Source organism: Spinacia oleracea, chromosome 6 (genome assembly GCF_020520425.1).
Source record: "Spinacia oleracea cultivar Varoflay chromosome 6, BTI_SOV_V1, whole genome shotgun sequence".
NCBI lineage: Eukaryota > Viridiplantae > Streptophyta > Magnoliopsida > Caryophyllales > Amaranthaceae > Spinacia > Spinacia oleracea.
The window spans coordinates 4,547,471-4,619,559 of NC_079492.1; the positions used below are offsets into that span (position 1 = coordinate 4,547,471).

The 72,089-nt window shown below is 39.5% G+C and overlaps 1 protein-coding gene, 1 long non-coding RNA gene and 1 pseudogene across 3 annotated transcripts; all 3 read left to right on the forward strand.

The window, feature by feature from the left end:
* The first annotated feature begins 5,820 nt into the window (after positions 1-5,820).
* Positions 5,821-7,135, forward strand: LOC130463766 (uncharacterized). The gene is made up of 3 exons (XM_056832992.1): positions 5,821-6,041; positions 6,138-6,328; positions 6,404-7,135. The coding sequence occupies exons 1-3, from the start codon at positions 5,921-5,923 to the stop codon at positions 6,995-6,997; spliced, it is 906 nt and encodes a 301-aa protein (XP_056688970.1). The 5' UTR covers positions 5,821-5,920; the 3' UTR covers positions 6,998-7,135.
* Positions 7,136-21,607: 14,472 nt separating this feature from the next.
* LOC110794100 (uncharacterized) lies at positions 21,608-25,116 on the forward strand. Of its 2 annotated transcripts, none has more exons than XR_002534918.2 (6): positions 21,608-21,634; positions 22,250-22,371; positions 22,919-23,066; positions 23,694-23,763; positions 24,869-24,922; positions 25,011-25,116. It is a non-coding gene; the product is annotated as an uncharacterized lncRNA (long non-coding RNA). The 2 variants fall into 2 exon arrangements; XR_002534920.2 differs by having other exon boundaries at positions 22,922-23,066.
* Positions 25,117-33,504: 8,388 nt separating this feature from the next.
* Positions 33,505-54,914, forward strand: LOC110794095 (vacuolar protein sorting-associated protein 20 homolog 2-like; annotated as a pseudogene).
* Positions 54,915-72,089: the final 17,175 nt, after the last annotated feature.

Genomic DNA, 72,089 nt, shown 5'->3' on the forward strand with positions numbered 1-72,089 from the left:
GACGGGTAGTCACGTGGTGCTCCAGGTCGTAATGTAAGTCCCGGCCGTCGTAGTACAGAGGACCCACCCATAGGGGTCCCGCACCAGTAGACTGACGTGTCATGCCGCGCTCCGCGTGGTCGCCAGAAGACGGTGATGACTCGCAAGACATGCTGGTCAAACGACACAACAATAAGGCATTACACCTTTAACAAGATGGCACTTACCATCTCTAAAAGAGTGCATTCCGCTCATAAAATGGAGTCATACAATTTTGTTCCCTAAAAACATGATACTAAGTTCAAGTTGAGCAAATACCTCCCTAAACAAAATTAACTCCAACAAAATCAAAATTCTTTCATAATTTGTCACTCATGAATTATGAAGAACGCAAGCAGTATACCAAGAATACCTACATTGCAAGAAAATACTAGAATCGTAGGTGCACTTGGGGGCTAGTATAAATATGTCCAAATTCAACAAAAACCAACATACTTGCGAAAATTGACATGCACAAACTAATTAACATGTCATATAGAACATTTTCAACTCTCTAATTGAAAGAAAGGGGCACGAAATCAAAAACCCCCAAATCAATTTCAAGTTCATGAACACTCAACAAAAATACTCAAATTTGACAAAAAGCTTAAAATTACTGAAAATTACTTACATTGGGAGGATTAGGAAGTGACTTGAAGTGGAATTCGTGAAGAAAAATGAAGGAAACGAGTGAAAAATGAGTAAGTTGAGTAGAGAGCTCGAACGAAAATGGCGAAAGAATGGGGAAGAGGGAGACGGGTTGCGTCTTTTAAAGACCAGTCTCCCCTTTGCATTTTCAACGCCCCACTCTGGGCGTTAGAAATTCTCGCGCCCAGAGCTGGGCGCTGAAAGTGCTCCTCCAGACAGTGAATATTCGCTGTCGGGGTATGCGTGAGTTTTCTTTTTGTGAGAATTATCTGTTGTCTTAATATTCCTTTCCCGCGGAAAAACAACGGTATTCCAAAAATCTCGTTACTTATTAACGAGAAACATACACGGTGTGGACCCACTTATAGGACACGACCAATTGGAAAATATTGCGACCCACCAACAGGTTGTAATCATAAAAGCCTTTTATTTAAAAAAAAAAAATATATATATATATAGGCAAAAGGAAAAGAAAATAAAATCTTCAAAATAAAAACAGGCTCGCCATCTTCAGCCGGCGGGGTCTGCGTCACTAACCGCGCAGGTCCTCAGTTTTCGAAAATGAAAAGAAAATAAATTCTTCAAAAACAAAAAACAGGCTCGCCATCTTCAGCCGGCGGGGTCTACGTCACAAACCGCGTAGGTCCTTATTTTCAAAAACATCAAAACAGATTCGTCCACTTCTATCGGACGGGGCGTCCACCCTCAGCGGACAGGCTCGCCCACCTTCAGCGGGCGGGGTCTGCGCCACTAACCGCGCAGGTCCTTAGTCGTTGCAGCAATAACTTTTCCCGGTTTATCCTTTTCCAAAAATCAAAGGACGGTTTATCTTTTTCCAAAAATCAAAAGATGGTTTATCTTTTTCCAAAAATCAAAAGATGGTTTATCTTTTTCCAAAAATCAAAAGATGGTTTCCCTTTTCCAAAAATCAAAGGATGGTTTCCCTTTTCCAAAAATCAAAGGATTGGTTTCCCGTTTTTCCAAAAAGAACGATGTGTTGGATTTTCCTTCATTTTACGTCCTATAAAAACAAGGGGGTTTTCTCGTTTAGCTAACCCTGAAAATGAGAATCTTTAAAACGTTTTACCTCGTGATTGGGCTTGGCCAGGCCTAGTTACACTTTATAGCTTTGATTTCAAAAACATCTTAGATACTTCCAATGACAAAGTGAGGGAGTTTCTATACTATCAGTTAACAAATTCCGATGACACATGAGGAATGCGTTAACACTTCAAGTGATGACCCTTAAGTCAAATGTTATCACTCGGGGGCTCGTGAGACCCTCGCAAACCAGGTCACATACACCATGGCTTGTATGACGCACTGCGTCTAGTACTTTGACCATCGTCTCATCTCGAGACTCAGTCAAAGTGGGGGCTAACTGTAGACACCTACTTTTGTCCCCATTCCCGAAAGGGAAGGTTAGATGATGAGAACATAAATCTCCACTTGGCAACGCATCTCCTATAAAATAAACGAATCTCAATCACCCTTTCATTTCAGTCAAAACTGCTATTTATAGAAACCTGCTAAGAATAGTAACTGCCGTAAAAGGTAGTTGTTAAAAGTGGCAAAGTCATAAAAGATAGAAACCTGTCAGAATTAGGTGTTGCACTCCAACATAAATCCTAAAAGAGATAGAATTTGCATTCCTAGTATAATTCGAAAATAAGAGTTACGTATTAACTAAATTCCTAACGAACCTAGAGTTCGTAACGGGCCCAGACGCATTCAGTCATAAAGTTAATACGCACTAAAAGACTCGGATAAATCTCAAAAGCTCCGTATTCTAAGCGTCCAAATCTGACAAAGAAACTCGGCCCAGATCCCATTTTCAACGCCTGGATCTAGGTGTTGTGGGGTTTTTCCGGTGAGATACCTTGGAGGTTTCTTGGTAACTTTTACAGATTAAACAAGATTGTATTTTTATAGAGAGAGAAAGTAGAGAGAAGGCAGAGCAGCAATTGCTCTAGAATGTATTGATTGTGACCCCCTTTTTCTAGGGAAGTGGGAATATTTATAGTACTAGGTTTTTGGGGGAATGACCTAATATTCCCCTTACATGATTGGCTGGGGAATGGGAGGAGGACACGTGTCCTTTCTCCTTACAATTCTCTGGTCTCTTTTGGCAATAGTGGGCTGTTTGGGCCTATTGTGCTTAGTCATTCACTTGGGATACATACTAATTAAGCCCCTTTCCAGGTATAGGTTTTATACATACATTTATACACACTTAAATACATACATTGTAGATACCTAGATTAATACTCATGCCTCGGAGTAGACTTCGTATGATTTCTGCTTAGGGGGCGCAATACGTGCCATGTGTCACGTCCTCATTGGTACACGAAGGCACGGTAATTTTGCCCACAACATTTGCCCCTCGAGAAGGGCATTTCTGGAAACACATTCCGGGTATCGCTTCTTGACTCTTGTTTTGCATCTTCATCTTTGGGTCAGGTGTTGAGATGGTGACACGTGTCACCTTTCTCCATTTTGCCCCTCCCTATATATAGAGGTGAGGGGGGTAAATTTCATTTTTTACATTTCGTTTTCACAGAGCTTTCATAGGCGATTTCCGGCGTGTTCCTACCACCATCAGGCGATTTCCGGCCACCACGAGACTCATCCTTTTCCTCGTCACACTCATCCTGTTCTTCGCGAAATTCATCCCGTTCTTCGCGATACTCATCCTGTTCTTCACCAAGTACTTCGCAGATCTTTCATGGTTAGTTTTCGCCATTTTTGTTATCCTCTTGTCATTTTTCTCTTTGTTAGCGGCCGACCTCTTAGTACTAGGTAAGGGTTTAAAGGTTTTATTTAAGATTTTTCCGCCGTTCATCTTTTGTCGGGGCGGACGTCCAATCGCGTCTTTTTCTTCATTGTTGGTCACCCCTAAGCCGTGCTTCGTTCACTATGCAGAAGGCATGGCTAGAACCAAGCAAACGGCAGATCCTACGCGCCTGCGCTTGCGGGAAGAAGCATCGACACCTCCTAGGGAGAGATATTCTTCCACCGCCTCGGCAGTCGACGAAGAATTTGCCGAACTCTTTCAAGAGATCGACGAGTACGTCGAGGCGGGGGAGCAGGCGGCAAGCTCGTCGGAGGGTACAGCGAGCCAGGCAGTGGGGGAGCCAAGCGTCGCTCCATTGTCATCGGCCGCCGAGGAACAAGAAGCTGCTCCCCAGCTTATTAGGCCCAGAGGACGGGAGGAGGCCCAATTGCTTCCGTCAGAGATTCACCCAGACGTGGGCTGGATGCGGTGGCTAGACAGGCACGGAGCCAAGATGAGGGATGACCTCTGCGTGGGGGAAGGGTACCAAATGCGCGTGCCGGCCGGTCTGGACTCGACCGTCAGCCTGCTTGCCGAGGGAGAATTCCCTGTGTATGCCGCGTCAATCAAACTCGGCATGAGATTCCCTCCACACCCCTTCGTTGTGGAGGTGTTAGATGGTTTTAATATTGGGGTGGCCCAGCTGACCCCCAACTCATGGGCGGATATCTTTGGCTACATTGCCAAATGTGCACTGAACGACGTGGAGCCGTCCTTCAACGCCTTTCTGCATCTGGTCTCCCTCTCTCGTTCCCCCAGTGCCGCCAAAGGGTGGTTTAATCTGAGCAGCCGTGGTACCTACCAGACAGTGGTCGGCAAGCTCAGCAAGTGGCATATGTGGAGGAAGAGGTGGGTCGTGTTTTACACTGACGACCAGGAGATGTATGAGCGAATGAGCCGTTGGAACTGTGACGCCAACTTCATGGATCGTGACGAGCCCCTTCCCCCCCTTACTGCCGAAGAGTGGGATCAGATAATGGTCCTGTTCAGGGCCAACACTTACCACTTAACAGTGGATAAGAGTTTCCATGTGCCGGCCGAGTGGTTGCCGCACATTAGCCAGTTTCGGAACGAGGCCTTTCTAGCGGCCGTAGGCTTAGGATATTCCATGACTCGAGGTTGTATGCCAATTTATGTGCCGTTCCGCGTTGGTCTATTCATTTTTTCTAACTTTGGATTTCTTTTGTTCACAGAGGAAGGAATGAGCAAGTTATCGGCGGCGGATATTGGGAAGGGCGATATGACCGATTGGATGGCGGACATCTATGAGGCCAAGATGCAGAAAGCCAAGGCCGAGTTGGAGGAGAAGGTGAGTATTCTCTTAGGTTGTTGTTTTTTGCAAGTTAAACTTCTCCCGTCCAGCGTCTACAGTGGACGTCTTTTTAGTGACGAGCCGATATCCTGATATCTGACCCGTGTTTGCTAAGGTAGGCCTCGTCACTTTTTATTGACGGGCCCCTTAGTTAGTGTTTTTTCAAGTGACTCGTGATTGATAGGGTACGCCTCGTCATTTTTGAGACGGGCGTCCTTTTTAATGACGAGCCACTTTTCTGCGATTGACTTGCACTTGATAAGGTACGCCTCGTCATTTTTAAGACGGGCGTCCTTTTTAATGACGAGCCACTATTTATTGAGTGACTTGTGATTGATAAGGTACGCCTCGTCATTTTTAAGACGGGCGTCCTTTTTAATGACGAGCCACTATCTTGTGAGTGACTTGTGATTGATAAGGTACGCCTCGTCATTTTTAAGACGGGCGTCCTTTTTAATGACGAGCCACTATTTATTGAGTGACTTGTGATTGATAAGGTACGCCTCGTCATTTTTAAGGCGGGCGTCCTTTTTAATGACGAGCCACCATCTTGTGAGTGACTTGTGATTGATAAGGTACGCCTCGTCATTTTTAAGACGGGCGTCCTTTTTTATGACGAGCCACTATCTTGTGAGTGACTTGTGATTGATAAGGTACGCCTCGTCATTTTTAAGACGGGCGTCCTTTTTAATGACGAGCCACTATCTTGTGAGTGACTTGTGATTGATAAGGTACGCCTCGTCATTTTTTAGACGGGCGTCCTTTTAATGACGAGCCACTATCTTGTGAGTGACTTGTGATTGATGAGGTACGCCTCGTCATTTTTGAGATGGGCGTCCTTTTTAATGACGAGCCACTACATGGTGAGTGACTTGCGATAGATGACGAGGCCTAATATTTGACTGTCCTTTCTTTTTTAGCAAGCTAAGGACGCGGCTAGGGCGTCAGGGAAGAAGAAGGGGACGACTCTGTCCCAGCTGAAGAAGAGAGCTGTGCCGGCTGGCTCGGAGACTCCGAGTACCTTCAAGAAGCCAAAACCCCTACCTCGCCGTCTCGTGAAGAAAGACGAGTCGAAGGTTGCTGAGGGGGGATGCCCTGATGACGAAGAGATGGGCGTGGACAAGCCGTCTCTGGTGGTGGACTTGGTGGAGGACCCTCTTTCGGGAATCCCGGCCGACGTCCGCTCTCAGATACCGGCGGAGGTGGCCCGCCGAGCTAGGTCTTCGGGCGGTAAGTATTATTCGAACGTCGTTCAGACGTATCGAGCCTCCTCTGGCAGTTCTTCTTACTCTCCGCGTCATCCTAAGGCCGTTGTTTTTCCTATAGCCAAAGACAAAGGGAAGGATGCAGCTGCTGCCGAGGATGAGAACGTACCTGCTACTCCCCACTATTCGTCAAAGGATAGGGTGGCTATATGCCGCAAGGTTTTTAAGGCCGTCCCCGCAGAGTATGTTGCTTCTCTTCCTGGCCGCAAGACTGACGCCCAGTTTGGTGCGATCCAGGCCACTCTTCTCGACGTAAGTCTATTTCCAACTTGCTTGTACTTGTCTTCCCTTTTAGAGTCATTTACTAATATGTAGCTTCTTCTGCAGTTGTTCTGCCGCATGGAATTCTGCAAGAGCTGGAAGACCCGCACTGCTGAGGAGCTCAAAGCTCAGGTGGCTGAGTCCACCCACCATGGTGACTATGCGTTCAAGTCCATTGAAGAGGTCCGCCTGCAGATGCAGACGACCATAGACCTTCAAGCGAAGGAGGTGGCTGCGTTGAGATCTGACAAGGCCGAGCTGCTTAAGAAGATCTTGGCGCAGGACAAGGACATGGTGGCAATGGTCGAGGAGGCCAAGACAGCGGCGGCGGAAATACGGGCGCTTCAGGACCAGTTGCGGGAGTACCCTCAGGTCAAAGAGGCGGCTGAGGAAGCCGAGCATCTTCGTGGGGAGCTAGAGACGGCCAGATCGCAAGTTCGCACCTTGCGTGAGCGTCTTCTGGAATCCTATGATCAGGGGGAACAAGCGACCAAGGACGCTGTTAAGCACGCCTGGGAGAGCCACATGTCAGAGTATGATCTTGGGTGGTTCCAGCGGCGAATGGAGCACAGTGCCGCTGTGTTGGCTGCTGAACGTCTTGGTCAGCCGCCCCCTGAGTTTGTATCATCTGATGACGAGGACGATGCGGCCGCCCCCTGATTTGCTTCCTTTCCTATTTTTTTAAAATTTTATTCAAGCGTTCCCGTGCCTAAGGGCAAAAACAATTATGTTGTAAAGTTTTGGCGCTGATGGCGTCTGTATCATTGTGCCTGCTGAGCACACAACAATTCTCTTTCTTTTTCCTGGTCAAGAATTCTGAGCTACTTTCACACGCTTTTCTACGGGCGTTGTTTTATAAGTAAATAGGTTTTTTGATGTTTCTCCTATCTCGCATTTACTTGCTCTTCATAATTTGATTATTCCTTAATCAATAGGCTTAATAGGCTTAATCAATAGGTATGATTGCCAAGGTGCATCCGAGTGTACACTAAGCACGTTAATGCCGCAGGCAACTGAGTAGGCGCTAGGCCCTACTTTGGTCGTCACTTTCTTTGGCGAGCGTGTCTATAACGATATTGATTGGCGCAAGTCAATCAACAGGTATGATTGCCGCTAGACATGCTCGTCAAATGGACTGTACAGCCAAACGTTCGTGCCGCCGCGCTTTTTAGCAAGCAACCTTTGTTTCGAAGTTAATCGTGCCGCTGAACTTTTGAGCGGACAACCTTTGTTTCCAAGTGGTTGGTGCCGCTGGCAACTGAGCATGCGCTAGGCCCTACTTTGGTCGTCACTTTCTTTGGCGAGCGTGTCTATAACGATATTGATTGACGCAAGTCAATCAATAGGTATGATTGCCGCTAGACATGCTCGTCAAATGGACTGTACGGCCAAACGTTCGTGCCGCCGCGCTTTTTAGCAAGCAACCTTTGTTTCGAAGTTAATCGTGCCGCTGAACTTTTGAGCGGACAACCTTTGTTTCCAAGTGGTTGGTGCCGCTGGCAACTGAGCATGCGCTAGGCCCTACTTTGGTCGTCACTTTCTTTGGCGAGCGTGTCTATAACGATATTGATTGACGCAAGTCAATCAATAGGTATGATTGCCGCTAGACATGCTCGTCAAATGGACTGTACGGCCAAACGTTCGTGCCGCCGCGCTTTTTAGCAAGCAACCTTTGTTTCGAAGTTAATCGTGCCGCTGAACTTTTGAGCGGACAACCTTTGTTTCCAAGTGGTTGGTGCCGCTGGCAACTGAGCATGCGCTAGGCCCTACTTTGGTCGTCACTTTCTTTGGCGAGCGTGTCTATAACGATATTGATTGACGCAAGTCAATCAATAGGTATGATTGCCGCTAGACATGCTCGTCAAATGGACTGTACGGCCAAACGTTCGTGCCGCCGCGCTTTTTAGCAAGCAACCTATGTTTCAAAGTTGTTCATGCCGCTGGGCTTTTGAGCGAACAACCTATGTTTCAAAGTTGTTCATGCCGCTGGCACGTATTATGCTGTACTGGTCGGCCAGCGGCTTGCTTATATTAGGAGGGGAGTTGGATAGGTGATCAGCCTACAACTTGGTGCTAATCTGGGCCACTTCTTAGGCTTCAAACAATTAGTCTTGCTGAGTTTTTGCTAATCTGGGCCACTTCTCAGGCCGTCATACAATTAGGCTTTGGTTATGCATTGGAGTGTATATGTTTATATTCATTGTGCGAACAATAAATATTACGAAACAAATAGAGTAGTATTATTTATAACTTTGCAAGGCGAATTTAGCCGGTTACAAAAGTAATTACTACCCTACTATGACCATTAGAGGCCGCCCCTTGGGCAATGGATCGTGGTAAGTAAGACAAGGCTTAGCACATATCTAGAAGAAATATTTCTTGAGGTTGTCGGCATTCCAAGTGCGTGAAATAGGGCGGCCTTGCATGTCTTGAATGCGGTAGGTTCCATCTCTAACTTCATCATAGATCTCGTAAGGTCCCTCCCAAGTGGGCGTCAGCTTACCTTGTTCATTTGCTCGTCCTGTGGACTCCATTTTTCTGAGGACAAAATCTCCCACTTTGAGCACTCTATTAGAGACTCTCTTGTTGTATTCTCTTGCCATCCTTATCTTGTACAGCTGTTGTCTGAGCGCTGCATTTCCTCTAACCTCGGGCAGAAAGTCCAAGGCTGCTTTCATTGTCTCCCAGTTAGCATTTTCGTCATACAGCATGACTCTCAACGTTGGCTCGCACATTTCTATGGGTAGGACAGCCTCGGCGCCATAGGCTAGCAAGAAGGGTGTTTCACCGGTTGAATTCTTAGCCGTGGTGCGGATGGACCATAAGACATTTGGCAGCTCATCAGCCCATAGACCTTTGGCTTCGTCAAGCTTCTTTTTAATTCCTTCAGAGATAATTTTGTTGAACGCCTCAACCTGACCATTGGCTTGGGGTCGTCCGACTGATGCAAAACAGGTGTGTATACCGTGATCTGCCAGCCACTCTTTCAGCTTAGGCGTCTCAAACTGGGGCCCATTATCGAAGACGATAGCCTGTGGAATCCCAAAGCGAGTCATGATGTTCTTCCAAATGAATGCTCTCACATCAGCAGTTTTTATGTTTTTGAGCGCTTCTGCCTCCACCCATTTGGTGAAGTAATCTACGGCAACGATGACATAACGCCTTCCTCCTGGTGCGGTCGTGAATGGGCCTAGGAGATCCATCCCCCATTTAGCAAATGGAATTGGGCTTATAATGGGCGTCAGAACTCGTGCCGGTTGATGTATTAGGTGAGAAAAGCGCTGACATTTGTCACACTTCTTGACCAGTGAGATTGCGTCCTCCTTAAGGGTCGGCCAGTAATAGCCGGTTCGAAGTGCCTTTTCAGCCAAAGCCCTTCCACCAATATGCGAGCTGCACAACCCCTGATGAAGGTCTTCTAAAATTTCCTGCCCCTTCTCAGGTGTTACACATCTTAACAAAGGACGGGAGTAGGCCTTTTTGTAGAGGGTGCCGTTCCACATTTCAAACCAAGAACATTTCTTTTGAAGTTTTGCCGCTTCCCTTGAGTCTTCGGGCAAGACTCCATTCATTTTGAAGTTTACTATGTCATCCATCCATGTGGACGTTCTGTCAAGAGTTTCCACTTCCATTTGCTCAACACTTTTGTGCTCTTTTACCTCCCAGAACACGTGCCGAGGGGTATCACAAGACGCGGAACTTGCCAACTTTGACAGGGCATCAGCTTGGTTATTTTCCGAGCGAGGGACTTGCCTTACTTCAAAACTTTTCAGTGGCTCTACTTCCTGATGGACGGCCTGCATGTATTTGACCATAGTCGGATCCCTAGCTTCGTAGGTCCCATTAACTTGGCTCACAATCAGTTGGGAGTCAGATAGTGCTACAATCTCCTCGGCGCCTGCCGCCTTACACATTTTAATGCCACAAAGCAGGGCTTCATATTCGGCTTCATTATTTGACGCCTGGAAGTTAAATCGCATAGCATATTCAAAAGTATCTCCTTCTGGGGAGTGACAGATTATCCCTGCTCCACATCCATTCTGTGTGGATGAGCCGTCTACATACACTGTCCACACTGTGCTTGTATTCTTGGCAAAGTCTGGCCTCGTCATTTCAACAATGAAGTCGGCACATGCCTGCCCCTTGACAGCTTTCCTCGGCTCATAGGTGATATCAAAGGCGTTCAGCTCTATTGCCCAATTCAGCATTCGTCCTGACGCCTCCAGCTTTGTGAAGGGCAGTTTGAGCGGCTGATCGGTGTAGATCACTATTTTGTGAGCTAAGAAATAAGGACGGAGCTTTTTGCTGGCCATGAACAGAGCTAAGCCAAACTTTTCCACTGTAGGATATCTAACTTCAGCATTTTGAAGAACATGACTGACAAAGTATACCGGCATCTGTATTCCCTCCCTCTCTGTCAGTAGAACGGCACTCAACGAGTGCTCGGACACGGCGAGATACATGTACAAAGTCTCTCCTAGCAAGGGACTAACAAGACGAGGCAAGGTGTGTAAGTGCTCCTTTAATCTGACCAATGCCGCCTCGGCCTCGTCCGACCATTCAAACTTGGCCTTCTTTCTGACAGACCTAAAAAAGTAGTGGCACTTGTCTCCAGCCCTGGAAAGGAATCTGCCCAGGGCGGCCAAGCAACCTGTGAGCCGCTGGACCTCCTTCACTGTCTTTGGTGAGCTCATATCAATTACTGCCTGGATTTTGTCTGGGTTGGCTTCAATTCCTCTTTCATCAATCAAGAAACCTAAGAATTTGCCTGCCGTCACCCCGAACACACACTTCTTAGGATTCAACCTCATGTTGTAAGCTCGAATAGTCTCAAATGTCTCTCTGAGATCAGTTATATGCGCCGCCCTCAGCTTACTTTTTACGATCATATCGTCAATGTAAGCTTCAATATTCCTGCCGAGCTGCTTAATGAACACAGTGTTAATAAGACGCTGAAAGGTGGCCGGTGCATTTTTTAACCCAAACGGCATCACCTTGTAGCAGTAAAGGCCTTGTTCAGTAACAAATGACGTTTTCTCCTGGTCGTCAGGCCACAACGGAATCTGGTGAAACCCTGAGTAGGCATCCATAAAGCTCATCATGGCATGCCCCGCTGTAGAGTCGACGAGCCGGTCAATCTTGGGCAATGGGAAACTGTCCTTTGGACATGCCCTATTGAGGTTGGTGTAATCAACACACATTCTCCAGGTACCATTAGGTTTTTTGACGAGGACCACATTAGCAACCCAGTCGGGGTACTGACTAGGCCTGACGAACCCAGCCTCCATCAACTTCTGTATTTCCGCGGCTGCCGCCTGATTTCTATCTTCCCCATGGTTCCTTTTCTTCTGACGAACCGGTTTAAAGTTTGGGTCCACATTCAGCTTATGGACGGCCACAGCAGGGTCAATACCCGGCATTTCGTCCACCGTGAAAGCAAAGATATCTTCAAATTCTCTCAAAAGGTGGACCAATTCTGCCGCCAGCGGGTCGTCAGGAGAAATCCCGATAGGCACTACTCTGTCAGGTTTGTCTGTGTTTAAAACCACATTGAAATGGGCCCCAACAGGCTCTGGGCGTCTCTCTTCCATGTGCCCTGCTGAGATAGTTAATGTTTCTTTGACGACCTTGGGTTGCGTGTCGCCACATTTTCGTTTGTTGCTCGACGTCCCTTTCTCTTCACCCGTCCCCCATGCTTCTGGACTCAAGGTGGTTAGGTAGCAATCTCTAGCTTGTTGCTGGTCACCATGTATAGTGCTGACGCTCCCATCGTCACAAATGATCTTAAGAAGCATCAGATGAGTCACAATGACAGCCTTTGCCCTGTTCAACGTGGGACGCCCCAAGATGATGTTATATGCCGTCAGATCTTTCACTATGAGAAAACGGACATCCATTTGCCGAGATTCCTTTTTATTTCCCATCCTCAGAGGAAGGGTAATTATGCCGACTGGGTGGATGACACTACCTCCGAAGCCTATAATGGGATAGTGGATTTTCTCAATTTTTGAGGGATCATGTTGCAGCCGATTCAAGCACTCTAGACTAATTATGTCCGACGAACTTCCTGTATCAACCAAAATACGCCTAACCCTTAGGTTAGCAACTTTTAACTCAATTACCAAAGGATCGTCATGCGGGGTGGAGATTTTCCCACGGTCGGCCTCGCCGATTTCAACTTTTGGAAACGGGTCAACTGTGGCCTTGCCGGACAGCATCACTTGTCCCAATCGCTTGGCATAATCCTTCTGGCCCCTCATGGTCGGCCCGCCGGCGGCCAATCCTCCTGAGATGACTGCCACGCACTCTGGGTCGGTACGATTCCCATCTTCCTCCGAGGGAGGGGATTTGTTTTTCTTGTAGAAGGGTTTGCCAGAACCTCCCGTGTTCCTGCTGATATAACTTTTTAAGAACCCCTTGGTGGCTAGGCCATCCAATGCCCTTTTCAAGCTCTTACATTCATTGGTGTCATGCCCAATGTCACTGTGAAAGTGACAGTACAGTTTGGGGTCCCTACTTTCTGGTGGTGACTTCATGGGAAATGGACGATCAATGTCATATTTGGACCCGACGTCCATCAGGATTGTGTACATGTCTGTGTTATACTCGAAACGCTCCCGATCATAAGTTCTGGGCCGTTTCTGACCTGCCGCTCCGGGGGCCCTGTCTGATTCTTTTGCAATAGCCCACGTCCCGTTAGGCCGGTTCTTCTTTTCAAATTTCTCCTTTTTTGCCGCTAGCTCGGCGGTATCACTTCCTCTGGGGTCTTTCGGGACGCTGCAAATCTCTGTTGCATGAATGAAGGCCTCCGCCTCATCCAGCACTTCTGCCATTGTTCGGACGCTTTTCTTTACCAGATCAAACTTGAAAGAGCCCTTTTTAAGCCCTCGAATGAAGTTATCGAATGCAACACCATCTGGCAAATCCGGAATTTGCCCTGCCTCTAGATTGAATCTCTTCACATAACTCCTCAGGGACTCGTCCTTCCCTTGCTGAATCCTACTCAGATGCATGCTCGTCTTCTTCTCTTCCTTGTGAGCCATGAACCGAGTAGAGAACAATAGCTCGAGCTCCGAAAAAGAGCGAATAGTTCCGGCTGGAAGTCTCTCGAACCACTTAGAGGCTACTCCTTTGAGTGTGCCCGGGAAATACTTACACCAAGTTGAGTCAGTTGTTCCTTGGACATACATGTGATGCCGGTAAACCAAGAGGTGCATGTCCGGATCTGTGGTACCATCGTAAGCATCAATGTTGGGCGGCTTGACTTTGGGTTCCCTCGGGGCTCTCATGATGGAGTCTGCAAAAGGGGTGGTGTGCCCTAGGGCCATGTTGGACACCCCCTCCTGAATGTGATATACAGGGTCTTGACGCCTGGAGTAAGGTAGCCGCAGGGAGGACTCGCGTCCGCGAGTTTGACGGGTTGGACGGGTGGCCCCTGGACGTGCCTGGCTCAGATGCGTATAAGTTGGATGAGGGAGAGGTCTATCCGGCATGACGGGGGTTGACCCAGTGTCAGAAAGTTCCGACTCAGAGTCGGGCAACTGCTCTGCGCGTGGCTGCTCACGTCCTCGGGACGTTTCTCCGATCAGCCGCCGTGGCATTCGGCGTGGTAGGTAAGACATGGTCTGATTTGGCTGACTTGTTGGCGGCTGTCTCCTTAGGTCCTCGCCTGTCAGCCTGGTCCAGACATTTGGGGGGCGCAAAGAAAGTGTTGGCCTATTGCTTGCCGGCCTCTCATGATTTGCAGCCACAGCAGTGGTGTAAATCAGCATACTCTTCTGTACCTCAGCATTAACTGTCTTCCCTACATCAGCTTGGAACTCAGCCAAAATAGCCCGAAGAGCACCCACAGAGACAGGAATATCAGGGTTCTCCTCTATTACCGTATCCACCCGAGGATCCAGGTGTCCTCCAGGAGGGGTGCGATTGGCCTGGTCGTCCTCCTCGCTGAGCACCTCTACCTCGGCAGTGTGACGAGGGGTGTGCCCGGCCGCAAATGTACGTGCGGCATCTTCAGTGATTCTTGTGGCCGGCGTATGATGTTCAGTCGGCATTTCTCTTTCGAGGGGTGGCCGCTCTACGCGTGTAGGCCGCCCAGCATCGTTGTCCTGTCGTTGATCTTCCATGTTACCGTACCTCCCCACAGACGGCGCCAAATGTTGTGGGGTTTTTCCGGTGAGATACCTTGGAGGTTTCTTGGTAACTTTTACAGATTAAACAAGATTGTATTTTTTATAGAGAGAGAAAGTAGAGAGAAGGCAGAGCAGCAATTGCTCTAGAATGTATTGATTGTGACCCCCTTTTTCTAGGGAAGTGGGAATATTTATAGTACTAGGTTTTTGGGGGAATGACCTAATATTCCCCTTACATGATTGGCTGGGGAATGGGAGGAGGACACGTGTCCTTTCTCCTTACAATTCTCTGGTCTCTTTTGGCAATAGTGGGCTGTTTGGGCCTATTGTGCTTAGTCATTCACTTGGGATACATACTAATTAAGCCCCTTTCCAGGTATAGGTTTTATACATACATTTATACACACTTAAATACATACATTGTAGATACCTAGATTAATACTCATGCCTCGGAGTAGACTTCGTATGATTTCTGCTTAGGGGGCGCAATACGTGCCATGTGTCACGTCCTCATTGGTACACGAAGGCACGGTAATTTTGCCCACAACACTAGGCACCGAAATCTTTGGCGCCCAGCCCTAGGCGGTGAAAATGCCTGGGGCCATCTTATCTCGGGATTCTTTTTGGATCCGTATCTTAAAATCTATCTTTCCACACACCCTTTTCCTATAAATACAACCTCAAAACCGACGTGAAGACACACACACTTTCATAACCTGAGTATTGACTCTAGCCTTAAGCCTAAGCCTCACGCTGCGAAATTGATCCGGCGTTCTGTCGCAATCGACCCAAAAGTCGAACAGAACGCGTCCTACCCCTTGTAGCTTGATGAATTAAGCCTAAATACTGGAACATTGCTTAGAAACCCGAGATTCGTTAAATAAATGGAGAAATAGCAAAGTCAAGTGGTTAGTTTTCTGAGAACCACAACGCACCTCTCAAGGGTGCGTTGTAATGTGTCCCTCGTATGATTTAATCGCTTTCATCACCCTTTTATAAAATTGTCAAACTATTAACTTGATTGATCTATCATGCCTAATAAGATAATACCTTGGACAATTGAATTATCATGCTAGGTACCTTAAATCAATCTAAATAAGATAATCACGATCGATTTAGTATTATGTGTTGCATATTGCTAAAATCAATTCAGAATAGTTTAATAGTTTAACGCATGTCCCTTCAATTATTTATGCTGAGCTAGTAAGGATAACCTGCCTCTGGAGTATTATCGATGAGCACTCCTCTCGGTAGCTACAGTCCCTCAAACTCTCATTCTCTGCCCTGCGGGTGTACGTTGAGCGATCCCCACACCAGGGATCACAAGGGAACCTATGACCGTCGTGGTCGAACATAATTGCACTCCCTTTATGTCACGATAACCGGGTTTTGTCAGTTTTTCTCATTGTCGTTAAAAACTGAATGGCGACTCCTATATTACTAGTTGATTTGGTGTAAACTCACAGGAAATCTAACTACACTTGATCTGACGACGTCACGCCCACGAGGGACGAGGTCATGCATTAGCCTCGTGCTTTTTCGACCCCCTCACACTGGGAGGTGGGCTGTGGTCCGTGTGCTTGTGTGTGTGTGGCCGGTCAAGGCTTATTAGTCTTGGTCGGTTACATCATTAATACAATAGGTTATTGTATTTTCCACAACACACAATTCCATACACACTCAAACCCTAGAGACTCAGAGAACCCTAATTCTCTCTGTGCCTCCAAAGTGAGTTCTTCCCAAAAGCAAACTATCTTGATCGATTGTCTAAACTACGATGATTAAGACGGATCTGATCGTGTCGGTGAACCAAGTAGAGGAACGACAAGTGGAGTTCTAAGTTCGTGTTCGTTGATAGATTATCGTGGAAAACACGATTCAAATGTAAGTATGCTTAATCTGTGCTTTATACATGCTTCATGGCTTTGGGGATTGTTTTCGCACATGTTATTATGTTTAACTGTATTCCCCTACACACTGTATGCTAGACATCCCGTACTATAGCATAATCATAATAACTTGCATACGCAACACTCATACATGCATACTAATATGAACAACATGCTTGACATAATTCAATGATTATAAAAGTCCATAACATGATAGTTCAACAGAATCTATAAAGCATAAATCAATTCATAACATGCTCGTTCACATAGATTCAATAAATAATTCTCACATGCTTGTCTACACATCAAACATGAATTCCCAACACATAAGTTCACATGATTCGCATTCGGTACACTTTATAAAGGCCTCAAGTGATGGGTGGTCACCCTAGTCTTGTACGTACCTGGAATACCTAAGTACGGGGGCCACTATGCAAATCATGACTCACTAGAAATCAACTCCTATAAACACAAAGGAGAAACTTGATTATTAATCATGTTTACTAAATTTCCAGCAACTATTTAAGAAACTAAAATCCTTGGTTTAATTAGAAATTAATCGTTATTCATCAATTTAATAGTCTCAAATAGTCAACTCAAGTCCTAGCATAAAACATTGACTTTTTAGCTTTAAAAATCATTAAAATAAACCCTTTAAAGCTTAATAGCAAATCTGAAAAATTTAAGTTGATTCCCATAATTTAAATCGTCATTAAATTATGTGAATCAATCGCTTGAACAATCGGAATTAAAATCCCACTAGTGGATCATTAATAAAATCATGTTTTGACCTTAAAAATTGACACTTTAATTAACCTTTAAATCTGAAAATTATAATTCTTTTGAATCAAAACCAATCTCATCAATTCGAATACTCAATATTAAAACACGGTGTTCATAACCGTTCCAATCAATTTAAATAATCCAAATAATAAATAATCACAATTAAATAATTAAAACAATTTAAAACTGAAAATTGAAAATTTGAAAGTATACAATTTGATTATCAACAATCAACAACACAAACACACACAACAATTGATGTGTTGTGTGTGTGGGCCGCGACGGAGGCAACAACACACGAGCACGGTACCCGCACGAGCAGCGCGCAACACAGCAGCAACACAACGCTGCGTGTGTGCGAGTGGGCGAGGGCGTTGGGCGCTGGGCGAGAGGGAGAGGGGCACGAGAGGTGCGTGATACAGCAACAACAGTGAGCAGCGACGAGTGCTCGACTGCGGGCTGCGAGGGCGAGGGAGAGATGCAGCGAGGGTGTGTGGGGGTGCGCGTGAGGCGCGGCTGGCACACGGGCAGGCACACAAGCACGAGCTCGTGCCTTGGGGCTGAAGCAAATTAACGAAAGAGGAGAGAGAAGAGAGAAAAATCAGAAATTAAGGTTGGGGATCTCATTAAGGGGACGGGTATTTATAGGTTCTCATCCCTTCATGGGCTAGATTTTAGGGTTTAAAGTTGGGCTTGCTTGCGGGCTTGTTTAATATTAATTCCTTGCAAGCCTTGTTGGGTTTGATCATGGAATTTAATTGGGCTTTGATTAAATTAAATTCGTTGAATTTATTTAATAAAAATACGGTTTTTGTAAATAATTAATAATTAAATTAATTGAAATAAAAACACATTTAATTCCCATTAAATGAAATTAAATTCATAAAAATTCCTATAAATATATAATAAAATATATTTATAAATTCCGAAAAATACGAGGTATTATAGGTCACCCGCGTGTATATATATATATATATATATATATATATATATATATATATATATATATATATATATAATTATATATATATTGTTAGGTTATGATACATATAATTGAATATAAATCATGCGGAAAAACCATAAAGCCAGGAATACAAATTAATTGACACATAACAATTAGCATAATTTAGGACACATACACTTTATAGCGTGCCCTCCCTAGCTGCGCCCGAACCGAACAAGAACAAGCCTAGGACTCCAAATGTCGTCGCTCCGTAGATAGTCCACAGCACGTTCGGATCCGCCTTAGATTTAATTAACTAGAATTGCACCTAAGGTTCTATGAATATTTTCGAATATTATGGCAAATATAATACTTTGTTTTAATCCTTAAAGCTATATGTATGATTGAAATTTATGTTGTCATAAATTTGTGAATGCCATCACATATTTATAGAGTAGGAATATGGAATTGGAATTTTACTAGGACTCAAGAATTCTAACTCTATTAGAATTAGAGTTCCCTTAAACTAGTAATTCAGAAAATTAATCTAATCTAATCCTAATTGCTTAAGGATTCGATGCATGCACAAACTCTAACACGCACACGAGCACGGCCCACATGTGTGCAGGCAATGCCCGCGCGCGCGTGAAGCCCATCGCTGCCAGCCCACACGAGCTCGCTGCCTCGCAGCCTTGGTCTCAGCCTTGGCGCGATGGGCCTGGCTTTGTGCTGGGCTTGGCGTTCCTTTGGCTGCTTGTGTCGCGCGCTGGGATTGCTGGACGTGGGTCTGGCTTCGTGTTGGGCCTTCGTCTAGCAAGCTCGTCCGATGCTTATTTCGTACGACGTGCTTCCGATTAATTTTCCGACTCCGGAATTCATTTCCGATTCGAACAATATTTAACATTTCTGATTCCGGAATTAATTTCCGTTTTGAAAAAATATTTAATATTTCCGATTCCGGAATTATTTTCCGATTCCGATAATATTTCTGATTCTGACAATATTTCCATTTCCGGCAATATTTCCATTTCCGATAATATTTTCCGATACGTACCATGTTTCCGTTTTCGGCAACATCTACGACTTGGATAATATTTATATTTCCGATACGATCCATATTTCCGTTTCCAGCAATATCATCATTTCCGGAGTATCCATAATTTGCCTTTTGACGATTTCAGCTCCCACTGGAACCGAGATCCGTCGATTCCGAATATTCATAAATGGAGTATTGAAATCCTTTAAATACTTGATCCGTTCACGTACTATTTGTGTGACCCTACGGGTTCAGTCAAGAGTAAGTTGTGGATTAATATTATTAATTCCACTTGAACTGAAGCGACTTCTAGCTAGGCATACAGTTGACTTGATCTCACTGAATTATTAACTTGTATAATTAATACTGAACCGCATTTATTAGACTTAGCATTGAATGCATACTTGGACCAAGGGCATTATTTCCTTCATATATATATATATATATATATATATATATATATATATATATATGGACCCCTATTCAATGCCAAAGGTACGTGATCTCATATATATATACTACTAATATTACTAACTTACAAAAAATAACTCTTAGTAATATATACCCCCATTCAATGCCAAAGGTACGTGATCTCACCGCATAATCTAACTTAGCATCGGAAGGGTAATTCTCGGATCACCCCCGATGCTAGTTAACCACTTCGTTGTGCAGGATACAGTCAGCATCGAGTAGCGGAGACAAGTCAACCTTACACAGTTCTAAATCCCCAACTGGACAGTAAGGATGTTTTGTACCACATTGGTAAAATATCATCCTTAATCCTTTATATATTGGGGGTTGGTAATATTGTTTGTTTGATAAAGTAGAAGAGAGATCTTATTGGGCACACACACACACGTACGTAGGTTAGGCCGACTCTGGTCGGCCTCAGACGTGGGGTGGGTTGTGGGCATACATATTCTTTTTGGTAAATAATCATCTGTTTGGATTGTCATTATTACGAAAAATCTTATGAACGTTACAATATTGACTATTGTGAACGTTGGGAATTGATTATTGAGCATTAATCTCTCCTTGTAACTTCCCTCTTTTGACTATTGATTTTCCCATCAGCTTAATTGTATAATCAAGACTTGATCAATCACCTAACCTCTCAACATGCTAACACATTCGTCTTCTCTCAAAAAAACCTCTTTCGTTTTTGGGCAAGTATTCTGGTCTCCAATTGAGTCTTGTGAGTGCACACAAACCTTGATGTCGTGTTAACCCTACAGGACAACCGCAAGCGTTCTACTGCACCGGGGTAGCGCAAAACTGTCTTTAGAGCAGTGGTTCGGCCACGACGCGACAATTGTTCTAAATCGTTCACTTCGTTCATCACAACATCGAGATAAGTCTTGGATATAGTTTGAGTTTCTTTTACCCATTTGAAATTCACTTATAAATTTTTTATATATGCATAATGCAGTTTGAGGATACTATGAATTTCATTATATATGCAGTTTAAGAATGACATTGGTTAACAACAATATGCAATCTAAATTTTTGAGTAATTAACACTATTTGTGTAAAACTTTAGTTTATGTATATATTTTACTTATAACTTATAAATTTTTTAAGTTGCAATTGAATATTGAGTTACGAAGTCGAAATATATTTTGAAGGAAAAAAACACATTTAATCCTAACACTTTAAAACATACAAACTTCAAGTTACTATTGCAGCAATAGTGTGCTGCCGATTTTGCCCCCACCTTTCAACCTTAATTACTGGATTTTCCCATGACGTTGGATGGTGCCACGTGTTCCATCAGCCATCTGCCTGGTTTGCTCCTCTTTGTTTTCCATTTCTCTTTCCTCGACTGAGATCTTCTTCCCCTCCCATTTTCTAGAAACCCTAGCTCTATCTCCGCAATCTCCACAATCTCCATCGCCCCCTTCACCTATCTCCTTCCATCATCCTGGATTTTCAGATCGTCAATCCCCGTTTTTCTTCAAGAGGATGTTGTTTTATGGTGATCAAAGGCCACGTTCGAGGATTTTGAGAAGGAGTCCGACATTGATGCATTCGAATGTGATAATCGATTGTTTTCTATGGTTTTGTTATTAATTTTGCTATTTTTGGTCAGTTTAACTCACTACCTCCTTCATTTTCAACCCTAGCTATCCGCTCTCATGTGACGAATCGGTTGATTCTTAATTCGCCTCTTCAACAATCAGCACCCAGGTTCTTCATGATTATACTCTCTCAAACAAATTCTCCGCTGCGAAAACCGTTTGAACCCTCGAATCTCAGGTCTGAGTTTTTATTTTTAATTAGTGTATACGTATTTGACATTTTAATTCATCAATTAAGATAATTTATTTGGTCTATTTCCAGTGATTTTGAATTAAGGGTTCTTATTTTTATCTCTTTTCTAATTCAATTTCATTAATGTTTTGTTTTATAGCGTTGTGATTTTAAGGTTTCTGAGATTTTAAGCTTGTAACATTTTCCTACTTCATTTATTTTTGTTTTGGTGCAGGCATTGGGGAATCTAATTGGCAATGTCAGGTTAGAGTTTATTACTTTTCTTTTGGGATTTATGGTTGAATTTTTGCCTCATTTTTTCTTAACTATAGGGGTTTATAAGATAACGTGTAGCTGGATTTTGTGTAGTTGAATTATGTAAATGAATATATATTATACACAATGAACGCATATTTTCTCCTCTTCAATCTTTGAGTTTTGGATATTTGGATTAGCTTATGATTTTCGTTAGTAATATTTGATTATCCAGTTGTTAAATTGTTTAGTAGAACTGGTAGCACGTAGGAATTGTCATATCTTTCAAGTGTTTAAATAATTTGATCCATTATGTTAATGTCGATTGTCAATTCGACTTTAAGGACGGAAGACTGAGATTTGATCATTGGGAGGAACTTTTTCTTTGCATATTATATACGGGCGAGTTCAAAAAATAGTGCTGAACATGTTGATCAAATAGATGTAAGGTGTTTTGTCCAGTACAAGATTATAAGCTCATTAGAACGCTTATATAATCTAGAATTTATTCTATTAATAATGATGAGAATGTGACTTTCTTCGTGTAGACCAAGCTTTATTTTTTTTTAAAGTAGATTATGAGGTAGAGGCTCTCACATATATCCTATCTCTTATTCTTTGCAGTGAGAAAAGCGACGAGGATAATGCTTCTCTTAAAACTTTGCGAGATGCAAGTATGAAAACAAGGATGGTAAAGGAAGCATATGACATCGAGAAGCATCATATATAGTGGATAGAAGGCTATGGTAAGTTGTATATAGTTTGTAACTATTGTAAGTGTGGAATTATCAATCAATATTCCGTTTCTTTTATCTTGCTTCGCCTCATCAATTTCATAAGTTCCTCCGAGAAAGCACATAAAGTTTATACAGGGGATGGGAAAAACCCATATATATGACTGTTCACTGCAAAATCCTTTTCCTTGTGTTCAAGTGTGGATACATGTAAGACTGTAGACTGTAGTGGACCAGACACGTTTTCTTAATGTGAAATAAAGAGTCTGGGTATCATAGATATTGATAGGCTTTGTAACTTTGTGTCAAGCTCGTGTTATTACTGTTCCCAAAAAAATAGTATTGCAGTATGAATTTAAGTCCTACTTTTGGAAGCTATTACACATGTACCATGAAATTTATGGTGTAGATCTATGGTATATATTGATGCAGTTTCAGAAAGTCATACTAAGTTATATGTGAATATTCTTACAATGTCTTTGTTTATGTATACGTTTTTTAAGGCTATATAGTACGGAGTATGAAATCTGGGTTCTGATGGTTTGTATGCTTTTATTAGCAGATATATGTTCAACAAATGGCATGCCCAATAATGATGGACGGGTAACTATGAGAAGGTTATGGAATTGTACAATGTCCCGAGGCTTAGCCGTAACTCCTTTCCTCTTCTAACTCCCCCAAGATCTGAAAATGATAATAGCACTATCGTATGTCGCCCGACTTATTGCTTAAATATCATGTTATTAATGCTAAATAAACTACTACCTGTTGCAACTTGCAAGTTTTCAGTTCTTTACTAGCTTTTTCCTATTAGTGTAAACAGAATTAAAACTTTTCTTATAGATGTTACATCCTTTATCTCTAATTGTATCTAATGGGAATTGTACTTCAGAAAACATATTTGCAAAGATACATTTCAACCAAATGTACCCCAAAAGTAAAACAGTGAGGTTACTTGTTATTCTCCCCTGACTTGTACTCCTTGAAGTTGTAACTCCTTGTTCCTTTGCCGGATATCGTTTTTTTGTTACTGGCTTACTGCTTCTTGCCTTTTGTCTCTACGGTCTGGATCGACCACCCTAAAAAAACTATTGAGGTCATCAACTTAGTGAATGAGTATAGATTATTACAATTACTTTTTGATCATCGCCTTTTAATAAATAGATATAAGAGACTAACAGACAAACAAAATCACAATTTGGTGGGTTGTGTTTTGTATTGGTAAATATGCCCCCAATTTTGTTTGTCATTTTCCTTAAGAATAATTTCATTTGTCACTATTCTAGGTGTGATCATTTGTTGATTAATTTTCATCATCATTTCATGATCTGTAGGGTTTTGGAGTTGCGGGAAGCAATTCAGACGGACTGAATTCAGAGTGAGTAGTTGATTGTGTGTGAAAAGGTGAACAATTTCTCAATTTTATTTGTAGAAATGAAATTTTGTTTGTACCTTCATTGTTCCTTGTACAGAATTCTCTGGTTATAGACCTTATAGTAGCTTCAAATTGATTTAAGATGGCTGTCACTCTTTTGAATGCATATTTTGTTGTTGGCTTTATTTTGGCACTCAGTTTTAGTTATTCACATTTTTCCTTAGCTATTTATATGATATGCCAGAACATTCGGAGAAAGGAAGTTTTAGTAGGGGGATTCTGTTTACTGAACATTTAGCATCGATTCTGTTTACTTGAGTGGAAGCCTGGAAGAAGTTGTTGATGTTATATCTTTTGGGTTTTATCTTCTTTTACTTATTACAGAGTATCTGTTATGAGGAAAGCTGAGTCAAGATTTTCATAGGAATTCGAATGGAATTTGAGAGTTGTGTTAGAGCTTGTGCCTTTTTCTCAATGAAGAGTTTGGAACTTCCTATAACCCAATTTGACTGATAATACTTCCACTGTCACTGCTACATACTAGAATTGTTTTATCAATTTAACTATTCTGGGCACTAATATTTGAGAATCTTCTTTTCCCATCTTACTAAAGTTGATATATTTTCATTTTTGGCTTGTGATTTAGATGGGCGTGGCCATCCTATTTATGCAAAGGCTAGAATAGTAGAATTTGTCCAACTTGTGGAGGGGTTGGGAGGGTAAGTTCAACTGGATTCATATATATGACCCTTTCTTATGCTTCTTATTCTAATCCAATTTTCAAGGCTAGCCACTTGCAAGTTTTCCTTATATGGAAGGAAACCTCTCCGTAAAATTGAGTCTACGAGTTTTCAAAATTACCATTTATTCAGCCCCCAAGCTTGAGCGTCCAAAGTATACAGCTCAGACCCAGCTTCTACATATGCTACTGGTTGGCCACTATATCAAGGTTTAGTTTCCAGAAAAATGTATTAATGATGATCAAATTACATATTTCAGTGTTAAATTTAACGTTATATGTGCTACTTTTTTATCCACTCGTGCAATATCCATGGAAAGCAAATGATTATCAATTTGTAACTTTTTCATATTAGATATTTTAAAAAAATGTAACTTTTTCATATTTCATTGTAGCTTTTAGTGGCAGATTCAGCATCTAAGCTAAGGTTGAACTCCAAACTTCTCTAGGTAGAGTTCTTGCTACCTTTAGCGGTGTATATAACTAACAAGCGATCTCTTTATTGATCATATTTCTACCTCCAAATTCTTATTTCAGGACTCAATAGTTGGTTTGGTAAATGGAAATCCAAAAGTTGTATGGAAGGCAGGCATGAACAAGCAATTATCCAACTATACAGTGAGTTTTTAGCCGAATGTTCCCCTATAAAGCGAGACTTAATCTTGTATCTTTAATAACTTGAGTGACCCTGACTCCCTGTGACTTGTTTGACTTGTGCTGTTGTGCACAATGTCACTGATATCTTTTATAAACTATTGTTAATCTTGGTCTTCAAGTACATACTATTAAGCTTGGTCAATTATATTAACTTGTCCATTCTTGTAGAGTTTAGCCATTTATATTAACTGAATATAATTTGCATAGTCAAAATTAATGAACAGATATCGAAAATTTTGAAACATCTGTGTTTAAGTGATCATCTCAAATTTTTCTTTGTAGCTGAATTTTACACTTTATTTTGAATATTTTTATTAATTGGCATTATGATTTGGGAAAATTATTTGAAATCCCTCATTTATCTCGACAAATTAATCGCATAAGCTACTTTGGAAGGTAGAAATCAGCTTAGCATGGAGAACGAATATTTTTGTGTAATAAATGAAGAAAAATATGCTTTGATTATTGATATGAATGTATAGTGTCACTGAATTTTGGCTGGGATTTGCCATCAACTTTATGAGAAAAATAATGTCCATGTGTTTGTCTGCAGGAAAAGCTTCTGACAAGCGAGAAATGAACTGAAGCTTCAGTTGGGAAGAAGTTTAAAGAATGATGTCCTGAGATTGAGAAGATTCACAAGGTAAAATTGTTTGTTCTTTGCTAACTCTTAATTCAATTGAGTAAAGCAAGTTTATATTGTTAAGAAGGGATTTATCTATAAATGTAGCTTTGTTAGAGTCATAGATTGTAAAATGACGGCGTATCTCACAAATTTATTCTTAATAATTGATTAGATTGTTGGAAGGTATATTATATGAACACCTTTAGTTAACCATGTCACCACTACTACTACTTTACACACTACTCGCTTGTCATCGTGTGAATTTAGCTGTGTAGATTAGTCTTGGGAAGAATAACTCCACATTAAACAGGAGTATCACTTGAACTTACTGAAAGCTATTTGAGATTTGTACATGGCTATCGAAGAACCATGTTAGAGTTTTCACTATTCAGACATGTTACCAAACTGTCAGAATCCTTGATAATTGTTCTTCCAAAATTTTCTTTGGGTCTTTGCATTGGGTTGGTCCTTCAGTTACTAAATATTTTCATTTTTTCATATCATCCAATTTTAATCATTCAAATGTAATGACCCAATCTAAACAACAGACGAAAACTTACTGAATTTAAAGAACAAAGCTCCACTTAACTCATAACACCTGTCAGCCCAGGGAATCACGAAAACCAAGCAAAATACAGCCAAAACAAAAGAAGAAAACTTAAAGAATACAGTCAATATTTCCTTGTTAAGAGGACAGTAAGCCAACTATACAAGGAAATGTCAGCAATAATACAGGCTAGAAATGCTAGATTATAACCGTTAAACTTTAATCATACATGATACTCAAAGTTCAACTAAAAATTTGCCTTCTTACTTAAAGGAAGCATTCTCCATTTTATGTACTTGATGTATCTCATGTTTCTTAACTTCCAATGACCCAAGTTTCTTGAAGTTAAATGACATGTACTTTTATGTTATTCCATTTTTTGTTTTGCTTGAAGAATTAGAGCTTTTTTTTTTATGTAGCTTTCTGAGAAGTTAATGGAGTTGCAAATGTATATCTGGGAGTTCTGAATACAGAGATATGGAATTTTCCAACTCATTTTTTTCTCCATTGTCCAATATCATATTTTACTAGAACTAGAATTTGCTTCTCAGACAGCCAGAAGATGAAATTATTCATACAATACATGAAATTGACAAAACTCCAAAACTGATCACACAGATCAAAAACCCTCTCACTTTTAGTCCAAGCATATATTAGTAACAGGACCAGTTAGCTAGATTTGGATAACTAAGGGGGTGTTCGGTACTACTACCGTTGACAAAACTCCAAAACTGATCACACAGATAAAAAACCCTCACTTTTTGTCCAAGCATATATTAGTAACAGGACCAGTTAGCTAGATTTGGATAACTAAGGGGGTGTTCGGTACTACTACCGTTTGCTCGTTTTCCGTTTTTTCACAAAATAAAAACGAAACATGTTCGGTTAAACTGTTTTGAAAAACATACCATAATCAAAAGGTACAACGGCCCGAGCAACCAGACTTAGCATATATGTAGTGACTGGAGAAAATTCAATCCCATTTCCCTAAAACAAAAGCGGAAAAAGGCAAAATACTATTTGTGGTTTTGGTTTTCCTGTTTTCGTTTTCACATACAAATAATAATCTATCATCTCTCAATCTCATCTTTTGTTCTTCAGAATTATTTTCTTTGATTTTGAGATTATCAAAATTTTAAGGATTAATTGGATACCCTTCTCCAAAAAAAATATTAGGCTCCTCCAATTTTCTTGATAATAATAGGCTTCTTGCTCTCATTCTTGCCTCGTTTTTTGCCTTCTTATACAGATTGTACATCTCCTTCCTTCCGCGTAACCACCATCGCTGCCTTCTTCAGCCACCCTCAATTGTTGTGGTATGGAAAGACAAGAAGATGAAGGAGAAGAGTACTAAAATTAATATAATAAGAAAAATTGTTTATCTTTTCTTCATTTTTAGATCTTCCTTCCAATTCCAGTCATATCCTGGTTACTTCTCTGATTTTTTCCCACTATCATAATTTTTTTATTATATTATCTCATACAAAAATATGAGAAGCTTGAAGATACTCCAACAATGAAGTTCTGATCCAAAAGATGAAAAAAGTTCCAGTGGTAATTTTTTGCACCCAACAATGGAGATCCGATTGAGATTGCAAATAGTTGGTCATGTGTGTATTTATTTTTTAGGGGGGAGGGATCTTTGTAGTGTGGGTTAGAACTTCCGTAGTGAAAGAATAAAATCATAATTTATCTTCCTATGATTTATTCCTTGTACAATAAATATTTTATATAATTAGTTATAAAAAAATTACTCCGCACATGATTAAACTGGAACAGAATAAAAGCTGTAGTTTTAAAAAACTGGATATTAAAAACTGAAATCGGTTGAGTAACATTGGTACCGAACAATCCCGAAGTGTGCAAAGGTGGATGGCTTTTTTTCATTTATTTTATCATATAATCCAAAAACCTCAACGGCATCTAGCACACAAGTGTATACAAATAACTGTAACCATCTCGTTCAGTTTTAGTATAATGTCACAGCAAATACGTAGTAGAAGCAAATAAAGAGGAAACTCTTCACTTCAGATTTCAATGTCTACATTTTATTGAAAAGTTGACTTATCAAGGAACAATGACGTATTTATGCATTTGTACGTGGTTTACTACATACAAGACACAAAATGCAAAACATATTTTCCTTGATATTGTAAAATACAGATACTTACAGGCCATTATGTATGACAGAATTATTGCGAGATATGGTGGCATGATATATACCAACCGAAGATAATGATGGAACTGAAATAGATATTATCTAACTCCCACCTAGTAACTGTTGCTTTGATGGTCATAATCAGAAGGAATATCAAGCAAGCACACTGACATCTCCGTGAAGAAATTGAACCACCTGTCTCATGCTAGGCCTACCTTCTGGCTTAGGATGGGAACACAACAAGTTTGGAGAAGCTTTGGTGTTTTGGGGAGGATCGTCTGCTCAATATCGGGATCACGTGTTTCAGCCACGAGCAAACACCTCCGATGTAGTGTATTCATGAAATCGACAAGGAGAAGCATTTGCTAAGGTAGCTACTGCCAGAGTAGTAACTAAGCTAGCTGATTTACTTGTAAACTATCTTATCTTTGCACCTATGTGGATGACCCTTAGAATTCTATTGCAGTATAGAAGCTAGGATAAGAGGCTTACTAACCAAAGGCTTTTTGCAGAAAATGCCTCTTACATCTTTGTGAAGACAACACTAATATTTTCCTTAGGTAATATACTAATATGCATTGTAATTATAATTATTCGCGAAATTTTTTGACCGTTTTGTTAATGAATTAATTAAGTTTGGATATTTTGTTGATTAGCTAACTATGTTGTTACGGGAGAGATTTGAGATAGTTTTTTTTGTTATAATGTTATCCTCGTAGCGTGACATCGCCTAAGTAGCGTGGAATTCTTCACCAAGTGTAACTGGAGTTTTGAGTTAACATTGTTGCAAGCATGCGAGGGCTTTGCTTGAGGAATTTATTTATCAATGACTATCCAGATTCCTCTTAAGCACCCACATTAATTTTCGATGTCTTTTCCATTGATTTGGATAATAACATAATGTTCGAGTATTTTTTACAAATTGACAAGGATGATAACAGTCATCCCACTAATGTGTCTTGCTAAACTTAATTTGTAAGTAATTACCCTTTCAATTTATGTAATTAGTTTTTATATCATGGGTTAGGGCGTGCAAAATTTAACTCACAAATACGTTCTAATGTTGCATGTGGAATGCTACAACAAGTGTTTGAGAGTTTAATGTCTTCAATACATCTATATTATAAACGTATTTGTGACATTGTATTATCAATTATATGCAAATCGAAATTTAGTATTACCTTTTCTAACATTATCACAAATTTGTCGATGTCGTCTTTTACATAACATTTTTACGAAACAAATTTGTATACCTTGGGGGATCGTGCGCGCTAGCTCACGACGATCCAACAACTAGTTAGTTAAAAGAAAGAGAACATTATTTTTTTTTCTATTATTTTCTCTGATAATTTAATAATTTTATGTTTAATTTAATGAATTAAAATGAAGAATTTTTTTTTTTTTTTATCATAAATTGTTACTCAAATACCTAAATTTGGGCATTAAATTTTATACATACATAAGAACGGAATTTCTCTTTTTTAATTGTTTTAGAATCATAAGTCGTATTGTTGGAGTGATGGATAGAATTTTGCATTAACATATGAGAGGTCATGAGTCTGAGGATGCATAACAACATTATTTTTATGAGGACACAATAAACAATAATGTGTGTATGACATGGCGCGATGACGTCATGTCACTTGCCAAGTCACCGCGACACATGACGAGATGACATGGATTGCTTTGGAGTTTTAAATATACATCATCTAATTTTAATTGGGTTTTGGACGCTATTAACACAAGCTCCTTCGATTTTCTTTTGTGATTTATATTTAAGAAAAAACATAATCGTGCGGGGTCTTGCTAGATTCTTCTTAATAAATATTTTTTAAATATCAAATTTTTATAACTTTTTCTTGTATGTAATTAAAGATATTAATGTTTGAAATCGTGCATTGGCAAACATGACTAAATAAATGTGTCATATACTGTAATTAATAACATAGGAAGTATATAGATTACATTTAATTATGGTCAAACTAGTGACTTAAAAAAATGTCACGATCGAACTGTTGCAAGTATTCACAACGGAAGAGAGTATGTTGTAGTAGGAGATTAGGAGTACATATTCTTAGTTTCTAGCTTATCCCCTAAGTTCTTGCAAAAAGAAGCAGTTCGATGTGTTCCATTTGGTTATAAGATAAAGAAAACTTACTCGTATATAGTTGCCGATGAGGTTTTTACTTATTGATCAAGACTAAATGTTGGTATACGATAAGTTTGATATTCAAATACCTCGTCCCAGTCCGCCATTTGTAATTGCGTACTTCCTTTCTGACCACTTTTGAAATAACCATCTTATAAAGTTTTTTTAAAAAATAACCACCTTAAATTTACAATGCTAATGAAATCACCACCTGTTTACAATTTCCGTCAATTCTATTTAAGGGGCCCACTTCCAATGGTTCTTTGCGCTTTCCCTCCTTTCTTCCTTCCTTCTTCCTCCATTAAACTCGTTCCTCCATTAAAGAGACATTGCTCGAGTTTTTTTTCCCAAATTCCCGAATTTTATCAATTTGTCTCGCATATTCCCCTTAAACGGATTTTTTTACGGAAGTTGTAAACAGGCAGTGATTCATTAACGTTGTAAATTTAAGGTGGTAATTTTAAAAAAAGAACTTTATAAAGTGGTTATTTCAAAAGGGGAAATGTGGCAAATTAGCCCCTCCACTTTAGTTGGATGTGCAAATTAGCCCCGTACCTTTTAATCGTAACAAATTAACCCTATATCTTTCACATAATATGCAATTAACACCTAATTAATGTTTTCCGACATAATCTCAACACTAAAGAGTAAAAATCACCGGGAAACTACTAAAATCAATAAAGTAACGCTCAGATACCATTAATCCCATGTGTGATGCTTATGCCTCAAATATTTTTCTCTCTTTCCTGATTTCTAAGGCTTTAATTATAGCCGGTCTTTGTCAATCAACTCGTATTCTCGTTGGAAAAAAGAGGGATCAAAACTAAAGACGTTGCTTTTCATATTTATCATATCATTAACCATTATTTTTCTCATATCCCCATGAAAGGAATGAACATTTGCAGACCCTCCATATAAACAATTCTTCACATTATAGAGACAAAATCTAGGCATCTTGAATTTGTATATTAAATCAGCGAACAAAAATCCTACATATAGCAATGTAAAATGGGTCCTTGATGGAGCCGAAGAAGGTTTGTCTACATAGTGAGGCATAGGTTGGAGATTTGGAGGGTAGAGGGGGTAGGCAGAAGGTAACTGTGGTTAATTTAGAAAACAATAGTGTCTTTTCATTTTATATTGTTGTTTTTTGGTGAAATTGTGCCGATAACGGTTGATTAGATGTGGGTTTCACGTTGGAGAAAAGTTAAGGAGTAAACTATACTGGAGGTCCCTAAACTTTGGCAAAAGGAGCAGTTAAGTCCCTCAAGTTTCAAAAGGAGCATTTTAGTCCCTCAAAATGGATGGAATCAGCTACTTTTGTTAACACCGTTTCATTTTCCGTTAAGTTCAATAAAATAATAATAAAACCGCTTTAAAGAAAAGGAAAATTAATTTACACGTGTATAAATAAATGAAAACGGCTGATTTTAATTATGACTTAGCTTTTTCAACTTACTTAGCTTTTTCATATGGCTTTTTCTCCATTTACACGTTTCACCCTTTATATTCCCTTTTCTAGGTTTTTCCACAACTCTTCCTAATCAAATCGAATTTAGTGAGTAATCCAAGCAAATTTACTCTAAATTTTCAGCAATTATCGCCATAAACTTCGCTAATTGTTGTTCTTCCACAGCTCTAAAGTTTCAAATTCTCTTCTCCCAGATGTCTGCTACTACCACTAGTTCTTCTTCTACCCTTTTCTCTCTCTTTCTCTCTCCTCTTTTATTATGGGATACTGTTGAAAATGATCTTTGAAGGTGCACGATTATTGTGATCTCAAGCTCAAGTTGATAGATGATTGATGGTGATCATGATGAGGATCAACGATGATGCAGAGTAGCAGTGAAGAAACCAATCAACCATGGGATTTTTCCCTACTTGCAGCCACGAAATACCGAAGAAGAAGAGGAGTAAACTAAGATGGTTCGAGACTTTGAGTAAGAATTAAGAGGCGGAGGAAATTAAACCCCCTTTCAGGAAATCAGCCAAGAGGTGTCCGGAGCTTGGCTAAGCCCACTCAGAGGCTCCGATTGAAAATTCGGAGTCGGGCCCTGTTGTTAAGGAACATCCAGCAAGGTGCTTTGTTTTTGTGGTTGTGAGTATTGGTTCTCGATCGATTTTGCATTGTTGTTTGATCCACAAAGTTATGTTAGCTAGTTAGGCCGTTGATAAGAATATAATTGAAAGAGTATGGTTGAGCAGAGTACTAGTAGTCGTAGGCTCGTTAGATTTCATGTATGAGTTGCTGACTTGCTGATTAAACATGAGATTGAAGATGATGATGATGCAGGGAGTTTATGGGTTTGAGCTCGTACCGGAAATGTAAGTTACTTGGGTGTGCACACAAGGTGTTTGATAAATTGTCTCTGAGAAATGTTGTTGATTAACCTATGCTTGTTGGGTGTGTTAATTTGGGGGATTTGATTAGTAGGAAGCGTTGATCCTTTATTTTATTTTATTAAGTGTTGAATAATTTGGGTACAAATGGCCTTGTTAAATACTTTGAACTGCTAGTTTTTGTAAAAAGCTAACTTAAAAGGGTTTCCCTTTATTTAATTATTGTTAATATGTAAAAGTAATTGTTATTTTGTCATTTTCTGCCTTTTATATTAATTTGCCTTTATTTTTAATTCATTTAACAGACGTTAGTAACAGAATTCAAAAAGCAGCGGTTTCCATCCATTTTGAGGGACCTAAATGCTCCTTTTGAAACTTGAGGGACCTAACTGCTTCTTTTGGCAAAGTTTAGGGACCTCCAGACCTATTTACTCAAAAGTTAAGGGACTGATTTGTTTTAATTAAAAGGTACCGTATGGGGGTTTATTTTCACATTACACGAAAGTCTTGGGGCTAATTTACTATTTGCCCCAAGTGGAAACAAAATGTGGTTTCATTGCAAAAAAAAAAAAAAAAAAAAAAAAAAGAAATATTCCCCCAGAAAAAAGCAATTGAAAAGAAAGCGAGACATCGCTGTGGTGGTCTTGGTTTCTCCTTTCTTAGTCGCATCCAACGCGCAACCTAATTCTCTCCTCGTGCCTGTTACCGGCCACTAGACAGAACCACCGCCCCCCACCACCGCAACCACTACAACCACCGTGCCTCGAATGCCTCTCTTATCTCTCCCCCTCCGCTTCTGTTGCAGATTTCTCCGGCCACCGCCGTGCAACAATTGCGAACCACCGCGATAAAAGTGATAAAGATTATTGGGCAAAAAAAAGCTCATTAAGCTTACATAATTTCCTCTCAAATTGAATTGGGGAGTGTTTAATTACCGATGGGTAACATTTTTGTGAAGAAACCCAAGATCACTGAGGTCGATCGTGCAATTCTCTCTCTTAAAACTCAAAGACGCAAACTGGGTCAATATCAGCAACAGGTAACTCAACTCTTCTTGCCCCTTTTCCCACTTTTTTGGGGAATTTTGTTTTCTGCGTAACATTTCAAATCTTTTGTATTTTTCTGGGTCATATTTAAAAAGCCAGATTTTATTGATGATTTTTGTTTTCTGCTGATCTGATTGTCTTTGATTCTGATTTGATTATATATTTGGTTTCATACTATGCATATAAAAGTAAAATGCACAACATTTATAAGCTAGATTGTTGAATTTTTGGATTTGACTCACGGGGAGTAGCTCAATATACTGAAAATCGGTCTTAGCTGCTCGTTTTGCCATCCGAAATATTTGACTTGGATTGGGTTGGGTAAATGCTGTCATTGTTAATTATATTTACAGAGTTTGTGTAATTTGGTGTTTAGTTTTGATGGTTATGGCATCTGCTATATCTGTTTTTAGCTTTAATTGATAGGATGAAATGGACTATTGTAACTGGCTAGGAAGTTATTGGAATCGAGTTGTGGGGGGAGTTGTTAAAGAGTTACTGAACAAATGTTCTTTTTGAAAAGGGCGTTGGTACCATTGTGTTAGATTGTTTGCTTTTAAAGAGCCAAGGCCATGACATTGTATAGCGACTTGAAAGACAATACAATATCCTTCAAACTGAAGGAATGTACTATGTATATTGTTTTGATGCTTCGCTATCTTATATATGACATTTCAACTGTGTAATCACCAATATGAAAGGAGGATTCATCACTACCTATTGAACTAACGGAAGAAAGGGTTGGGAAAGACTATAGGTGTTACTTATTTCACTTGTATGTGATCTGATGTGTAACTGATATATATATATATATATATATATATATATATATATATATATATATATATATATACATATATATATATATATATTTATTTATTTATTTATTTTTTTGGTAAGTTAGAAAGTTCATTAAAATCAAATGAGCACAATCACAATACAGAGTACTCGAGGGGCAGAAAACCTTCTAGGAAGGATACCCCCCTACCTCAAGCCTCAAACATACAACATAGCCAACATGCCTAAAACACTCATTTTACAAAGACTCAAACCATTCCTTGTCGTGCTGCGGTATCATTACTCATTATACTTCTTATCCCGGATCTCACAGTCCCTTGAACCCTTTTAATTACTGGTTTACACTGGCCACCTTAAACTCCCATAAGGCTTCTGTTCTAGCACGCCAAATCACGTACACAACGGCAGCAACTGCAGCAGTAGCTACGTGCTTCCAGAACTGAGACTTTTAGTTCTCTTGTTTATCCATCGAAGAAGAACAAAGAAGTCAGTAGTGTCAGCTCTAATCAGTAACCAACCTTTAATTTGTTGTATTCGTTGCTTGCTGTACTGCACAGTAGAAAAATAGGTGCTTGTGAAACTCCACCTCCTTATTGCAGATAGGACATAGATCAGAGTTACTAATATCTTGTCTGCAACCTCCCAAGTTCATAGCCAACGGGCCAACCACATTACGGACTGGTGTTTAGGTACAGGAAATCTTCACCACACCATTTTAAACAATTGTAATCTTTGCCCCTGCCTATTTGGCTCAGCGTATATTGTAACACCAAGCTTAAATCATGCTTAGCCATGTCAACTCTAGTCCTACCATTGTAAATTGCATTGACCCATCTCACCCACAAGTGTCATCTTTCCTCTCGATGTTCCAGACTTGTTTTCCCAAAGCTGCTCTATTCCAAAACATCACATTCCAAATACCTAAACCACCAAATTTCTTAGCCTTACACAGGTTATCCCAGGCCACATACCCAAGCTTCGAAGTATTGTGACTCCCTGAATCATCTGCACATAGCATTTATCTTCAACTGACTTGGGCAAAGTAAAAAATTTGTCCATTACACATTAATAAGTTGTAACCTTCCAGCAAAAGAAAGGTGCCTAGAGCTCCAAACTTTAATCCTAGGATTCCTAGCCATCATTTTCCCACCCAATTTTCACAATCAGCTGCTGTTATTTTCTTTGCACTAACAGGCTCTCCCAAATATTTGGAAGGGAGAGTATCCACCTTGAAACCAGAGATATCGGAAATGGCCACAACTTCATTCTGATTCAGGCCTCAACTGTAAACTCCTGACTTGTTCTTATTAGCACAAAAACCGGAGGTGTCAGAGAAAAGGTTAAGCCCTTGAAGAATCATATTTTTAGAAGTAGAATCCCTTACAAAATAGGATCAGATCGTCAGCAAAACAAAGATGATTCAGATTTAGAGTCCTGCACTTAGAATGGTACTTGTACTGTTTTTGAGCACCTATATAAGCCATAGTCCTTCTTAGGTACTCCATAGTTCATACACACCATAAAAAGCAAGGGAGACAGCGGGTCTCCTTGCCTAAGCCCCCTCTTGGTCTGAAAAAAACCAGTCGGCACACCATTAATCATAAAGTGAAACTAGGGCTCTGAGCACAAGTCATTATTAAACTTGTGAATAATCTGGAGAACCAAGCGCCAATAACATTTCTTGCAAAATTACCCACTCAACCGTATCATATGCTGTTTGGATATCTACCTTTAAACATACACCATCTGGTTTTGACTCCTTCAATAGATCTTTACCAAGTCTTGGCAAATCAAGACGTTTTGCAGAGTACTTCTTCCTGTCACGAAGGCCCCTTGAGTATCAGGGATCACATCAGAAGCTGTATTGTTATTATGATGCTTGAAGTCAGAATATGATGATCTTTCCAACTAATTTCAAGGAAAAATATGACTTATGCATTTCATATCCATTTGGTTTTCCATTTCCTATTTGTCTGAGAGGGCTGTTGAAAGTGCAACATTGTGATTTGGCTAGTAAAATACTGGTATCTTTATATATTAGTCAATTGGAGTCTGCCTCCTTAAGCTTGAGCTTTTGTGATAAAAAGTATTGTCAGTATTCTATTGGTTATCTATACAGATTTTCCGGGGGGAAGAGGGGGGGGGGGGAATATTCAACTCTTCTTTAAGAAAATGACAGAATAAATTGCTGTGAGATTAACTCTTCTTCAGTGAAGTAAGTCTTTCTCATGGGGGTGAGGGGTATGTTTGTACTTTGGGTCTTTGGAACTTATATGGAGTTTTGTGAGTATAAGAGCTTTTTTCTGGTGAATGAGTTTGTTTAGGGATCTTAAATATTTTGTGTTACGTAACATGTACCCCACATTTCGCTAAAACATGACTGGATGTATCTAAGAATGTCCAATTAGAAACTTCTAGTATGCATGTCTTACACTGAAAAAAAAGAAAACAAATGAATATACCTGTATGATACTGTTAGACACAAACTTACAGTTCAGCAAAGTTTGTAGATTTTTTATTTGCTTTAACTTAAGGCATGGGTTTTTTATAGTACGTGGATTGAAATTGAGGTAATGGGCTTCAGCAGTTCCAACTGCCGAGCATGTTTCCAAAGCAGATCTGGACAACAGATTCATATTTTTAATAGGGTCTTTTTGTAAGTTGGTTTCTTGTTGTTGCCTTTCGCAGTATTTTTGTAATATCTGGGTTGGATTTGAACTGTACATTTTTCTCTGGTGGCATACTCAAATTTGCAATTTAATCCTTCCTCTCATAAAGTCCACATCTGCAGCACTTCTTCTTATCTCATCGTGGATTTCTGTCTTTTCAGCTTGAAGCTGTCATCGAAGCTGAAAAACAAGCTGCAAGGGACTTGATTCGTGAAAAGAGAAAAGATAGAGCCTTGCTTGCATTAAAGAAGAAGAAGGTGCAGGAAGAATTGCTTCAGAAATTGATGCTTGGCTAATAAATGTTGAGCAGCAAGTAAGAACTAAAGACAACATAGTCTTCCGGTTTTTGTATGCTAGTTTAAATGGCCTTATTCTTTTGAAGACCTTAGTTTTACAATTTTATTTGATTTAGTTGGCAGATATAGAATTATCCAGCAAGCAGAAGGCTGTTTTTGAGAGCTTGAAGGCGGGAAACAACACAATGAAAGCAATACAAAGTGAGCTTAACCTGGATGATGTTCAGAAGTTGATGGATGATACTGAAGAAGCGAGAGCCTATCAAGAGGTATGCATCTCTTTATTCATTTTGTTTCCTCTTCAGTGGGATTAAATTGAGATTATAAGTGGTCTGAAATGTCGTATAGTTTACCTGCTGAATTGACTGTCATAATTTCTTTCTTCTTTTTCCTGGAGGCTTGGAATTGGGTGTAGAATTTAAAACTTTATCATGGCAGTAAATAAGGTAAAAAATGGCCTGCAAATAAAATAAATTACTGCAGTTGTAATACAAAGTATAAATAGTAACCCTTGTCACTTTGCCAGTCTTAACTCCCATTTCCTATAATCCAATCAATGTCCATGCCTCGTCTGAAAGGTTGTTATTCACCTTTTCACGTCATAATGACAAAGTCGAGGTGTCATGACCAGATGTTTGGCATTTACCTTATACAATTGTAATACAAAGCAGTTGCAGCTATTAGTTATCAGTTTCTAGCTGATACTACGTAATTATGTTTTATTGCCATGGGGATCCTCGAGTCTCCATGAAGATGTCTCTCGTATTTCTCCTTTATTGGAAAGTTGCAGCCACTTATTACTTCAATAGGTAGTGTCCGGTGACCAACAATTATATACAATTTTAGACGAAATTTGGAGATTCTGGGATCCCGTCTCAGAAACTCTATACATTTTGAGGAATGTGTCCGATGGGTCATATAAGGAAGTTTGGAATCATAAAACCTCTAGTTGGTCACTTAGAGCCACGAAATGGCCTTGATTCAACAACTTGCATTTGTAAGAATATAGGCTAACATGTTATTTAAGAGGCGAATTAGATGGTTCTAAGCACCCAATATGCCCCCGGGGACCCATGGCCCATGGGGGTATATGGGAATCATCCGGACCTCTAACCTCTAACCGTTTTTGACAAAATTTGGAGCTTCCGGGACCCCGTCTCGGAAACTCCTAAAATTTTGAGATGTGTTCGAATCATAAAACCCCACTAGTTGGTCATTTAAAGCCACATAATGGCCTTGATTCAACAACATGCGCTTGGAAAAATATCGGCTAAAATGTCAGCTTCCTGCTTTATACTTGGTTGGTATGTGGACAACCTTGCTGTCAACTTCTGAGTGTGTCCTTTGCAACTATTGCTGCTTATAACAGGAATAGAATCCACATCGAGCTTCATGTTTATTTTGGTGATGACATGTTTGGCGGCACATACACATGGTACACTTGACAAATTATTTATGCTGCCAATATGAATTAGGAAGAAAAAGACATGGGGACAACACTTATAGGTACATTATAGAAAACCATAGATGGAAGGTAGCTTTGCAATGGCCACCAATGCACTATTACTTGCAATTCATATTTTCTTCGGAATTACTTATAAAAGTTATAATCGATTGGCTCTAACTGTTCACTCTATACGTTATGTAAACCTGTGGGCATTTCTTGTGAGAATTTAGTTAGTTTGTTTTAGTAATTTTTTTTATATATATATATATATATATATATAAGACTAATAATCTTTCATCTGGTATCTGGTATCTGTTTCTAGGAAATAAATGCCATATTGGGGGAGAAACTATCTGCTGATGGCGAGGAAGAAGTATTAGCAGAATTTGAGAATCTAGAAGCACAGGTATGTTTATCAGTGTCTAGTATAAGAACTTGCTGAGCTGATTGAAACTGTCACAATTCTCATTGTTATTTGTCTTGCATGCATGTCATACACAGGGGAACTTTCCTAAGCATAGAAATTTCATGTTTTCAGGGACATTTCGAGTTATGCAACAGTGCAACACCTAAAAAGAACTAAAGAGCTGGTTTGTTCTCTTCCCTATTCATGTCCTGCATTGTTTTCAAGATTTTATTTATCACTGAAGGCCATGTAACTGACATGCCTGCTTTTTATTGTACCTTCTATGCAGGATGCTAATTTGAGCTTCTCGCTGATCGCCCTAGGCTTTCTTCTTGCGCAGAGACATCTTGATCAAGAGGTGTACTTTCTATTTTTGTTTGCATTTTAGTAATTTTGATATCTAGGGTTGGGGTTTTTATCTATTTTTCTTTTCTCTTTTCCCTGTCTATCGCACTTTTTTTTAAAATGAATTTTGCATTTCCCATTATCTACTCCCCGTGCATCTTCCACCACCTTCTTCCTCCCAATATATCTTTGGAGAATTTCTGATCGTGTTCAGTGTTCTTCTTTCTCCTCCATTGTTCACATTTCTGTACAACTCCTGGCTACCCTATGGACATCTACAAGAGCTCTTCGATACTACCACAAGGTATCTTTTTATCTCTCATGTTTTTTTTTTTTTTTTGTAATTGAACTTGAGTTTAACTTATAGAAGATGGCCCTGCTCCTTTAATGTGTTGATTTTTAGGGTTTAATTTAGGAGATATGTGGTAGTCATTTAGGAGATATAATTAAGGTTCGTGTTTAATAAGTGTTTCATGCCCATCAGCCCATGGTTTATACGTCTATAGAGTTTTAGCTTCTGACTTTTGTTCACATTTTACGTTATTTTTTTTCTTTCTAAATTTTATAGCTTCTCGATGACTTCGAGGCCCGATCAGTTGACGGAAAAAGCATGGTTAGCAGTGGAGGAATATTCATCATTTAGGAGGTTGTGGAGGGTAAGATTTTTTTTTTTTGAAAATCACTCTTTTGTTTTGAAGTAGCAACACGCAAGTTTCATCTAAGCTTGTATGTTTATAAAGAACTTGAGGGAAGTATATGGAGGATTGTATTTAGTTTTGGATCACCTATACTTAAAAGTGGAATCCAGCGCTGGCATCAATTAGGAACTATGAATTTTCTTTCCACATACAAGATCGGTTATTTAAGTATATATACTAGAGGAATGGATTTTGGGTTTTTAGAAATTTGGCTGGTTGGCTCATTGATGCTTGAAAAGGGTATCAAAAGGGGCATCGTGTAGACGTGTATGGACTAGGTATTTTATCCTATGTCAAAACTTTAAAATAGGTCATTGTAGACTAAAAGTGGACCTCTCTGGTAGTTATTGTCAACAAAAATAATCTTGTACCAGCACTTTGTTTTTCCTTGTTCTCTGGTAATGTTAAACCGAAATCGTTTCTTTTTTTTTTGATGCAAGCTTGGAACATTACATTAAAAGTTCAAAGATACAAAAGCGTCATAAGAGTTCATGGAGGCCTATCCTCCATCAAAAGATCCAGAACAAACTCTGGTGCTTGTTCAATAATACATATATTATGATTAGCAATAATATCAGTTCTACACATCCTTGCCATTCTATCAGCAACTTGATTGGTTCCCCTGGCTTCAAATTCCAACTTGATATCCTGCATCTCCATAAGGAGATCCCTGCATTGTTGCACAATAATGAAGTTAGCATCCCTTATGGTCTCCCCTAGCCCAATTTTGTTGACTGCCTTCTGAGAGTCCGAGTTAACAGTGACCCTAGACCATCCTTGCTCCTTGATAACCTGCAAAGTAACTAGAATGGCACGCAATTCCCCCATAAGAGCTGATTGGGTACAACATTTCTGCTGAAAACCCAGAATCCACTCCCCCTTCTCATCTCTAACAAGCCCCGCAATACTAGCAACAGATTCTACATTTATGAATGAGGTGTCACAGTTAGCTTTGAGCCAACCAGGTGGTGGTGGTTTCCAAGAAGGTAGGTTGGTAGAGGTGGGAGAGAATGAGGTCAGGCTACAAGGCTTGGAAGTGTGGTATTCCCAGGCGAGAGCTTGGGCTTCCGAAGTGCACCTTACCGTAGAGTTTTGTGTTTGGGTAAAGACCAAGGAGTTTCTTCTCTTCCATATTGACCAAATGATCGAAGGAAAGAGAGTTCTCCAAGGGAGGGCAATGTGTTGGGGAGGGCTAAAAGTCAGGTTTGAGTGTAGCCAAAGCTGAAGAGGGGGGACAAAAAAGGAGTCATCAACCCCAAAGTGGTGCCATATTTCTTTCGCTTGGTAGCAATCCCTAAGAACATGGATAGTGTCCTCGGGGGCGACATTACACCAAGCACAAATATTAGATGGGCAAAGATGCCTCACAAACAATGTACACATGTGAGGAAGTCTATCATGAAAAGCAAGCCAAATAAAAAATCTAATTTTGGGAAGAGTGTCCGTTTTCCAAATCCATTTCAAAGAGCAAACAGTGGAATGTGCAACATTCTTTACAACAGCCATTGCTTTTTTAAAACAGAATTTTTCATTTGAAGTAAACTCTGAAAACACAAAATCATCTCGAGTAGCTAGTTGGTTGGGGAGGGGAACAGAGCTACAAACCTGTAACACATTTTGAGGAAAAGAGAAAGAAAGAGAATGAAAATCCCACTTCCCATTTTGAATACACTGACTTACATTGAATTGACCTTCCTCCTCTAGTAACGGGCCATGAATGAGACTACGGAGAGAAACTCCCCCAACCCACCTATCCTCCCACAGCTTGACACAATCCCCCTTTCCTATACCCCACGATACACTTGACTTAAACGTTTCCCACATCTTTCCCATAGCTTTCCACAGATGAGACCCGTAGGCAAAGGCCTTAAGCATACTGTTAGACTTAGTATATTTATCTTTTAAAACGCGAACAGCAAGATTTTCCTCTTGATGAAGCATTCTCCACCAAAGCTTAAGAATGTACGCTCTATTTAGAGACCTAACACATCTAATTCCCAGACCCCCATCCTCTTTAGGCTTTGCAATATTTTCCCAGCTAAGCAGGTGCACACCCTTCTTACCCTGATCTTTGCCCCACAAAAACTTAGCTAAACTGCTATTCACAGACTTGAGAATGGACTCAGGTAATAGGAGGCATTGCATATAGTAGTTTGGAATTGTGTTGAGGGTGGTGGAGATTAAACACAATCTTCCGGCTCTTGAGAGAAATTTTGCCTTCCATGAATCAAGTTTTCCAGTAATTTTATGCATGATGAGCTGGACAGAAGCTTTTGTAGGTCTAGTGCCTGAAATGGGAAAACCTAGGTATGGATTGATATCATTTGCCTCTTGGATCCCCAAAGCATCACAAAAACTAATCCTATCACCAGGAGTAGTATTCTTTGAAAAAAGGACTCTACTCTTGGCTATACTAATTGATTGGCCAGATATTTCACAAAAGGAGTCTAGGATATATTTGAGAGTCACCATGTTCCCCCTCGAAGTTTCCCCAAACAACAAAATATCATCCGCAAACAAAAGATGGGAAATGGGGACATTTTTCCTTCCCATGGTAAAGGGGGACCAACACTTCTAAGCTAAAGAGTAGGAAGTCACTGAAATTGAAGATACCAACTCTTTAGCACCTTGTCATTTTGGAAATAAATTTAACGACTTATATGGGCTCCTGACTTACTATGTTTTTAGTGGCATGTGCTTATATATTGTATACATTTATGCTACTTTGAAACTCTGGATTCTCTTTTCAGCTCTTCTTTTTTCTCTTTTTTCTGTAACTTGATTTTAAAAGAAAATATAATAAATCTTCCGAGTTTTGTAGTTCTGGAGGCTGTGATGTTTTTCTTGTTGTACCGGTCGTTTTGGTGCACCATTCATGTGACTAGGTTGTAGCTAGAGAACTGAATTTCCATTGTTCATCATCTATGAAGCAGTGTTTTCTTTTGTCTTTGTATTGTAGTTATTTGTAAGCTTTGCCATGCTTCTTTATTTTTAGTATCAGTTAACTCACATCTTAATGATACATGGAGAGAGGAGAGTTAAACAAGATTATCATTAGTTGTTTCTTTAGATTGGAGTTTTATAGTGCAGAAGAAAACAATATTTGTATTTGGACTGATGTTAAGTAAGTAAGTACATATATATATATATATATATATATATATATATATATATATATATATATATATATATATGTATATATATATATATGTATATATATATATATGTATATTTATTATATTTGTTGCTAAAAACATTTCCATTGATTGTTGACCAGATGGTTCTTCGTCCTCTACTGATGTAACATGTTCCTCCTGGGTCACAGCCTCAAGGCTCCTGTTAGGAGATGGATAAAAGGTAATTTATTTTATGCTTCTTAATTTTGTAGGTTAGGCACCTAGGTTCATCAGATGCCCGGTACTCGTGAAAATGGATAAACGGCAGCTAGGGGGGTTCTGTTTTCTTTAATTCTTATTTCATAGATTAGGTGCTTTCTTTTACATGTTCTAGGCTTAATATGATCATACATTGATTGTTTTTCATTGTGATTAGCTCCTTTTTTAGAACAATCCTTCGTCATCAACTTTGTCACTGTTATTTAAGTAAAACATATAGTGTGATGCTGTCACAAACATGTAAGACGGTGATATATTGTAACTCAAATCAAGACATAAACATGAACTTTTTTAAATGTAGTTGTTACACTACTTTGTTTTATACGTTGGTTTACCATTCTGGGACATCTAGATTATAATAGTTGTGACATTGGAATTTGGCTGGTTGGCTCATTCATGCTTGAAAAGGGTATCAAAGGGGGCGTCATGTAGGGACTAGGTATTTTATTTCATGTCCAAACTTTCAAATAGGTTATTGTAGGCTAGAAGTGGACCTCCCCTGGTAGTTGTCTTGTTGTTATTGTCAACAAAAAGAATCTTGTATCAGCACTTTGTTTTCCTTGTTCTCTGGTAATGTTAAACCGAAATGGTTACTTGGTTGCCCGAGTTCTAAGCTAAACAATAGGAAGACACTGAAATTGAAGATACAATCTCTTTGCCACATTGTAATTTGGGCGATAACTTTAACGGCTTATATGGGATGCTAACCTACTATGTTTTTAGTGGCTTGTGCTTATATATTGTATACATTTATGCTACTTTGAAACTCTGGATTCTTTTTTCAGCTCTTCTTTTTTCTCTTTTTTCTGTAACTTGATTTTAAAAGAAAATATAATAAATCTTCCGAGTTTTGTAGTTCTGGTGGCTGTGATGTTTTTCTTGTTGTACCGGTTGTTTTGGTGCACCGTTCATGTGACTAGGTTGTAGCTAGAGAACTGAATTTCCATTGTTCATCATCTATGAAGCAGTGTTTTCTTTTGTCTTTGAATTGTAGTTGTTTGTAAGCTTTGCCATGCTTCTTTATTTTTGTTTCAGTTAACTCACATCTTAATGATACATGGAGAGAGGAGAGTTAAACAAGATTAGCATTAGTTGTTTCTTTAGATTGGAGTTTTATAGTGCAGAAGAAAACAATATTTGTATTTGGACTGATGTTAAGTATATAGAGTTGTTGCTAATTCATTTTCATTGATTGTTGATCATATGGTTCTTCCTCCTCTGGTGATGTAATTTTGAAGCGACTTAAAACAAGCGCACCTGGACCATGCCTAGCTACTTATTCGCTTTACCGGATGATAGAGGATGGGGACAAAGCTTGTCAAAAATCCAGAAATATTCTGCATAATGTAGGGACTGTTGTTGGTGACTTGTGGCATATGAAAGATGGAGTATATGTTGCCGTATTGATAGCACTTCCAGAGGATAGTAAGTGTTGTTTAATCTGCTTTAAATGTGTAATTATTTATCTGGAAATCCTCTTACAAATGATGTTTTCATGCTTGCTATTTTCTATTTATATATGCTCTATTGTTTTTAGTGTTCAAGTTTATGCAGATGGAAATCATCTAATGATACGTCAGCTGAAGTTAAGAACTTGCTATCAGCTCTTAACGATCTTCATCTGAAACACAAATCACTTGCAGGTGAACTGCGTAAGCATGAGGATGGTGATTTTAAGAACAAAGTTGAACTGAGTTCTTTTCAAGGTAACTTTAATCACCACTAATATTTGTCGTTTTTATTAAATTAGAGTTAGGCTACTTGTCAATGGTGAACAAGTATATTACCATATTAATTCTTTTGTGTGCAGTAGGTATAGTAGGTAATTCATTCAGCCAAGTAATCTATATTAGACATTTGACATTGTTGTGATGTTTCTTACTTGTATTGAGGCATTTACGTGAGGTTGTGGTTATTGCACGTTCACTTTTGAGCCCGGTTACTCTGACTATCCAAATTAACTAGCCATACATGAGTTGCCATACTTGTAACATTTTGTTTATGGTTATAAATGTTAGGGTCCATGCGCTGTAGGAGAACTGTCCATGTCGAATACTTGTAACCTGTGTTACTCAGACTTGTTATCTGTGCCAGACACGATTATGTGTCTAAAGTGTCAAACCCTGTAATTGCTAAGAATTAACCTGACAAACAGATTAATACACAGGGATTAAGGGAAAGGTTTGGGATAGCTTGTATTAACTGATCAGGGTAACCAATTAATTACAAGTGCCACACTTCGAGGGGTGGTTTCCTCCAAAAAGGATAGAACTAAACAATACTTTTCATACCCCTCTATTACATGTATCTCCTTTATTTATAGCTGTGCTAATACGAAGGCTTGGAGCTTACTCTTCTTCCATAACAAACTCTCCTAACAACTTTCTGTTATTCTTCTGTTGTGTGACTATTCTGCCCCTCCTTCTGTAATCCCTTTTCTGCCCTTCTTTCTGGTGTATGTGATTGTAATAGGTGGATGCTTAGCATTACCCCCCACCCAAACTGCCACCTTGTCCTCAAGGTGGAAAGAAGGAAACTGGTAAGAGAGAGTGGCCATGTCTTCCCAAGTTGCTTCAAAGTCCTGAAGACCCTTCCATTTAATCAAGACATCCTTCTTAGTTGGGTCAGCAAAGTGCCCGACTCCCAACAGAGCTTCTGGTTCCACAACCAAGGTAAGATCAGCAGATAACTGGGAAGGGACAGTGGTGGACACTGGCACCTCCCCCACAACAGCTTTCAGTTGTGAAACATGAAACACAGGGTGAATTTTAGCTTCAACAGGAAGATCTAGCTTATAAGCCACTTTTCCAACCTTCTGAATCACCTCATAAGGGCCATAAAAGCGCGCAGCCAATTTCTCATAGGGTCTCTTAGCTAAAGATTGTTGTCGGTAGGGTCTGAGTTTCAAGAACACCTTATCCCCGAGGTTGAAATGAACCTCCCGGCGTGTAACATCCTTCACCTGTTTCATCTTGTGTTGGGCTCGGAGTAGATGCCCTTTGAGGTCATCTATTATAGCATCCCTTTCTAGCAGTTGGTCTTCCAATGATGCCACAGCTGTGCTACCCCTTTCCAACCTAAGTAAAGGAGGGGGATCTCTGCCATATAAGGCCTTGAAGGGGGTGCAGTGAGTTGAAGTGTGAACAGACGTGTTGTAGCAATATTCTGCCCAGGGTAACCATTTTGCCCAACTCTTAGGACTGCCATTAATGAAGCACCTGAGGTAGGCTTCCATCCCCTTGTTCACCACCTCTGTCTGCCCGTCTGATTGAGGATGATAAGCTGTACTTCGATGAAGGGCAGTGCCCTGCAGCTTGAAAAGTTCCTTCCAGAATAAACTCAGAAATATCCTATCCCGATCAGACACAATTGTAGATGGAAAACCGTGCAGCCTGACCACTTCACTTATGAATGTGGAAGCTATTTGAGCAGCCGTGTAAGGGTGTCTCAGTCGCACAAAGTGGGCATACTTAGTGAGTCGATCTACCACTACTAGAACTGAATCATAGCCCATGGATGTAGGAAGACCTTCCACAAAATCCATGGATATGTCCTCCCAAACCTTTTCTGGGATGGGAAGTGGCTGCAAAAGGCCAACAGGGCTGAGGGTGGATGTTTTCTGTTGTTGGCAGACAACACAAGCCCGAACATAATTAGTTACTTGCTTCCTCATGCCAGGCCAGTACCATTCTTGTGCTAGCCGTTGATATGTCTTGAAATCCCCTGAGTGACCTCCTATGGGTGTATTGTGGTATTCATGGAGTAAAGTGGTCACAATGGTTGAATTCACGGGAAGTACGATCCTCCCCTTGAACTTGAGTAACCCCCCTTCAACAAAATAGCCCTTAGGCACTTGCTCCCCTTCCAAGCAAGCCTTTGTTAACTGTTGAATCAAGCCATCTTGCTGGATCACAGTGTGGATGGCTGGCCAATCTAACCCACAAGTGGTCACCATAGACCCCAACTCCTTTGTCACTGCACTTTTACGGGATAATGCATCAGCAACCTTATTTGATGCACCTGGTTTGTAATGGATATCAAAGTCATATCCCATGATTTTGCTAACCCATTTTTGATCGTCATGCCCCACTTCTCGTTGCTCCATGAGATACTTAAGACTTTGTTGATCGGTCCGAATGATGAATTTTCTTCCCAAGAGGTAGTGCTTCCATTTCAAGACGGCAAGCACAATCGCCATCAATTCCTTCTCATAAATGGATTTAAGCCTTGCCCGTTGTCCCAAGACCTTACTGAAGAAAGCTATTGGGTGCTATTGGGTGTCCTTCTTGTAACAACACTGCACCCACCCCAAATCCCGAGGCATCAGCTTCCAGGATGAATAGCTTATCAAAGTTTGGCATGGCCAAAACAGGAGCAGACATCATAGCCTGCTGTAAAGTTCTGAATGCTGTAGTAGCTGACTCATTCCAGTTGAAATTATCCTTCTTGAGTTGTTCTGTCAATGGTTGTGCTATCTTAGCGTACCCCGCAATGAATTTTCTGTAGTATCCAGTCAAGCCCAAGAAACCTCTTAATTCTCTGATGATGTTTACAGGTATGCTCCACTCTAACATGGACTGCACTTTACTCTTATCCACGGACACCCCGTCTGCTGAGATTATATGGCCCAAATAGGCCACACTTTGCTGGCCAAAATCGCATTTCTTTGCATTGGCGTAAAGCTGATGTGAGGCTAACAATTCCAGCACAATAGTAAGATGTTGTTGGTGCTCCTCTGCATTCTTATTGTAGATTAATGTCGTCAAAAAACACCAAGACAAACCGTCTCAAGTATGGCCTGAACACATCATTCATGAGAGCTTGAAACGTTGCGGGGGCATTCGTGAGTCCAAAAGGCATTACGAGGAACTCATAATGCCCTTCATGTGTTCTAAATGCTGTTTTTGCCACATCCTCCTTCCTCACCTTGATTTGGTGGTATCCAGATTTTAAGTCAAGCTTAGAGAAAACTTTAGACCCATGTAATTCATCCAACAATTCATCAATTACAGGGATAGGGTATTTATCCGGAACGGTGACTTTATTCAAAGCCCTATAGTCAACACAAATACGCCATGACCCATCTTTTTTCTTCACAAGTAAAACTGGACTCGAAAAAGGGCTAGATGATACCTGAATGATGCCCGCGTTTAGCATATCATGAACCAGCTTTTCAATCTCATCCTTTTGGCATTGCGGGTACCTGTATGGGCGTACACTCACTGGGTCAGTTCCTTCCTTGAGCACAATAGAATGCTCGTGCCCCCTACCTGGAGGCGATCCACCCGGCATATTAAACACTTTCTCAAAGTTCCGCAGCACCTGTTCTAAGAAGGGGGGAACAGTGGGTAGTGTCTCACTCCCTACAACCTGTTCTCCTTGTCCCTCCAGATGGTTGAACTCGATCAAGAACCCACTGCCTTCCTTGAGTATTGTACGGATCATCGCCTTTAATGACACGAGTGACCTTCCCAAAGAAGGATCACCTACCAGCGTCACTGCAGTGCCATTCAACATGAATGTGAGGGTTTGGGTCTTCCAATTAGTGGTCATAGTACCCAATTTCTCGAGCCATTGAATGCCCAAGATGAGATCAGAATTTCCTAGAGGCAGTGGAAAGAAATCCTCAACCACATCAATTCCCTGTAAGTGTAATGGGACAGCCTGACAAACCCCTTCCCCTTGAACAGATTCTCCAGTTCCCAATGAGACCCCAAAAGCTCTCGACGGCGTCACTGGAAGGAGTATTTTGTCCACAGTGGTCGTCGAAATGAAGTTATGCGTCGCACCGGGATCGATCATGACTACCACCTCTTCTCCGCCGATACGCCCCACCATCTTGATTGTTTTAGGATTGGTCAATCCCATAACAGAGTTTAAAGAAATCTCTGGCTGTATTAACTCATCATCATGAACCTCTGGCACCTCGTCACTCCCGGTACCCGAATCCTCATCATCCTCCACCGTGAGCAACACGCTCAATTCTTTCTTGCTACACACATGGCCGATGTTCCACTTACCATCACAACGGAAACACAATCCCTTCTCCCTCTTGTACTGAAACTCTTTCTCACTCAAACGCCGCACCTCACCGGAAGGTTTGATGGTGCTGTAACTGTAGCCACTGCGCGGGGTCGTGGACGGGGTTGAGGACGATGACAACAAAGCAGAGGTGTTGTTATAATTTGTGTGACCAGATTTAAAAGAGGACGAGTTAGAATACTGACCCATTTTGTTGTTGGATGAGTAAGGCCCATTTCGTTTATGTGGCCCAAAGTTCATCTTATCCTCCACCTTGACAGCCAAGTCCATTGCATGGTCCAGTGAAGTGGGTCCATGTAACCTGACCTCAGCCTTAACTTCATCTTTAAGGTCATTAATAAACTGACCCTTCGCCACCTCCCTTGGAATACCGTCTAATGGTGCGATCAACTCGATAAATTTGCGCCGGTACTCCACCACCGTTCCTGTCTGGCGGTGTTCCAACCATTGTTCATGCAGCGTCCCACCGGAAATCTGCCGGAATCTTCTCAACAACATCCTCTTAGGTTTGTCCCATCGTTCTAAGGGGTGTTGGCTGTTCTCCCACTGGAACCAAGCCAACGCGTCTCCTTCAAGCGCCACCACCGCCGCATCTAGTTTCTCCTCTTCACTGAGTCGGTAAAAGCCAAAAAACTTCTCGGCTCGTAAGATCCACCCATCTGGGTTTGTCCCCTCAAACTGCGGTAGGTCAATCCGTTGAACCGCCAGTTGATGTTTCCGCCACCACCACCACTAGGCGAGCTTCTGAAATTGAACGCTCCCCTGAACCCATCCATCTGTGTGTGGTCTCCCTCCCCCTGATACGTATCATCTTGGTGCAACATGTGAGGCTCCATCTGGGCAGCTGGATGTAGGGCGGTGAGAGATGACCGGATCTCCGCCTGGAACTTAGCTTGGTCGCTCCTGATCAGTGCTAACGTTCCTTCAACGTTCTCCCTGGTCCGGTCAATCCGTCCTTCTATCCGGTAATTTGCAATTTCCAACTCCTCCTTGCTTTTCTGGATAGCTTGCTCAATGCCGGCCGCGATCTGGTCAGCCATGGTTTGCTTGACCGTCTCCATAGCCGAGATTACCGACGATGAAATCTGTTCAGCAATGGTGGATTGTAAACTCGCCAACCGAGTCTGGATTTCTGCCGTTTGTTCTTCCAGGAATTCAATCCTCTGAGTTGTTGCTGGTGGTGCCATGATAAGCAGGATAGTATTGCTCTGATACCACTTTGCTAAGAATTAACCTGACAAACAGATTAATACACAGGGATTAAGGGAAAGGTTTGGGATAGCTTGTATTAACTGATCAGGGTAACCAATTAATTACAAGTGCCACACTTCGAGGGGTGGTTTCCTCCAAAAAGGATAGAACTAAACAATACTTTTCATACCCCTCTATTACATGTATCTCCTTTATTTATAGCTGTGCTAATACGAAGGCTTGGAGCTTACTCTTCTTCCATAACAAACTCTCCTAACAACTTTCTGTTATTCTTCTGTTGTGTGACTATTCTGCCCCTCCTTCTGTAATCCCTTTTCTGCCCTTCTTTCTGGTGTATGTGATTGTAATAGGTGGATGCTTAGCAGTAATTCAATGGAATTCTTGATTTTTATTCCAAAATGAAGTATAAATTGTCCATTCCCATGTTGGATTGTCGAGGATAACACATAGGTTCTTGAGGTGAAAATTGAAACGAAGATCCAACTAACAAGTGAAAATAAAAAATAAAAACTTACAAGGTATACCAAATGAAATATTTTCAGTACCAAGTCCCGTAAAGACGAGAACAAAAGCAAATTGTTGGGACTTCATACGTACGATAAGCTGATAAATCTAAATTATAATTCTTGTTTTTGGTGCTAATTTGTATACGTTTGATTATTGTTTAGTTTGATAATAGCTTGATCTCTTAGTTACGTGCTTTTTATCTGTAATTTTGGGTTTTCTTTGGATTGATTGGAAACTGAAATCCAAGTGAGAAGAGGGGAGGAAGCAAATTGGAAGAGAATTTCTGAAAGATAAGTGAGAAGGGGAGAAGAAAATGTATAGCGAAAACGTGAGGGGAAAAGAGCAAGATAGTGTAAATTGTTAGAAGTGTTCAAGAAGTGGCAATTACGTTGTTTGAAAATGTTGTCTTAGGAAAATGAAATTAATCTAAGCCTATTCAAGCGAGACACGAGAGTGGGTTGTGGTGGATATAAGACTTCATACTCTGATTGCCCTTTAGGAAATGATAAGGGTTAACCTACTCTTTAATGGTGTTTAAACATGTTTGTTAAAAAGTAACTCATATAAAGTAAAAAAAAAACTAGAAGCTCAATAACTTAGTAAGTCTCGGCGTGGAAGTATCAGATCTAACATAAATCATTTAGTTTTGAAGAAACAAAGTCTGGAACATTTAAACATGTAGGAGATATGTGGTAGTAATTTGTAAGATCATTCAATAATGCACTGGTGTGAATCTGAACCTTGAATCATTTTGAGTTATTCCTTGTATTTGTATTGAATTTGTATAAGTTGTTTATATGGAGTTTGTCTCGTTAGTTTTTATCTATGGCAGGAAAAAGAGAAAAGCATTTGACACGTCATCAGTGTACAAAATCTGACAGACGAGATGTTGTTCCGTGCAAGGAAAAACAGTACTATGTGCGATGCATCAGACAATGGTAAGAAGATACTGCAATGCGCTGTGCATTTTGCTACACTTACAAACTCGATTATTGTGCAACTATGTTTCTGTTTTTTTTTAAATAAGGTGTTTTCTTCGGCGAGTAGTTATCCTCGTGCTTCTGAAGTGGAACTTGCACAAGCCTTTCCCTTCTGTCGAATTTTTTTGATTGCAATGAGAGCAATTTGACTGTGCAAGCCTGCCCATGTATTGTTAGATTCTTATGTTTCTTTGAAGATGAATAGAGTAGGATGATATACCTGGGTGTCTAATTGGAGATAGTGAGATACTTGGCATGTTTCCTTGATTTCTCCGAACAACTGAAATTTCTTGGAACTATGAGGTAAAAAGCTGGTTTTTGTCTTGATGTTATCTATTTGCCAGTGTTCATTTGGCTCACTTTCTTAACCTCTTTGCTGCTTATATTGTAGTGTGTAGGCTGTTTTTCTGTTTGGTAAAGAGTGATAAAGATAGTAAGTTTTCCTGATAGTTTTTTCAAGTATGTTCTGTAACACCACTGCAGTATTAATGTGAAGGCGAGAAGCTGTTTTCGAAGTGTGGCAGAGACAAAGCAAGAGCAGAAGAAACATGAACCAAATAAAGTGACAACTTAGATATTGCTCAAATTACTCGTCTACCAAGATTTCAGAGCCTGAGAACTATCCAGCTACAGGTATTTTTGTTCCTTGTGATCTCCTTTTCTCTCTTGTTTTTTTCCTGAATTCATTTGTTGTAGCGATTGCTTTTAAGCTATTCTTAGACATAGATAACTGATGTTTTGTGATGCATTCATACTATGTGGTAAATGGATGTGTGAGATTGCCGATCATATGAAATTTGATGACGACCCTTAAGAAATAAGTGGGCTTCACAGTCCTAATTACATAATACTTAGATACAAACTCTTATGTTAGTGCTTTATGATAAGTTGCATTGTCATGTCTATTAGGTTCTCGTAATCAATTATAATTCTACATTCCTGCTTAATGGGAGGGAAATGGTATGAATTGAGATGGGCAACTACTTGAACTTGCAGTTTACTTCTAAAGAATAGAGTAGATCAACTTGTGCATCTGTGATATTCTTGCAAATTGTGTTTGCCAATCTTGGGATGTTAAGGATATAACCTCATTTATAAAATTGTGTTTACATGAGTAGAAGTTGGGTAGCTGTGCTTGGTAGGAATTCATGGATGGCCATCCAGTAAGCTTTTGAAAATTTTGACTATCTTCGTGAATGAAGAGTTAAAACGAGATGCCTGTTTGTTCCTCCATTGGCTAAGGACATAATTTTTCAGTGCCCATTGTAGGTTTACCTCAGTTGGAACTATGTATCTAGAAGTGGCAGCTTGGGTTGTGATGAACATTCTCAGTGGCTGTGATATTTTTTTTTGGACCCTGTTTCCCGTCAATTTTCTGAGGAATATCGTTATGGAACTCATGTTTTCAGCTCAATAAGATCATATGCTAGGTTTATCTGTTTTCTTTCCCTTGTTTAGGTGTGGAATTAGGGGCTCATTAGCATGGGTTCCACTTCCCCACCCCCTTCCTTCCACCACATATGTTTAATTCTATGCCACCATTAATTTTGAATTTTAGTGTAATAGGAATATTCGAGTAATGAAAGAAGTGGAGTACTACACATTCAATGATTCAAAGATATAAAGAAGTATTACTCGTCCTTCAATGACCTTGTTGTAACAATAGACAAATTTTGAGGCATTAGTGGTACTTCAATATTTCTAATTTTCTCGTCTTTTGTGACATTGACGGAGATCGTAGTTGTCAAATATTAAAGTTTGTTGTTATTTGTGATGTAGGAAGAGGATGTTGCTCCTTTGGAGAGCATGTTTGGCGAAAGATAATTTTAACGCAAAATTAGTAATTATCGTCTTCAAATTCAGATCAAGAAGGGTGAAGCACGGAAGAAGGATGTAAAATTTAGTAATTTTATTAGTTTGCCGGAAAAAATACTTAATTACTTATAAGTAAGAATAATTCTTTAAAATAGTAGTTTGAAAACAACTTAGTGTATATATTAAACTTTTGTGGACAAAAAGGAGAAGGTAGTAACATTGATATACTACCAAACATCATGTATCCTAAAGTTGTCTAAACTTGAAAGCTTCATTTTTCTTTTCATGGCCATAAAACCTTAAATGATACATTATGATATTCTCAATGCAGACTTATCCTCCAAAGATGAACTCAATGGCAATTCTCCCTCTTAACCAAGTGAATGGCTGAATAACGTTGACAGAGGATAGCTTATCATTGACGTGTTTTTATTTATTTCATAAGCATTTTTTGTTGCTGTTACAAATATAGCAACTCTTTAAGCTCATGTCAAAAAAAAAAAAAACAAATATAGCAATTAAGAAAATTATAATTTCACAAAATATGATTATTCATATTTTAATAAAATCAATTTCAATACCTTGGGGGACGGCCAACAACTAGTTAACACAAAAACTTAAAATATGACGGTGTTAATATCTTACCATATCACCTTATTTTGGTTATACATTTTCTGTTTGATTAGGATAAACAATAATGCCTACATCATCACTAGTTGTTTTAAGAGGAAGAACTAGTGTTCGGTCGGGCGATGCCCCGGGTTACTAATTTGAACATCGATATATTTTGGTAAGCATTATGAAAAAAGTCGGTGTATATTATACACTTAGATGTTCCAAGTTACATGTATTTATGTGCAATTAAGATCATATTTAATGGTTGGCTAATATGGTAAGATATGAACCTTATTGTGTTATCGGAAAGTATTAAGTATTAACAAAAAACACTTGAATATGACGGTGGTAAGGATCCGTTATTCGACTTATTTTGACTGAACTTATATTATCTTATTTTATCTGAAAAAAACTTATTATTTTGTCTGAAATAAAAGTCACAATAAGCCGAACGAAACAGAACCTAATACTTGATACTTTCCGATCACAAATTATCTGATGATGACGAGGAAGAAGTATTAGCCAATTGGACGGCTTTTCATTAAGTGTCTGCAAACCGATATCGAGAAGGAACATAAAGCACCCGTACGGCGGTACTTGACCCAAAGGCACCTTATTTTCTACTAAAACTCTTAACGAACATTACGGTTATTCTAACAAACACTTGATTAATTTTATTCATATTATATAAAATAAAATAAATAAAAATAAAAATTCTATTGGTTTAAAATTGGATGTGTGTCTATATATATTAATATTGTTACGTACACTAAAATTTACCTTTATCAATAATCAACAAAAAGAAACAAGAAACAAGAAATAAAAATGGCAGTGGATGGAGTTGGGAAGATATTAAGAAATTCGAGGAATGTGTTGCATCGGTGCAGTTTAACGGCATTGATGGTGAGTCGCGGTGGGAGGCTATTTCCGACCAGCTTGGAGGAAGTAAATCAGCGGCGGAGGTGGAACTCCAATACCGGAAAGTGATTTTTGACGTCGAAAGCATTGAAGAATACATTGTCCCTCCACCTCCGATCATAAATGGGGGTCCATCGAATGCAGTTGAACACAATACGGGAGTGAGTGGAGTAGGGAAGAAAACAGGCAGTTTGAACAATGTCTAGCATCGGATCACTTTAATACAATCGAAGACGAGTTGACGAGGTGGCAAGCAATTTCCGACCATCTCGGAGGGAGAAAAACACCGAAGGAGGTTGAAATTCAGTACCATAAACTTGTTTGTGACATCAAGAATATAATATTGAAAACGGTGAATTTGACCACCAATTAACCGACCAGAAGTAAGTAATTAATTAATTTTTTACTACTCCGTATTAATTAAGGTACACCAATCTGGGTGGAGCTACTGCATCTAATTCAGATTAGTTGTAATGCATATATGATATGTGTATCATTTTTTTGTCACAGTTTTATTTATTTACTTTTATGTCTTTAATCTGAACGTCTCTGTTTTGTTTTGCGCATGCAGATGCAGATGCAGATGCAGATGCAGTTGTTTGTGGAAAACATGCATCTGCTTATGTAGTCTAATACGTGCTGTTGGAGGAGTACGTGTGTAGCATCTTGATACTCTCACTTGTGGTAGACATTATTCTTTGTAGCAAATTCATTTTCAATTCTGTTATGGAGCAAATATATAGTATAGGACTTTGACATGCATCCTGTTGTAATAGCATTTTTAGTCTGACTTTTTCCCTCGTTTGTCATTGATATTGGATTATGTTCTTGTATCAACATATTGGAGTTTTGAATGATGCATTTTGGTTTATATGCTGTACTTTCTTCTCTCTGAAATTCTTAGCACTTATATATCATTAGTGTAGCATGATGTGTGTCAAGTGTCAAGTGGTGCATTGTACATGCCATGATTTGAACACCTAAGTGCACGATACACGTACACTCAATTATATGTTATACGGAGTAAAATCACTCTTTAGACTCCGTTTGGTAGGAAGTAAAATATGGAAAACCGTTTTCCTCTATTTTCAATATTACATTTTTGGTTTGCAAAGGAGTGTAAAATAAATCAAGTGATATCGATTTTTTTTTTCTTCAAATAAATCAATTATATGAAATACGAGGTATAATTATAATAAGAAAAAAAAAAGGATCAATTTTTAGAGTTACTCCGTAAAAAATATAATCACATAAAAAAGTAAAATCTAGAAACATGGGTGAAAAAAAAAATTAAAAAAAAAAGCTGACTATTGATGTTGAATCAAAAAAGTAAAAAACCCACTTTTGCTAAGTGTAGGATTCGATCACCAGACCTACCCTCCAACACCATAATCCATTACCACTGATCCAAACTCCAAAGGAGTTCATTTAATGTTTCATACTGTTTAAAACAATAAAATAAGTAAAAGAAGGACAAAAAGCACAGGAAAGGAAGAGGGGAGACTCGTGCTCGTATCATTTTGCCAACATAACTAATTAGTATTTAGTAAACCTTCCAAGTTCCAACCATTGTGTAGCAGGTGAAGTTTAATGATACATTTATACTGTTTTAATACATTATTAATGTTTGGTTGAATCGAAATCAGGTCGACCCACTATAAACGGATTGAGATTTTTTCAACCCGACCTTTTTAACTAAACGGGCTGAAATTTTCAACCCAACCCAACCCAACTATAAACGGGTCGACCTGAAGTTACCCGTTTAAATATTTTTTTCCCACTTTTAAGTGTAAACTAGTGTGTGGCCCGGGCTTTGCCCCGGGTTTTGACTTTTATTCGGCTTTATTTGTTGTAAATATGTGTCCGTGTAGATAGTATCGTCATAGAATTATGGGGTTACTCACAAGATTAACGCCCGATTAACAACCTTCTCAACCTGAAACTCCATGTTCTATTACCCCAAGTGCATGTAATATGTTCTACTTCAATTATTCAACCACTTACTCGTTATATATTACATTCTATTACCCAGAGTTTTTTTTTTTGTTAGGCTTAATCTAGAAAATAATAATTGTACATTTATAAATTAAGTAATCATTCCCTTTTTTTGCATTCGCTTCTATTCAATTTGTTATTTATTGTAAAAAGAACATAAATGTTTATATAGAAATATATAACATAAGTTGTGGTTGGTTAAGATGGTTGGATGTTGAACTTTTAACAAAGAGGTCTAGTGTTTGATCCTTACTACATGATTTTTGGTTGTCAATGACATGTCATGATGCTGATTAGTGGTGACGTGGCGTAATAAGGCGAGGTATATGTGACACGTATACGTTCTTAAGAACGCCTTTTAATATATTAGTATAGATTGACTTGACTAGAATTGCGAGGTGATTTTTTTGTCGCATATCTCATAGCAAAGAGTAATACTTCAATATGTACTTGACATGAATCAAAACGTCAATTATTCAATGGAAAAAATGAAAAATAAAATCTTTCAAATAACATTCTACAAATCTATATTACATACTTGCTTGAACTTAAACGGGTTAGGCAGGTTATTTTTGGGTTGAAAATTTCAACTTGTCCCAACCCATTTAATTAAACGGATTGGGTTCGGTTGACCATTTAATTAAACGGGTTAAAAATCTTGACCAAACCCTTTATTATTGGGTAAGGTTCGGGTTAGTAGAAGGTACACCCGGTTACATGTGGATCTACGTGCAACCGGGTCGTTTTATTACTTTTAACCCATCAAGAAGCACATTTTTATAGTTAAAAAAGTATATTTTTAAAGCTTAAAAACACATACGTTTTAAAAGAACATATTGTTAATAATAGAACAAATTATTAAAAGGTATGCAATTAACCGTTAAGGAAATTAAAATCTACACTAGAATAAATTGTGGTTCTCAAATTTTAGTGCAAAGGATTTGACAGGATAAGTAAATTGTTGTTGGTTGCTCATCTCTTACTCTCTTAGGTTTAAATTTTTTCTTAGTTAGAACTTAGAAGAAGGTTCTCCGTATTATAGTATTTGAAAAAACATTTGTGCTTAAAATTGTAAAATTGTGCTTTTATCCTTGCTTCCATGCTTCGCTTCTTCTTTCTTTCACCCCTGGTTCCAAACTACAGCTCTCACTCCAATCTCCTCTGCTCCGTTTTCTATCTCCTCTCCCTTCTTCTTCCTCTCTCATTCATTGTTCTGCTCTGCTACATCCATCTCTCTCACCAATAACTGAACCTGATTGTTGATATGAACGGCAATTGAGATTTTCTTCCTCACTACGTGTACTGCTTCTGAATTTCCTCACTATCAATTCGTCTATTTCTCCCTTGTATGATTTTCCTTTCTCTGGAGTTTTCGAATTAGGGCTTTGTTTCTTGCTTTTAATTGTTGATTTTGTTGAATTATGGCTGGTTGAGTTGAATTGGAATATTGATTTGGTGTTTTTTTTCTTCTTTTTCTTGATTAATAGCATAAATTAGCTATTGTTTAGGTGGACTATTGAAATCTGTGGTTAATTTTGAAGGGGTCGGAAAATTGGGCATGAGGCAAAAAGAACGAGAAGAGCATTGGGTGTTAAATTCCCAGTAATTCTCTTTCTTCTCTCTCCTCATTCAAACTGCCAAAAAAAAATATAGATTTTCAATTATTAGTTGAAATCTTGTGCTCACGTGTGTTAATCTGGCTCAAGAAGTAATACCTTAATGTGTGTTTTGAACAATCAGAGAACCGGTTGTTGTGGCGTTAGTAAAGGATATGAAAAACCCAAGAAGTGGATGCTGCTGCTGCTGCTGATTTATTCGTGGCTGCTACTGATTTATTCGTGGCTGCTGCTGATTCATTCGTGGCGTATCGTGATCGATCAGCTGATGGAACCTGGTTTCTCTGGCTGTTTTGACAATTTGGTAGGACCTGGATTATTCGTGTTTGCTCATATTGTTTGCATCTTTAAAACAAATTATGACTTACTCTTGCTGAGTTTGATTTTTGCCAGAAAACTAGGTTTGTAGAAACTCTGAATAGATTGAGACTGTCAGACTGGAGAATCCTGCAGTGCAAGTTCAAGTCTTAGGAGTCTGAACATGCCACATGAAATTGTGCTTGAAACGGAGTCGTAAAAGCCAGATGTGGGTGAAGGAGTCACTTTAAAAAGCCCTCAAGAAGACAGTTTTGCAACATTGGATGAAGCTATTTCAGAGGTGAAGGAACAAGCAAAGGAAATTGATCGAGGGGAAAATTAGGTCGTTACTAGTCTCTACTAATCAAACAAATTACCTAAACTAACCACTAAACACAAGTAAAGAGGTAAGCAAGGGTCGGAATCCACAAGGACTAAGGTGCGCTAATTTATGCTAGTCGAACAACAAGCTAGGTCGAAACGGGGTTTTGGATAATCCTAATAGACTAAAACTAATTAAACTAAACTAAGAAACCAAAAGTAAACGAGATTAGGGAATGGGTCAAACAACAACAAATTATGGAATGGACATAAAAGAATTGAAAACGGGGAAGATTCACAAACACTACATGATAAGTGTTGAATTCACAAATAGCTCCAACCATCTCCCGACATGCGAGCAATTTCCCTAAGCATCAAGAATGAACTCTCGTCCTATCCTATCATGCCCGAGGTAAATCAAAATCCCAATTCAACCACATAATCAAGTTTAGGTCTTTAATCCCTTTCCAACCCAACTAGACTACTCCAATCAATCACAGAACACTTAATTGATCAAGTTAAATGCAACATGTATCGGAAATGCTTAAACATGTAATAATTTAATCATGAAAATCCCTAATTTCTAATCACAAAAACCCAAACCAACCAATGTTGAGTTTTCACCAAACCCTGATCAATAAACTACTCCATAATCCTAAAAATATGAAATTTAACGAAATTAATGTTAGGTTATGATACATATGACACTACATAGATCATGCGGAAACAACCATTAACCCAGGACAACATATTATTTACACATAATCATATAGCATAATTTAGATGCATACTCTTTGTTGCGTGCCCTCCCTAGCTGCGCCCGAACCGAACAAGAACAAGTCTTTTAGGACTCCAAGTGTCGTCCCTCCGTAGATAGTCCACAGCACGTCCGGATCCGCCTTAAGATTGACCAACTAGAATCGCCCTTAAGGTACTAGAAAATTTCGGCACTTTTTGAGCAAGATGTGTGTTTTAATTTTCTCTCAAAAAACTCACTTTTGAATACTTTGAAACTTGTATATAAATTATGACCCCTAGGCCTTTATTTATAGAGTTATGGAAAAGGAATCGTAATCCTAGTAGGATGCGAATTAATTGGAATTAGAATCCTACATGAATTCTATTTAATTAATTTATCCAATTAGGAATAGACATTTAATCATACACTGACTCTTGCAGATTCAGGAATCACGCATGAGCACAAACTCACACACACACGGCAGCCACAAGGACTGCCCATGCGTGCGAGCTGCAGCCCACGCAGCAAGGCCCACGCATCCGTGGCCTTGGCGCGCGCTGGGCTTGTGACGTGCGTGCTTGCTGGGCGACGGCCTGGCTTCGTGCTGGGCCTTCGTCCGGCAGGCCTCGTCCGATGCTAATTCGTACGATACGCTTCCGATTAAATTTCCATTTCCGGAATCTATTTCCGATACGAACAATATTTAATATTTCCGATTCCGGAATTAATTTCCGTTTCGAACAAATATTTAATATTTCCGTTTCCGGAATTATTTTCCAATTCCGGCAATATTTCCGATTCTGACAATATTTCCGTTTCCGGCAATATTTCCGATTCTGGTAATATTTCCATTTCCAATAATATTTTCCGATACGTACCATGTTTCCGTTTCCGGCAACATCTACGACTTGGATAATATTCATATTTCCGATACGATCCATATTTCCGTTTCCGGCAATATCATCGTTTCCGGAGTATTCATTTCTTGCCTGTGACGATCTTAGCTCCCACTGAAACCAAGATCCGTCGGTTCCGAATATTCATAGATGGAGTATTTAATGCCATTAAATACTTGATCCGTTTACGTACTATTTGTGTGACCCTACGGGTTCAGTCAAGAGTAAGCTGTGGATTAATATCATTAATTCCACTTGAACTGAAGCGGCCTCTAGCTAGGCATTCAGCTCACTTGATCTCACTGAATTATTAACTTGTTAATTAATACTGAACCGCATTTATTAGACTTAACATAGAATGCATACTTGGACCAAGGGCATTATTTCCTTCAGTCTCCCACTTGTCCTTAGGGACAAGTGTGCATTTCCTAATTCCTTTGTCGCTCGATGCTTGCTCTTGAACATAAGGTAAGAGTTGTCATCCTTATTATGTCCAGAGGTGTTCCTCGGTTTCAGAGTTCAACTGATCAAATAAACAGATAATCATAGCCTATGATTCATCCGAGCACGGCCATGCATTTCACAGTTTCTAGCTCTCCGAGTGGCCTTGTACAACTTTTAAGCATCTCATCCCGATTTATGGGAGGACAATCCCAATCTTGCGATCTTGAGATTAGACTTCGTTTGATAGGTGATTACCTGAGCGTTGCCTTTATAGCCTCCTTTTACGGTGCGACGGTTGGTCAACGTCAAAGGAACCAGTTCTCAAACAAGTAATCTCAAATCACTCAGGTATTGAGGATTTAGTGTCTAATAATTTAATGAAATTTACTTATGACAGACTTTCATCTCTTACAGTAAAGTTTCATAGGTCTTGTCCGATACTAGTCTTCCCAAAGTAAGTATCTATGCAAATGATTATGACATTGCCATGTCCACATAGTTCAAGAAACAGAACTACTAGTCATCTTGCATTCTAATCGTCTAACGTTTTCTATGCGTCCAATTTTATAGAAAACTCCGATTAGGGACCATTTTCAACCTTTGACATTCAAGTTCACTTGATAGACATTTCTTAGTCACAGGACTGGTCCTGACAGTCTATCTTGAATATATCGTCAAGTTGAAGGGACTCATCATTTAATAAACCACGAATTAAATGGAAAAATGAATTCCTTTCATTTATTGTGAATGATTAACCAATAATGTTTTACAAAGATTTAAACTCTAAAACTTTAAAACATTAAACAGAGACATCAAAGCCATTCTCCAATATGCTTGATTCCCATAGCTGCAGTGTGCGAGTTGTGCTTCGCTTGCGGCAGAGGTTTAGTTAATGGATCTGATATGTTGTCATCAGTTCCAATTTTGCTTATCTCGACTTCTTTTCTTTCAACGAACTCTCGTAGAAGGTGAAATCTACGAAGTACATGCTTGACTCTCTGGTGGTGTCTAGGCTCTTTTGCCTGTGCAATAGCTCCGTTATTATCACAATACAGGGCTATTGGTCCTTTAATGGAGGGGACTACACCAAGTTCTCCTATGAACTTCCTTAGCCATATAGCTTCCTTTGCTGCTTCATGTGCAGCAATGTACTCCGCTTCAGTTGTAGAATCCGCAATGGTGCTTTGCTTAGCACTTTTCCAGCTTACTGCTCCTCCGTTGAGGCAGAAGACAAACCCAGACTGTGATCTGAAATCATCTTTGTCGGTTTGGAAACTTGCGTCCGTATAGCCTTTAACAATTAATTCATCATCTCCACCATAGACCAGGAAGTCATCTTTGTGCCTTTTCAGGTACTTCAGAATGTTCTTGGCAGCAGTCCAATGCGCCTCTCCTGGGTCTGACTGGTATCTGCTTGTAGCACTGAGTGCGTACGCAACATCCGGGCGTGTACATATCATAGCATACATTATTGAACCAATCAATGATGCATATGGAATCCCATTCATTCGTCTACGCTCATCAAGTGTTTTTGGGCACTGAGTCTTGCTTAGAGTCATTCCATGAGACATGGGTAGGTAGCCTCGCTTGGAGTCCGCCATCTTGAACCTATCAAGCACCTTATTGATATAAGTGCTTTGACTAAGTCCAATCATCCTTTTAGATCTATCTCTGTAAATCTTGATGCCCAATATGTACTGTGCTTCTCCTAGATCCTTCATCGAAAAACATTTCCCAAGCCAAATCTTGACAGAGTTCAACATAGGAATGTCATTTCCGATAAGCAATATGTCGTCGACATATAATACTAGGAAAGCAATTTTGCTCCCACTGACCTTCTTGTATACACAAGATTCGTCTGCGTTCTTGATGAAACCAAAGTCACTGACCGCTTCATCAAAACGTATATTCCAGCTCCTGGATGCCTGCTTCAATCCGTAGATTGATTTCTTTAGCTTGCATACCTTTTTAGCATTCTTTGGATCCTCAAAACCTTCAGGCTGTGTCATAAACACAGTTTCTGTTAAAACGCCGTTTAAGAAAGCAGTTTTGACATCCATCTGCCATATTTCGTAATCGTAATATGCAGCGATTGCTAACATTATTCGAATAGACTTTAGCATTGCAACTGGTGAAAAGGTTTCATCGTAATCCACACCGTGGACTTGCCTGTAACCTTTTGCAACCAATCTAGCTTTGAAAACTTCAAGTTTCCCATCCTTGTCCTTTTTCAGTTTGAAAACCCATTTGCTTCCAATGGCTTGGTAGCCATCAGGCAAATCGACCAAATCCCATACTTGGTTTTCAGACATGGAGTCTAATTCAGATTGCATGGCTTCTTGCCATTGCTTGGAGCTAGGGCTCGTCATAGCTTGCTTGTAAGTCGCAGGTTCATCACTTTCAAGTAATAGAACGTCATAGCTCTCGTTCGTCAAAATACCTAAGTACCTTTCCGGTTGAGATCTATATCTTTGCGATCTACGCGGGGTAACATTTCTAGATTGACCATGATTCTCACCAGATTCTTCTAAAGATCTCTGAGTTTCATCCTGAATGTCATCTTGAGCATTCTCTAGAGTTTGTTGTTCGACTCGAATTTCTTCGAGGTCTACTTTTCTCCCACTTGTCATTTTGGAAATGTGATCCTTCTCCAAAAAGACACCATCTCGAGCAACAAACACTTTGTTCTCAGATGTATTGTAGAAGTAATACCCCTTTGTTTCCTTTGGATAGCCCACAAGGATACATTTGTCAGATTTTGGATGAAGTTTGTCTGAAATTAATCGTTTGACGTATACTTCACATCCCCAAATCTTAAGAAAAGACACATTTGGAGGCTTTCCAAACCACAATTCGTATGGAGTCTTTTCGACAGCTTTAGACGGAGCTCTATTTATAGTGAGTGCAGCTGTATTTAGTGCATGTCCCCAAAATTCTAATGGAAGTTCGGCCTGACCCATCATTGACCTGACCATGTCTAGCAAGGTTCTGTTCCTCCGTTCTGACACACCGTTCCATTGTGGTGTTCCAGGAGGAGTCAATTCTGATAGAATTCCACATTCTTTCAGATGGTCATCAAATTCATAGCTCAGATATTCACCGCCTCTATCAGACCGCAGTGCCTTAATCTTCTTGCCTAATTGATTCTCTACTTCACTCTGAAATTCCTTGAATTTGTCAAAGGATTCAGACTTATGCTTCATTAGGTAGACATAACCATACCTACTGAAGTCATCAGTGAAAGTGATAAAGTAGCTGAAACCACCTCTAGCATTTGTACTCATTGGTCCACATACATCTGTATGGATTAAACCCAATAGTTCATTTGCTCTTTCTCCAACTTTAGAGAAAGGTTGCTTTGTCATTTTGCCAAGTAAACATGATTCGCATTTACCATAATCCTCTAAGTCAAATGGTTCTAGAATTCCTTCCCTTTGAAGTCTTTCTAAGCGTTTCAAGTTTATATGGCCTAATCGACAATGCCACAGATAGGTGAGATCTGAATCATCCTTTTTGGCCTTTTTGGTATTTATGTTATATACTTGTTTGTCGTGATCTAATAAATAAAGTCCATTGACTAATCTAGCAGATCCATAAAACATCTCTTTAAAATAAAACGAACAACTATTGTCTTTTATTATAAAGGAAAATCCCTTAGCATCTAAGCAAGAAACTGAAATGATGTTTTTAGTAAGACTTGGAACATGGAAACATTCTTCCAGTTCCAAAACTAGCCCGGAGGGCAACGACAAATAGTAAGTTCCTACAGCTAATGCAGCAATCCGTGCTCCATTTCCCACTCGTAGGTCGACTTCTCCCTTGCTTAACTTTCTACTTCTTCTTAGTCCCTGTGGATTGGAACATAAGTGTGAGCCACAACCTGTATCTAATACCCAAGAAGTTGAATTAGCAAGTATACAGTCTATAACGAAAATACCTGAAGATGGAACGACTGTTCCGTTCTTCTGATCTTCCTTTAGCTTTGGACATTCTCTTTTGTAATGGCCTATTCCATCACAATAAAGACAGCTTGATGTGGACTTGTCCTGCTTTGATTTAGCATTGCCCTTGGACTTTCCACCTTTCTTGAATGGTCTCTTTCTAGCCTTGAGTAAATCTTTGGCTTCACAGTCCAGTACTATTTCAGCCTTTCTGACAAGGTGAATAAATTCTGCAACTGTTTCTTCTCTTGGTTCACTTAGGTATTGTTGCTTGAAGCGACCAAACCCACTGTGTAGTGACAGAGACTGCCATCCTTTCGCTTATTGGTGTTCCTAGTAGACTTAGGCGATCAAAATATGAACACATAAGATCCACATGGAACCTCAGTGGGACGCCTACCCTCTGTTTAGTGCGAAGGAGCTGAACATGTGTTTCTTGGACCTCCATCCTATAACACCTGTTGGGAGAACTAACCTTTAGCCCAGACATTGATTCAATCAACTCATGGACGTTCAGGTCCCTGTCCTCCGTACTTCCACGACAGATATCCCTCAGATTCTTGATGAGCGTAAAAGGTTCATAGGCTACAAACCTTCTAGCCCAATCATCAGGGATATTGTTCAGCATGAGACTCATAACCTTTTTGAGATCCGCATCCCAGGCGTAAAATCTCTCAGGGGTCATGTCTCTGGCATAGTAGCTTGGCATGGGATGTGATAGTACATACTCAAGTCCATTGAGTTTGACTATTTCAACTAGCTTAGCTTCCCATTCAAGAAAATTTGTCAGGTTCAGCTTGACCATAAGCTCAGAACCCATGATGATGTTTTGATTGTTGTTTGCCATATTAAAACTACAATTGAAAAGAATAAACAAATAAATAACCATTCACAGTTTCTCTTAATAAACTTAAATTCTAGCATACATGCATAATTCAATGTTTATTAAGCATTTTATTCAAGTTATGTGTTCCGGCAGGTGTGAATAAAATGATTCCAAGATCCTAAAATCATTGAAGAACTAAGCACAGTTTGTCGACTTAATCCTAGAACATCTTAGGTAAGCAAAAGCCTTTTGCTAATAGTCTAGAAACTATTCTTGGTTGATAGGTACGTCTAAGAACTTATTAGGTAAACCTATCGAATTTGCCACGACATAAAAGGACTCCTTACTTATATCGTTGAGTTTCACCAAAACTAACATGTACTCACAATTATTTGTGTACCTTGCCCCTTTAGGACCAATAAGTAACACCTCGCTGAGCGAAAACTATTACTAGATTGATGTAAAGGATATCCAAGCAAGTGTATATTTTGGCATGGCACCTTTTAACTCAATTTTTAAGTTTGGAACTTAAGGCTCTTACTATGTTGGTTAGATTTTAAGTGAACTAAAATCCTTAATCATGCAACATAATCAAGCTTTTGATCTCATGCATTTTAAGACATATTTAAAACAATAAATAACTTAAAACATGCATAAGATATTTGTGATCTAGTATGGCCCGACTTCATCTTGAAGCTTTGACTTCAAAGTCCGTCTTGAAAATCTCCGTGGGAGGCACCATTTTCTTCAAATAGGATAAGCTATAACTAATTACAACTATTTGATGGTTCGCAGACCATATTTGAATTGAAAAATAACTTTGGTACTTTAGACCAATTACATTCAAATTAATGGTACGCAGACCATAATTTCTATCCTATTTGGGCCATACTAGTCACTTCATAACCTGCAAAACAGTACATATACAATATATACCATTCACCCATTCATTATCATGAATGGCCCACATAGCTGGTTAGTAAAACACATTATGCATCACTTAAACATTTGCAGCAATTAATCAAGGTCACCAATAATCTACCAATTATTCAGTCCTTATTAATTCTAATCGAGTTGTTTTAACCTTAAGGATTTGTAGACCTAATCAAGAGTTTATGACTAAAAACGCTCCCACTCAAACCAATAAATTCATATGCTTTACTAATTTTAAACATAAAATTGTATTTCTAGTCTAACCGGAAACATACAAATTTAATTAAAATTTAAAGCTCATATAAATTTATAATTGAATCCAAAAATTTAATTTAATTTCAGTCGCATTTAAATTAATTCATGATTTTAATTTTAGTAAAATAATTAGAATAAATTCCATTTATTATAATTATAATATTCAAAATTAAAATCCAAGAAATTAATTCAAATTATTAATTTTAAAATTAATTAAAATTACGTGAACTGAAATTTTCAAATTAAACATTCAAAACGATCTAATCGTAACGCAAACACCCTACGCGTTGCACGCCCATGGGCCGTACGCACACAGCCATTGCTGGCAATGTGCGCGCAGCCCATGCGCTCGTCGCATAGCTGCTGCTGTCCTATCGCAAGCCTCCGCACAGCGCCCCATCGCACGCGAGCTATCGCTCGCAGTGCGCGCGCGAGATCGCTCGCTGGGCGCGCTGGCTCGCTCGCTGTGCGCGCGAGCCATCGCTCGCTGGGGCGCGACATCGCTCGCTGGTGCGCGACATCGCTCGCTGGGCGAGCGACATCGCGCGCTGCGCGCGCGAGCAGTGCTGGGCGCAGCGCTCGTGGCACGCGAGCTTGCGCTCGCTGCGCGCGAGGCTGCGCGCACTTGTGCGAGGCAGCGCGCGTTGTGGCGCAGCTCGCTTGCTGCCCACACGCGACTGCCTTGGCTCGCCCTTCGCCCATGCCCATTCGTTCATTGCTCGTGGCACACGACACAAGGCAGGGCTGCTGCCTTGTGCTCGTGCACTACGCCCTTGCTCATTGCATTCGTGCCGCACGGGCGACGAGCTCCCTTGCTCGTCGTCGCATGCCCGCATTATACAACACCCCTTAAGGGTAACACGAAGCGTCCATTGCTTCGTGCGTGCAAGTTATTTGAACGAATCGCATAAAAATTTAAAATTTATATTTAAAATTAATGACAAATTAATAAATATTATTAATTTCATAATTTTAGGGCGAAAAAATCGAAAATTTATTATCCAATTGATTTCCGATTGATATGGATTCAAGTCTAGGTCATAAAAATTTAAAATTTATCGTAAATTTACAATTTTTATGGTGGTTTTTAATCATATGTTTCTAATTAAATTACAATTAATTATGAAAATCAAATTAATTCTAAATTATTCTAATTTTCAACAAATTAATCATAATTACAAATTAGATTGCATAATTAACAAGACTAGGCATTCAAACTTGTTAAACATATGCAGTAGGTCAATCAAAAATTCAAGATTTATCAACAAGAATCGCAAATATTTAATTTAACATCTTAAATTTACGAAATTTTGCATTCGAAAAACTAAAACCTTCGAAAAGTCATAGTTAGGCTTCGAATTTGAGAATTCTGGGTTCGGCAGAAAAATACTATTTTTGTCAAAATTTTAGAATGCCTTTTACATGCGGAATTGACACAAAAATCACTCAATTCGGATGAGTAATGAAGAAACTGCCGAAAAACTGCGTACATATAATTAAATAAACGCAATTTGCAATTAATTAACAATTACGAAAATTAATCACCCCTTTTAATTCTTGCAAATTTGTAATATTTAACCATGTTCATGCAATTTAGATTATGAAAATAATAAGGGGCTCGTGATACCACTGTTAGGTTATGATACATATGACACTACATAGATCATGCGGAAACAACCATTAACCCAGGACAACATATTATTTACACATAATCATATAGCATAATTTAGATGCATACTCTTTGTTGCGTGCCCTCCCTAGCTGCGCCCGAACCGAACAAGAACAAGTCTTTTAGGACTCCAAGTGTCGTCCCTCCGTAGATAGTCCACAGCACGTCCGGATCCGCCTTAAGATTGACCAACTAGAATCGCCCTTAAGGTACTAGAAAATTTCGGCACTTTTTGAGCAAGATGTGTGTTTTAATTTTCTCTCAAAAAACTCACTTTTGAATACTTTGAAACTTGTATATAAATTATGACCCCTAGGCCTTTATTTATAGAGTTATGGAAAAGGAATCGTAATCCTAGTAGGATGCGAATTAATTGGAATTAGAATCCTACATGAATTCTATTTAATTAATTTATCCAATTAGGAATAGACATTTAATCATACACTGACTCTTGCAGATTCAGGAATCACGCATGAGCACAAACTCACACACACACGGCAGCCACAAGGACTGCCCATGCGTGCGAGCTGCAGCCCACGCAGCAAGGCCCACGCATCCGTGGCCTTGGCGCGCGCTGGGCTTGTGACGTGCGTGCTTGCTGGGCGACGGCCTGGCTTCGTGCTGGGCCTTCGTCCGGCAGGCCTCGTCCGATGCTAATTCGTACGATACGCTTCCGATTAAATTTCCATTTCCGGAATCTATTTCCGATACGAACAATATTTAATATTTCCGATTCCGGAATTAATTTCCGTTTCGAACAAATATTTAATATTTCCGTTTCCGGAATTATTTTCCAATTCCGGCAATATTTCCGATTCTGACAATATTTCCGTTTCCGGCAATATTTCCGATTCTGGTAATATTTCCATTTCCAATAATATTTTCCGATACGTACCATGTTTCCGTTTCCGGCAACATCTACGACTTGGATAATATTCATATTTCCGATACGATCCATATTTCCGTTTCCGGCAATATCATCGTTTCCGGAGTATTCATTTCTTGCCTGTGACGATCTTAGCTCCCACTGAAACCAAGATCCGTCGGTTCCGAATATTCATAGATGGAGTATTTAATGCCATTAAATACTTGATCCGTTTACGTACTATTTGTGTGACCCTACGGGTTCAGTCAAGAGTAAGCTGTGGATTAATATCATTAATTCCACTTGAACTGAAGCGGCCTCTAGCTAGGCATTCAGCTCACTTGATCTCACTGAATTATTAACTTGTTAATTAATACTGAACCGCATTTATTAGACTTAACATAGAATGCATACTTGGACCAAGGGCATTATTTCCTTCAATTAACAACTAAAAACATGATTCTAAACATTAATAACAACTAATCTAAACATGAATCATTAAACTAAACAAAAACCATTAAACTAATTAAACAAATAAATGAAAACAATAAATAAAGAAATAAATGAGGAGAGAGAGTAAGAAATTTCTCATTGATTAATGGTGGAAAGCTTGAACAAAATTGCCACACTTGAATTCAAAAGCCCCAATTTTCATTAATTTTCCATCACTTTCTCTCACCCTAAAAATCTAATGAAAACCCTAAAAATTGAGAGAAAAGCCTAATTATGTACATTGTAATGAAGTTCCCCTTAAAAATGAAAGAGAAAATGTATTTATACTAAAGGCTAAAAAAAATTAAAAAGAGAAAAGAAAAAGAAAATCCTATACCTTTAAAACATACAAACTTCCATTTACTATTGCAGCAATAGTGTGTTTCTCCTTTTACCCCCGTTCATCTCCCTTTATTACACCTTTGCCATTCTACCAGATCATGACACGTTGCAAGCTCATCCACCACCGTTTCCCTAATTCCCTTTCTCTGGTTTCTCGACTTTCTTCAGCTCTGCCTCTCCTCTTCTCTCTCTACCTAGATCTGCCATGACCTTTCTCTTCTTCAATCTTACTTTTCTCTTCTTCGATATTTGATCATCCTAATCAAAGGTATTGTACGGATTCTAATTGAAAGACAGAATTATGGTCTTAGGATTCAGGT

What these genes read in the sequence shown, in the direction of transcription:
- LOC130463766 (XM_056832992.1), top strand. Translation starts at nt 5,921, where the DNA reads ATGGGCGTGGACAAGCCGTCTCTGGTGGTGGACTTGGTGGAGGACCCT. An exon ending in CCGAGCTAGGTCTTCGGGCG is followed by an intron (nt 6,042 to 6,137) that starts GTAAGTATTATT and finishes TTTTTCCTATAG; the next exon opens with CCAAAGACAAAGGGAAGGAT. An exon ending in TCCAGGCCACTCTTCTCGAC is followed by an intron (nt 6,329 to 6,403) that starts GTAAGTCTATTT and finishes CTTCTTCTGCAG; the next exon opens with TTGTTCTGCCGCATGGAATT.